Source organism: Spermophilus citellus (assembly GCF_964194105.1).
Source record: "Spermophilus citellus genome assembly, chromosome: X".
In the NCBI taxonomy this organism is placed as follows: domain Eukaryota; kingdom Metazoa; phylum Chordata; class Mammalia; order Rodentia; family Sciuridae; genus Spermophilus; species Spermophilus citellus.
Genome location: NC_138190.1, coordinates 11162780 through 11234868, shown reverse-complemented (window position 1 = coordinate 11234868; position 72089 = coordinate 11162780). Strand labels below are relative to the sequence as shown.

Genomic DNA, 72089 nt, shown 5'->3' with positions numbered 1-72089 from the left:
CTCACCAGACGCACCTTTGACCTCTGTACTCCTGTCCATAGAGATTTGGGCATTTTCTAAAGTGATCATGTGTTTCCCTCCCATGGGAGGCAGTGCCCAGGGGTCCAGGGGAACAGCTTCCTAAGGGAAGCTAGCCACAAGTGCCACAGGGAGGCTGGGGAAGATGTGGCTGGCCAGGAGGACTGTGTCAACCACACACCATGTCCAGAGCAGGCCAAGCACACTCACAGCTCCAACTACAGACCCCTCGCACTGATCCTGGGGGGCAAGGACCCCTGTAGTGAAGACACTGCTTAGGAGCTCCCAGGTCTCAGCCAACACACAATAGAGCTTCAGATTCCTGTGGGGCAGGCCCTTCTCTGGGTGTGTGCTCAACTTGTTCTTTTATTTTGAATTGTGGTGAGAACACTTAGCATGAGATGTGGTAGTGGGCTGCTACAGATTTCTGCATGGACAATCAGTACTGCTATCCGTGGGCCCAACATTGTCCAGCAGACTCATCTTGCCCAGCCGAACACTGCAGCCCCCAGAACAACTCCCCCAGCCTTGGAGACCAGCTCTCCACACTTTGCTGGTGCAGGCTTGATTTATGTTGGTATACTTTGAATTTTGATCTTTTCCTGGGCTGTCCATATATGATATTATACTCTTTCATGATGCTAGGCAGCATCACTAAGCTATAGATCCCAGTCTGCTATATGATCATGAGGGTGAACAACCTATACTCTGCAGTACACTGGGCTGCTAAACTAGGATGCTTGGTAAGCCAAATGCATTAAAGGTATTTTTCACTTATGATATTTCAACTTGTGATGGGTTTATTAGGGCGTAACCCTATCATAAGTCAAGGAGCATCTGTAATTCTTATTTCTGAAAGGTTGGTGATGATGTCTCCTGTTTCATTCCTGATATTAGTTATTTGAGTGTTCTCTCTTCTTTTGATTAGTTTAGCTAAAGGCTTTTCAGCTTTATTGATCTTTTCAAACAACCCATCTTCAGTTCCATTGATTTGTTGTTTTTCTACTTTTGATTTCATATATTTCTGCTCTAATCTTTATTATTTCCTTCCTTCTGCTTGCTTTGAGTTAATTGCTCTGCTATTGCTAGTTTCTTAAGTTGGAAAATTCAATTATTAATTTGAGATCTCACTTCTTTCCTAATATAATAATTTACAACTCAAATTTCCTCTGAGTACTGTTTTAGCCATATTTCTTAAGTTTTGGGGAATGCTATATCTTCATTCTCATTCATCTCAAAGTATTTTGTAATTTTCATTGGGATTTGTTTTCTTTGACCTCTTGGCTATATAGGAGTATGTTGTTTAATTTCCACATATTTGTGAATTTCCTAAATTTCCTTTTGTTGATTTCCAATTTCTTTACATTGTGATTGGAGAATATACTCTGGATGATTTCTATTCTTTCAAATTTATTAAGGTACTATTTTGTGTTCCAACATGTGGTGTGTCCTAGGCAGTGTTCCATGTTCACTTGACATAAATATTTTCTGCTCTTATTGGCTGAGATGTTTTATAGCTGTGTGTTAGACCTAGTTAGCTTGTAGTTTTGCTCAAGCCTTTTATGTAGAAGTGAATTTTCAGAGGTCCTTATGACACCATTCTGAAAATGTTTTCCACTACAGTTAACAGAAAATAACTTTAGTATAATGCCCTTAAATACACAAAGGTTTTTTTCTTGAGGTTGACAACATAGGTAATAATAAAATAACTTACTTAGTTTGCACTTGTCGGTTCAGTAAGTGCCTGGTGCAGACGTAACCTTGTCTTTGGTCACTTCTATGAAGTGATGTAGTTTTATTTTACTCGTGAAAAGGTTTTTCTTGGACAGCCTTTCAAACTACACTCATTAGTTGAAGAAGTCAAATTACTTTCTTGGAAATATCTAATGCCAAAGGCTATGATTGAATCTTTAAGAAAACTATGAAGATAAAAAAGTGATAGGAAGATATGAAAGGCTGAATTTGTAATTTTGTCACCCAGAGGACATTTGGCAATGTCTAGAGACTTACTTATTTGTTGTAACTGGAAGGTGCTACTGGCATCTAGTTAGTAGATGCTACTAAAAATGCACAGAACAGTCCCCTGCAGCAAAGAATGATGTAATTCAAAATGTCAATAGTGCTATGATTGAGAAAACTTGCTCATAGATTAAATCTAATCTGTGAGATCAAAATGGAAAAAATATTTAAATTTTATTGCCTTAAACATCATTTTTTCCCCATTGAGGAAAGAAACTCAGGAGAACCTTTTTAAAGTTAATAGATGACAAACTTGAAATTTAGGATGTATTATTGAAATCAACATAAGAGATTAGGATAAGACAAATGGCATCAATGTAAGTAGGCCTTTGATAGGAGGTAATTAATTATTTCACAGAGATTAATCATGGAAAGGTGGTGTTGCCTTAAGGACTGACAGCAATTAGAAAATTGATCAGATACTTTTTCGCTGCAAAGTGGTAAATACTTAGAATATTAAACAAGTTTTATATTAGTTTCTCAGACTTTGTAAGAATATGTAGGTTTTTTTCATTTAGCCTTTTTCTTTGTTTAATATCTGGCTCCCATCCTATTGGTATGATTTGAATTGCTAGAATCCATTGCTAGAATCCATTAGTATATATGTTCCATGAAGGACGAGGATTTTTTGCTTATTTTGCTTGGTTTGAGAGTTTTGTTTTCTAATGTTTCCACAATATCTAGAACAAGAGTCAGCAAAACTCTTCTATAAAAATCCATATAGTAAATATTTTCAACTATTACAGGCAAAGTTTAAGTCTGAGCAGGGACTCAGAGTTAGCTGATTTCTCACTGTGAAGAATTATACTGTCAGAGATCTTTCTAGGCCCCAAAATTTGCATATTGGAAAATTCAAGGATCAACTTTTTAGACTTTTTGATATTTTTTGAGGTATAATCTCACTATGTTGCTTAGACTGGCCTCAGACTCCTGGGCTCAAGTGATACAAATGCCTAAGCTTCCAAAGTAGCTGGAACTACAAGTGTGCACAACCATGCATGACGACCTTTGTAGCCTTTTGTCATCTTTAGCAAGCACTTCTGTCGGGTGCATCTGCTTCAGTCAGTGTACTGAACCTTTTTTTTTTTTTTTTTTTTCGTACTGTACCATTTATAAAGAGGACAAAAGAAAAGTGATCAGTTGCATATTCGTAATCTCCAGCAAATAGAAGCAACAAAATTTGCCATGCATACCTCCTTTTTGGTAGTAGGTAATCCTTTTCTTTATAATTCTTTTTATCTGTGTGAACAGGTAATATATGCATATATATGTATACTTATATCTATGTACACACACACACACACACACACACACACACTATTTTGGAAGATAAAATATAAGAAGTAAGACTACCTTATCATAGCCTCCCAAACACGGTCCTCTCACAAAGGACATCATCATTGCCTTGACGTGTTCTTCTGGACAGTCTTTTATGTTAGTCTATTCCAATGCTATCTGACCCAAATGCTATTTGATATGATGAATGATTTCTAATATCTTCTTGACTATCCTGAAATAAAATTCACAGAAAATATAACTTCTGTGTTCAGATAAATAAAAATATAAATATAATATACTGTCCTATGATATAAGAGAAATTTTTTAAAGAGAGCCAGAGAGAGAGAGAGAGAGAGAGAGAGAGAATTTTTTAATATTTATTTTTTAGTTTTCGGCGGACACATCTTTATTTGTATGTGGTGCTGAGGATCGAACCGAGGCCGCACGCATGCCAGGCGAGCGCACTACCGCTTGAGCCACATCCCCAGCCCAAGAGAAATTTTAAAGTAACAAATAATAAAATAATGGCTTTTAAATATGTAAATAGTGGTCATGAATGTTCTAGAAGACACAACAAAGTAGATTCTTGCATTTACTTTATTTTATTTTATTTTTTTTTTTGTATTGGTGATTCAACCCAGGGCCTTGTGCATGCTAGGCAAGTGCTCTACCACTGAGCTACATCCCCAGCCCTTACACTCACTTTTGAAAAATTTAAGAGAAATAAGACAATGTCCAACAGGATACTCGTGGTATTTTTCTTCATATTTGACATTTTTCAATAAATGTTCAATAAATAGTTGTATATATACCTAAAATTACTGCGAATGAGACCCTTACAAGTGAGATATGTTTATTGGCTATCCAAGAGCCAGGAACAGTGATGTCATCAGTAATGGGATTTTTCTGAGATATTCAACAACTAAAATAAAATAAAATAAGATCCAGTACAATATTTCCTCATTTTAAGCAGTAATTTCATCCGTGTTCATGTGCAAAAAAACAAAACAAAATATTTTGTGTTTCTATGTAAAATAGAATTTGAGTCTAGGTGGACTTTGAAAATCTTACAGGTTAATGGACATGAATATCCCTCAATTTGGATTAGCAACTGCCCCAAATTCCAAACAATTTGGATGAAAAGAAAATGCTCCCAGATAGCAGGACCTGGCCATTTGGTAAAAGCTGTTCAATATCATACACTTGTATACCTTTCTAACAGGATAGGACATAGGACTTCTCCTGTTGAGAGCTTTGGTTATGCCCAAGACTGAGCATGGTACATGACAAAGGCCCTGAATATTTTAGAAATACTTTCAAAGAGGAGGTAAAACTAGTTCTATAGGAGCTAGAGAATATTAGAGAGATCCATTAGGAAATTCAAAGTAATGAATGTTTTTGTGTCATTTCCCCTCTCATGCCCATAGAGGGGAATGAGTGTCCTTTCTCAACCAAATTCCAAGTGAGGAGGCTACAAGAGCATGCAGTACTTCCTGGGGAGTGGGTTGGGAGACAGGCATCATAATTCACTGGTTGTATAGTTTCAAAAGGCAGAGCTGTGACAGGCCCTAAAGCCACAAGAGAAACTGAGATTTGTAAGGGAAGCTTGACTCAACATATGTATCTTGGAGTCAAGAGGCATCCAAATTAGTGCCTGCAGAGCAAACATGATCTAAGGAAAGTTGAAGGTAGGAGAAGACTAGACCAGTCTGCAATTGCCAGAGAAGGAAGCACTGGGAATTGCCTACCCTTTCATTAGGGGAGAAAGACTGTCTACATTTTCCTGGGACCTGCATAAACTCCATGGAAGGTAACTGGGCTTGAATCTTCCTGATTGAATGTGCCCAATCTTTTGCTACTTCAATTATGAATTCAAAGAAGATATAACCCAAGAGTTTCCAGGAAAAGGCAAGGCTTTGTTCCAGGTGAATCAGTGGCTAACCTGGCTAGAAACTGCTGAAGAAGAAGAATCAGAGGAAGAAGCTGACTAAAGAACCAGCCAAAGCCTTAAATTGTGCAAAACATACTGTTGCTATGATGTAACTGCATTTGACCTAACCACTGCGAAAATTCATTCCGCTGTAATGTTTTCACGATATTTAAAGCAGAAGCATGTCAGTTAGGATTTCCTTCTGCATAAGGTTTTTTTGTAGTGTAATATCTTAATCATAGTCTAGCATCAAATATTTTAGGAGTACCTTTAATGTTTAGATAGTATATTAGCAGCATGCAATAATTACATCATAAGTTCTCAAGCAGAGGCAGTCTATTGCAAGGACCTTCTTTGCTGCCAGTTATCATAGGCTGTTTTAAGTTAGAAAACTGAATAGCAACACTGAATACTGTAGAAATGCACTTTGCTCAGTGATACTTGAGTTGTTGCAATATTTGATTATCCATTTGGTTGTTACAGAAAAATTCTTAACTATAATTGATGGTTTTTGCTGTAATAGTATATTGCCTGTATTTCTATCTCTAGTAATGGGCTTTATGTGCTAGATTTTAATATCCTTGAGCCTGGGCAAGTGCACAAGTCTTTTTAAAAGAAACATGGTTTACTTGCACAAAACTGATCAGTTTTGAGAGATCGTTAATGCCCTTGAAGTGGTTTTTGTGGGTGTGAAACAAATGGTGAGAATTTGAATTGGTCTCTCTTATTATAGTATTGAAATTAAGTCTACTTATTTATCAAGTCATGTTCATGCCCTGATTTTATATACTTGTATCTATCAATAAACATTGTGATACTTGAAAAAAAAAAGAATGCTGAACGTTATTTTTTATTTTTTAGTTATCGGTGGCTACAACATCTTTGTATGTGGTGCTGAGGATCGAACCCGGGCCGCACACATGCCAGGCGAGCGTGCTACCGCTTGAGCCACATCCCCAGCCCAACTGAACGTTATTTTAAACACATACCAGTAGGTAAATTTCTAAAACTGAAATTCCTAGGTCAAATAATGTATGAATTTTGAGAATAATTGCTAAATTATTCTCCTTAGAGGTATTATTAGCTTACAGACAGGCATGGTGGTGCATGCTTATAATCCCAGTGGCTCAGGAGGCTGAGGCAGGAAGATTGCAAGTTCAAAGCCAACCTCAGCAACTTAGCAAGACCCTAAGCAACTTAGTGAGACCCTGTCTTAAAATGAAACATAAAAAGATCTGGGAATGTTGCTCAGTGGTTAAGCACCCCATACTAAAAAAAAAAAAGAAAAAGAAAGATATTCCTATTTTCCCATATCATCACTAACATAGTGTATTATCAAACCATCTTTATCTTTATCTTTTTTTAAGGGAGAATTGCTTCATGAACATTTTATTTTTTGTTATACCTTTGTTCTATTTATTTATTTATTTATTTTTATGGGGTGCTGAGGATCGAACCCAGGGCCTTACATATGTTGGCAAGCACTCTATCATTGAGCCACAACCCCAGTGCCCCCCATGTTTATCTTTACCAAGATAATATGTGAAAAATGTTATCTCCAGTATTTTGTGTTTCCTGTATTATGAATAAAAGTGAAGCATCTTTTTAAAAATATATTTAAAGGACATTTGCTTTTGCTTTCTATGAACTGTGTGTCTATAATAGTTTATTGTTCTGCCAATACTTCCTTCCTCTTCCCAGTAGAAGAGATGAATATTCCCCTGCTCCTTTTTTCTTTTTTCTTTTTTTGGGGGTTGGGTAACAAGGATTGAACTCAGGGGCACTCAACCACTGAGCCACATCCCCAGCCCTATTTTGCATTTTATGATTTAGAGACAGGGTCTCACTGAGTTGCTTAGGACCTCACTTTTGCTGAGGCTGGCTTTGAACTTTGCAATCCTCCTGTATCAGCCTCCCAAGCCACTGAGATTACAGGTGTGTGCCACTGAGCCCAGTTTTCCCTGTTCCTTTGATGTTGATTTGGCTGTGTAACTTGCTTTGGTTAATAAAATATTATCTTATCCAATGTGACATAAGAAAAAGCTTGACGACGTCCCTGTGTGGTTGGATTTTCCCTCTTGCTATCATGAGAATAGTATATCTCAAGGAACCCACTCTTCCAAGAGGACTGCTAGATGCAGAGAGCTGAGCTATCCCAGTCAACACCTAGACCTGCAGCTTAAAGTACATCTATCCCAGGGAAACTACAGAGTAAAGAATGTGAAATAAATACTTATTTTTTGATGCTACTGACTTTACGAATTGTTTGTTATCCAGCATTACTGTGGAAAGAACTGACTGATTCAGTATTCTTTGCTCATTTTTCAAGTGATTTTATCTTTTTATTTTTGTCATATTTTATGTTAGAGACATTGGTCTTTTAATGTTATCTTTTGTCTCTTGATTTTGCCTAGGGTATTTTCTTACCATGAAAATGTTTTTGCATTTACCAATCTTTTAAAAGTAGTGTATTACTTAGAATGGCTTTATGCACTATAAAATTATTTTTAAAGGCTTCTATATTTTTCCAGTACTTTTATGATATCAAGGTTTGGATTTAAAAGTTTAGTACATGCTTATTTTTATGGTTTGAACTGGAATGTTCTTCCCCAAAAGTTCACCTGTTGAAAACATGGTCCCCAATGCAGTAAGGTTCAGAGGTGGGGTTTTAAAGCAATGATTGGATCATGAAGGCTCTGACCTTGTTTGTGAATTAATCCATTTGATTAATGGAATGGACTACTGGGAAGTGGGACTAGTTGGAGGAAGTAGGTCACTGAGGGTATGCCCTGTAAGGGTTTATCTTTCCCCTGGCCCCTTCCTTGCTCTCTTTCTCTATCTCTGTTTTCCAAATGCCATGAGCTGAGCAACTTGTCTCTGATACACCCTTCCACCATGATGTTCTGCCTCACCTCAGGCCAGAGCAATGGAGCCATCCCAATATGGACTGATACCTCTGAAATTATGAACCAAAATAAACTTTTTCTCCTCTATGTTGTTCTTGTCAGGTATTTTGATCACAGTGATGCAAAGCTGACTAACACTTAAGTTTATATTTATATGTTGCATGCTGTTGATTTATATATGTATGTGGTGTATTTTAACAGTGTACATTCATATTTATTTATATTTGTGAATATGAGGTAAAGAATGAAACCACATTTTTAAGGATAATACCCAGTACTTCCAGTACGTTTTATTTGTTGATCCATGTTTTCCACAATGATTTGAAATGCTATCTTTATTGTATCCTAAATTCTCATGGGTACTTAGTTAGATCTACTTCTGAAAAGTCTCATGGGTTGGATTGATCCCTATTACCTGTAATACTTTTAATCATCATACTTGTACAATATTTTAATGTTTAATAAGGATGGTCTCCTTCATAACTCTTATATTTCAGAACTTTATTGGATTTTCTTACTTATTAATTTTTACATATGAACTTTAAATTCAGCTTATATATATTTCCCCAAAATACATGGAATTTTTACTAAGATTCTATTAAATACATAGATCAATTGTATTTTATGATATTGAGCTATTCTATCCACAGATATGGCATATATTTCTTTTGGCCCTCAAGATCCTTTAAATTTTTTCTTTACATGAATTTTGGATATTCCTTATTAAGCTTATTTCTAAGCATTTCATTTTGTTGTCATTGTGGATATTATAATTCGGCTCTTCTTCAGTATATCTTATAATTGGTAGTTGTTTATTTTCATGAAAGCTTTTTTCTGTATATTGATATTATACATGGAAATATACTGAAATTTCCAATTGTTTGTAACAGGTTTTAGGGTTTTCTAAAATGAATAATTTGAGGCTGTGGATATAGCTCAGTTGGTAGAGTGCTTGCTTAGCATGCACAAGGACCTGGGTTCAATTCCCAGCACCACCACAAAAGAAAAAAGTCTTGTTAAAATGAACAATGTGTTTTTTCTAGTAAAAACAAATTATTCATGAATAATGGCAATTTGACTCCTTTCCAATTTTGGCCTTTGATTTATTTCTCTAATTGTTTTGGCTAAAATTTTTTTAAAAATTAAATAATAATAGTAATAAAAAAAACTACCCTTCTCCTGTCTTAATTTTAAGGAGATACTTTCACATTTTCCCATAAATCACAATACTAACTTTTTATTTATGTAATACCATAATAAGTAAATAAATTAATCAGTTCTTATTTTATTAATAGTTCATTTTAAATCATGAATGGATGCTAAATTTTATGAAATGCCTTCTCAAATTCTATAGAAATTATTTTATGTCCTTTTAACTTGTTAATCTTTCAATCTCTAGCTTGGTTGGTCTTCCAAACAAGTTTTTCATTCCCACATTTATAAGGTAGAAGAAACATGGTCTCTAAGGAATTAGCCACCAGCCCCCACAGTTGCTCAATTCTAATCATAGACTTAGCTGCCAATTTTAACATGATGTCCATGGCCTATTCCATAATTTACATTCTTTTCCATAGAGAGTTCCCTGAAGAGGACTTCCTTGTTATTTTATCTTTATCATCCTCTAGAATTCTATTCTCTGACATTTATAATCCCAAGGCTGCTGCCAGTCTTTCATACTATCACCCACTTTGTTTCATGGTGGGAAATGCTTATCCATGTGTATTTATTTGCTCTTCCATTTGCAAGTAGGATATTTGTGGTAGCTTTGTATCATACATCCCAACATACTTCCCTGTGTGGTTCCAGGTTAGGATTGGCCACAGGAGAAAGTTGCATGAGATTAGAAGTCAGAAGTAAAGGAGCAGCTGTATAGTTTTTCCTCTGCTGTAGAGGGTTAGGCAGGTTGTCACTGCTCTTCTGGTTCACCTTGTCAACATAGGGCAGTACCTGGACATGCAGCTTATTCTGCTCTTGACAGGCTCCCTCCTTAGAGTTCTATGGAGCAAATACATGTGAATGTCATGGCAAAGATAGCTTCTCCTGAAAGTTACCCATGACAGTGAAGCTGGAGGTAGTGAGAGATATAGCCTCCAGTTAATGCTTGCTTACACTCTTGTTCACCTCAATTCCAGCTGGGTGACCTATGGTTACTTCTGGGTCAACACTAGATGCAGAAACAGCAGCTTTTCATGGACTGCTCCACTACCCCCGCCATTGCATAAGGTCTAATCCCTGCAAGAAACCCCACACTTTACATCATGCATGTGTTTCTGCTTTTTTCACTGAACCTTGCCTGATTTAGATTTTCTCCTAAAGATTATTTCACTACTTCTCATTAATGACTTCAGGAAGTCTGCTGGTATAGTTTTTTTTTTTTACAGAATTATTGAAAGTTTATATATTTTCTGCCAAAGTTAAACAGCATTAAAATGAGACTGAATCATCTTGAGGAGAACCTTTCTGTTTCTCAAGTGCTAATGAATTATTTTTTTCTGAAGAAAAGTGGTCTCCTGAAATTGTTGGTGATGTATATTGATTCAGTAGCTCGAACAATCAGATTTCAGTTAAATTACTACATGGCTGTCCAGGACAACCCTTGGTCAAATTCCCTCTTGGGGGAGTTTAAATTGTCCTGAATTGCCCTGATTTGTCTTAACACTCAATATATAATTAGTGATTTTTTTCCACTCTTGTGGGAAACAAATGAGACTGAAAAGCAGGACTTTTTTTTTTCCTCTTGTACTTAACTAATTCATATTGTGTACATGTCCCAAAAGATAGTTTATATGTATTTCAGTGAGTGAAACATCTACTGCTTAAATATTCCTATGAAAGGTTTCTTTCAGCCCAGAGATGGTTTAGTTTGATGAAGTCATCTTGTTTTTACATCAAAGAGGGACTTAACAATTAGTTCTTCTTCCCATGAGTTAATTAAATTGCATCTGGCTCATAATGTCGCTCATATTTTCTGCCACCCACACTATTTGAGGAAGTCATCTTCTCATGAGCAAACCCCTTTGAGTTTGCCATTTCCCAGCATATAGACATTTGGGACCAGGTTGCTCTTTGTTGAAGGGCACTGGCTAGCAGCATCCCAGGCATCTACCCACTAGATCCCAGAAGTCCCTTGCCACTAGTATGACAATCAAAAATGTCTTCTGGACTAGGGGTGTAGCTCAATGATAGAGTGCTTCCCTAGTATGTGCAAAGCCCTAGGTTCAATATCCTGAAGCACAAAAATAAATATGTCTCCTGACATGGCCAAATGTGCCCTGGGGGAGGTGGGACGAAATTACCTCCAGTTGAGAAATGCTTAGCATTTCCTTTCTGCTAGAGAAAAAAAAAAATGAAGCATTTAGTTACACTTGGCCAAAGTAAAGGGCTTAAGTCATGGTGGGCACAATCTGAATACAGCTTTATATTGTTTGAGGATATGAATAAGGAAGTAGCAGAGGCTACATAAGGACCAAGTCAATCCTGAGATCCTCATTAATATCCTATGAGGTGAGACAGACTGGAATAGTATGCCATCTTTTCTTGACTACTAGGAACACTATGATTCTCTGTTTCTGCCCCAGTTTCTTCAGGAAAATAAAAAGTTTGAACCTGAATATTGAACCTGGTAATTATATTCACTATGTGGTAATTATTAAAATTGAAAAGTAATCGGTTACAAAATAATTATACCAAAAACATTGCCTTTAGGACTAGGAATATGGTTCCATGGTAGAGAGCTTGCCTAGCCTGCCCAAAGCCCTGGGTTCAACCCCAGGACCAAAACAAACAAACAACCCACAAAAATTGCCTTTGGACTTCATAGTAGTAAGACATAAAAGCTTTCCAGGTTGACCCTCCTTCAGAAAACTATTTAAAATACTGAATTAAAAATTATTGAAAAAGCTGACATCTGTCAAGAAAGAAAGGAACATGTAGGTAATATATTGAGTAAAGATGGAAGCCCAGAAAGGTAAGCAGATCACCAGAGCAGGCTTTGGAATGGAGAATTATAGCCAAGCTGAGGTGAACTTGAACTTCAGTGTCACTATCGTGACCTGGATTCAGGAGAAAAAGTACCAGGGAAAGAATCTAAGAAAAAGCTCCTGTCATAATATTACTAGAGCAAAGGAGAAGAGGGAAGAGATACCCTCAGGAAGTTATGGCCACAAGCTGTCTCTTTAGAGAACTGGCAGCCCAAATTCAGAGTTCTTAACTGTTCAACAAAACCTGAAACCAACAATCTAGTGGTTTTAGATAGTTTGACAAGTGTCCAGAGCAAACAGGTGGAAGCAAAAGCCAATTCTTGATAGGGCCAATGGCACATACCTATAATCTCAGGGCTAGAGAGTCTGAGGCAGGAGGATCACAAGTTCAAAGCCAGCCTCTGCAACTTAGAGAGACCTAAACAACTCAAGTGAGTCCCTGTCTCTAAATAAGAAACTAAAAAGGGCTGAGGATGTGGCTCAGTGGTTAAATGTTCCCTGGGCTCAATTCCCAGTACCTCCCCCTCAAAAAAAATTTCTCTCTACACTAGAGACTATATTCAAAACTTCTAAGGATTCTCGTAAATAAAACTTTTAAGAAATACAAACAACAGGCTGGGGTTGTGGCTCAGTGGTAGAGCGATCGCCTAGCATGTGCAAAGCCCTGGGTTCAATCCTCAGAACCACATATAAATAAATAAATTCAATAAAGATATTTTTAAAAAAAACAAATATAAACAACAGAAAAATAAATAATTAAAAAAATGCATGAAGATATGAGTCCACGAGCAAATATTTGCAGGGGAAAAAAATAAATTCAAGGAGAAACAGGCTCACAAAATATAAAATTGCTAATGGTTACTCTATTTAAAGAAATAGCGGATAATGTTAAAACTACATACAGAGGTGGCCTTTGCTGGTAAATGGATGGAACTGGAGACTGTCATGCTAAGTGAAATAAACCAATCCCAAAAAACCAAAGGCAGAATGTTTTCTCTGATATTCAGATGCTAACACACACAATGAGAGGGGAGGAGGATAGAAGTTCATTGGATTAGACAAAGGGAAATGAAAGGAAGGGAGTGGGGATGAGAATAGGAAAGACAGGAGAATGAACTGGACATAACTTTCCTATGTTTATATATGAATATAAGACCAGTGAAACTCCACATATGTACAACCACAAGAATGGAAAGTTATACTCTATGTATGTATGATATGTCAAAATATACTCTAGTCATGTGTATCTAAAAATAACAAATAAAAATGTTTTAAAAATACAGGGGAGAAACTGAAAAATTGCCAAGCAGATTTGAAAGAGAGCTTCTAAAATTTAATAATAGTAAATAATTCACAAGATTTTAACTGAAATTTAGACTCATTTGATGATAAAATTAATGAAATGGTTTATATGATGAAATTTATCTGAATGCATCAGAGAAGGCAAATTTCCTCCAAACAAAAACAAAAGCAAATCAAGAGATTAAAGAGAATAAGAGATATTGAGAATAGTATGTGAGAAGACTAATACACATCTAATCAGAATTATAAATGACAAAGAACAAATGGACACAGGTAATATTTGAACATACAGTATAAGAAAATAACATCAGAGGATAACCTCATTCTAGGATACAGATACAAAATCTTAAACAAGAAATGTTAGTTCTAATCCAGAAACCCAAAATTGTCTTAGTATTTAGAAATCACTTTAATCTACTACATTAACAAGAAACCATTAAAACCCTATATGTTAGTAGACGGAGAAAAGAATCTTCCAAAAAATCAGCATCGTTCATGATTTTAGAAATTAACTCCAGTGGGCATGGTGGCACACGCTTGTAATCCCAGTAGTTCAGGAAGCTGAGATGAGGCAGGAGGATAGCAAGTTCTAGACTAGCCTCAGCAACATAGCAAGGCCCTGAGCATAAAAAGGGCTGGGGATGTGGCTCAGTGGTTGAGCATCCCTGGGTTCAATAACCAGTACCAAAAACAAAACAAACAAACAAAAAACCTCCCCAAACCTTTAAAAAAAAGTCAGAATGGGAGGGACTACCCATTGACATAGTGTTAACCAACTTTTCATCATTCTGACAAAAACCTGAATAAAACAGCTTACAGGCAGAAAGATTTACCCTGGTTCATAGTTTCAGAGATTTTAGTCCATGATCATCTGGCTCCATCAATCTGAGCCTGAGATGAGGCAGAACATCATGGCAGAAGGGCATGGTAGAGGAAAACTGCTTAGCTCATGGAAGCCAGGAAGCTGGGGACAAGATATAGCCCTAAAGACACACCCCCAAGGACCCAGTTCTTCCAACTAGGTCCCACCTCCTCCAGCTTCTGCCACCTCCAATAGCCCATTCAGCTATGAATCCTTCAATAGATTAATCCACTGATGAGGTCAAAGCCCTTGTGATCCAATCACTTCCTCAAAAATGCTACCTCTGAACATTGGGGCTTTGGGGACCAAGGCTTCATGAGCCTCCAAGTGCTCTGAGCAGAGTCAGGACTATATGGCAGGGGAGCTATATGTAGTGGGCTGTCAGAGATGAGCCAGGCAAACAGCCTCAGCTGTAACTTCTAGTAGATTAGTACAGGAAAGGGCCCAGGCAGGATCATTTTTCATGTCCTTGATCTTTGGAAGTGATCTGCAAAACATATGTAGATGAACCTATTTCTACTGATTTTTCTTTATTCAACACCCCCCCCCCCCCCGTTTATTTTGATACTCTTATTTCTGGCTATGCTGTAAACTCAACAGGGTATCTGGCAAGCACTGACATTTTTTTTAAGCGGTAGTTATTATTATAATTATTTTGATCCTGTACTACACCATGCATCATAATTTTTTTAATGCAGGAGAAGTAGGAGAATATGTCAAAATGCTGTCAAAATGCTGCTTAATACATAAAACAAATAATTCCCCATTAGATGAGCAGTCATGAGATATGAGCGTGAAGTACATTTCCCAGTTAGATAAACCATGAAAAGTCTTACAAGGTGTGCAAAATACCATCAAATTTCCTCCCTCTTAACCTTTTTTTTTTTTCTTTTTCTGGTACAGGGGATTGAGCCCAAGGGCACATTACCACTGAGACACATCCCCAGCCCTTTCTTTTTTTTTTTAATTTTTAAAATTTTTTTTTTAGTTTTAGGTGGACACAGTATTTTTATTTTTACGTTTATGTGGTGCTGAGGATCGAACCCAATGCCTCATGCATACTAGGCGAGCACTCTACCACTGAGCCACAATCCCATCCCCATCCCCATCCCTTTCTATTATTTGAGACAGAGTCTTGCTAAGTTGCTGAGGCTGGCCTCAAACTTGCAATCCTGCTGTCTTGGCCTCCCGAGGCACTGGGATTAAAAGTGTGTGCCACCGTGTCTAGTTTCCTAGATGCTCTTGCATGTAACCCTTCTCTATTTTCATTCATTTCACCACCATCAAAAATCTAGAGCTCGGGCTGGGGTTGTGGCTCAGGGGTAGAGCACTTGCCTACCATGTGTGAGGCACTGGGTTCGATCCTCAGCATCACATAAAAATAAAATAAAGATATTGTGTCCATCTATAACATAAAAAAAATCTAGAGCTCGTTTAGAGTTTGCTGTATTATGCAAAAGAATACTTACTTGGGTTCCCTTTTAATGGAGCCGTTTAGATCTCCAGGCCAGGGCAAAGAGGGACAGGACAGCTCAATGGTCACTGAGCATGCTTCCTCAAGAAAGTTTTTACCTTTATTCTCAGAAACCCCCCAACTTAAAAGTGCACAAAAATACGTACCTTAGTGGATCCCTGTGTGGAGACAGAACACAAGAATCCTTCCAGTTGTATCCCAGCTGGAGATTTCTGTTTTCCCACATCCTTGAGGAATACTAGGAACAATTCTGTTGTGGATGTAGTCTCTCCACCCTGAGACCCACCATCTGAGGGGCTGGTCCCTACTCACCAGCTTCATCTCACCCCTGATGCAAGCTAAGTTAAAACTCCCCTCTCTTGACCCAGAGAATTCAAACCTGGTTGATTCTATCTGCAATCTCCTCCCTTCTCACCCCTTCCTTTTATTGTCCTTTAGGTTTACAGTATAGCTTACCATGTTCCATATATGATAGCTGCTCTTGGAATCTAAAGCAACATTGGCAGGGACTGTGTCTTTTTTTGTCTACACATTCTTTTCAAAGAGCAGATGTTTCAGCGAACAAAAGCGCCAGTGAACACGAGTTCTCATTTATAATGATTTAATGTCTCCCACATTCTTGAATAAACTAAACAAATTCAGGTACATACTTTATATTTTTTTCTGAAATAAGAAAAGAAATAAGAAAAAATAAGAATGGGCCCTTTTTTACTTTTTTTTTTTTAATCATCTCATGACCCCAACTATTTCACCAGAAGCTTCTTTTGCATTTTAAAAGCAAATCCCTATTCTGAGGCTGTTTTCTTGTACTGGATCACAATAAAAGATGTGAGGATTTTCAATTTGTTTTATAAAATAGTAAACTCGGTAAACAGGAATAATTCTTGACTCCTAAACTCAAGACGGCTCAATCTAAACAAACTCTTTACAAGAAATACAATGGAAAAACAGAAAAAGAAGATAAATCTGTAAGTTATTTATGAATAACAGAAACACAAAGAAGACACTATCGCGATCTCTCCAGCCCTCCCTTGCTCTCCAACTACTTAGGTCGATAGCAACTTTCAACCTCAAACTGAGGATCATCTCCCCATGACTTCACTAATGCTGGGAGGATCTGGGGAAAGTGGCCCTGGGAAGGGCAGGAGTGCCAACTCTGGCTGCAACTCTGGCATGGAATCGCTCTTCCTCATCTCTCAAAGCCTCCTCATACCGAGCTTGGAAGATACTGGGCACCGTACCATTGACCTTGGCCAAAAACTCTAGGACTTGCATCTTGCTGGTTTCAGCATGAGCTTTGGAACCCCACAGGAATTCATAGCGGGGAGGATCACTGTGAGGCACCTGGCGGTACTCCAAATACTTTTCCTGCACCAAATCTTTGGTGACGAGCTTCCTGGGCTCCCCAAAGATGAAGTGCTTCCTACCATCATAGAGCCCTAACATATTCAGGAATTCCCACATCTCCTCCTCAGAGACGCAGTTGTCATTCATAAAGATCAGACCCAGGAGAGGCATCAGGAGACCATTCTTGGGAAAGCCTTTGCCATCACTCTGACTACCTTCACCCAGAAGATCCATCTTGCTAACCAGGGTGTAGGAGCTGCCACTGGGGTCGCCTTCCTTCAGGTCAAGGCCAAAGACCAGCTCCATGCGCTCCTTGGTTCTCCGGAGGATTTCAGGGAAGTGCTTCCTGTACTTTCTGCTGATGATCTTCATCATATCTGCCTTGACAATGGGCTCTTTCACGTTATACTTGTGCAGCAGGAATTGCACCAACATGCCTGCCTTCCTGGTCAGAGGATCTTTTCCTAGGATCCTGGATGAGGATGGGGAGCTTGGATTCTCCTCCTCCTCATTCTTGGAACTTTCATCAGAACCCACGCATGAACTGGCCGCAGCCTGAGAGCTGCTGGCCTGGGCTCTGTGAGACTGCCAGGGGGTGCTTGTAGCAGCCGCCCCTTGGGAAGCACTCTCAGCAACAGGAGAGGGACATGGGGACTCTCCTTCTTCTGCTTTAGTGGCTTGAGCACCCTGAGGACCTTGGTCCTCACCTCGGGCCTGGCGGCGTTTCTCTCGGGCACGGAGCTTGCTCTTCTGGCCACGAGGCATGATGACTGTGCTCAAGGACAGCAGGTAGGACTGTGGCAGGAGGGCACCTGAATGTGGAAGACATGAAGATATGAGTTTACTCACTAGGGAGAAAGCACCTTGGTTTTAAGAAGGGCCCTGTGCAGGTGTCCTTGAGGGCACTGTTCTAGGTCCCCACAAGTCTCCTGTTGTGATCATCCTGTTCCCTGAAGACCCTGTGGGGGAAATTAGAGTGTGCCTTACGCTGCAATCTACCAACTCTGCCCAGGACCACTTTTGTCAAGCCAAGACCTTCACTTCTGTTCCCTTGAGGAGGAACTGGGGGGAACCTCGGCCTGACATCTATGCCTGGAGTCACCCAGGGTTAAAACAGGAAGTGATTCTAAGATGCCCCTACTAATAATGGGGTGGGTGGTTCCTACACTTTTCAGGCTCTTCACAATGTCTCCTGTAAAATGCCCTCTGCTCACCAGATGTGATGATGTGCACCTGTAATCCCAGCAGTTTGGAAGACCGAGGCTGAAAGATTCCAAGCTCCAGGCCAGCCTCAGCAAGTTAGCAAGACCCTGTCTTAAAATAAAAAAGGGCTGGGGATGTGGCTCAGAGGAAAGGTGCTGCTGAATTCAATCCCAGTACCCCAAACAAAACAAAACAACACCCCCAATACCCACTGCTCACCCGAGGCAACTCCCTTCAGGTCAAGGTCCTCTGTTTCCTAAGAACTCTCCTCTCCTTCCAGTGATGAATGGGACCTCACCTGTTAGTGCAATAAATTCACCTCTCTGAGAGGAGAGCCTGCGGGAAATGAGGACTCACCTCAACCTAATCGCTCTGGTCATGGCTGCCCAGGGCTGATGCAGAGGTAAAACTCTGTGTGCCTCTTGTGTTCTAGAATAGTTGTTTTCTTCCTATCTCTTACAGGATTTCTATTTTCACTTCCAACAGAGCATAGGACTCCTTGCCCTGCTATACTGGGGCAGCCAGTCCTTAAACCAAGACCTGCAGGCTAAAGGGAGGGTCACCGGAGCCTGTGAGCTCTGCCTGAGTCTCCCAGGGCTCACCCTAGGAGTGGGGCTCAGTGAAGCCTTCTACATTGGGGGCTGAATGGTCCCCTTTTTCTAACAGGCTCTTCACCTTGATACCTGACCAGTCCTGGGACTTGGTCCTTAGATGACTTGAAACTGTATTCCTCACACCCACCAATGTCCCTGCTTAAATGGGACCTCAAGAATTGGAGGTTTAGCACCATTTGACCCATTTATCCCACTCCTTGGTCTATCCTAAAGGACTTACTATAGTGACACAGCCACATCAATGTTTATAACAGCTCAATTCACAATAGCTAAACTGTGGAGCCAACCTAGACATCCTTCAATAGATGAATAATAAAGAAACTGTGGCATATATACACAATGGAATATTACTCAGCATTACCAAAGAATAAAATCATGGCATATGCAGGTAAATGGATGGAGTTGGAAAATATCATGCTAAAGGAAGTAAGCCAATGCCCAAAAAACAAAGGCCAAATGTTGTCTCTAAGTGGAAGTTGACCCATAATGGGGGTGAGTGGCATAGGAAGAATGGAGGAACTTTGGGCAAAGGGGAGGGTGGGGAGGGGAAGGGAGGATGGGGGTAGGAAAGATGGTGGAATAAAGTGGACATCATTAACCTAAGTACATGTATGATGCAACTCTATATTGTCTACAACCAGAGAAATAAAAAGTTGTGCACCATTTGTGTACAATGAATCAAAATGCATTCTGCTGTCATATATGCCTAATTAGAATAAGTAAAGTAATTAATTAACGAATTAATTAATTAAAAAAAAAAAGAAATGGAGGTTTAGAGCCAGGCGTAGTGATGCACACCTGTAATCCCAGCGGCTCGGGAGGCTGAGACAGGAGGATCAAGAGTTCAAAGCCAGCCTCAGCAACAGCGAGGCGCTAACCAACTCAGTGACACCTTGTCTCTAAATAAAAAACAAAATAGGGTTGGGGATGGGGCTGAGTGGTCGAGCGCCCCTGAGTTCAATCCCCGGTACTAAAAACAAACAAACAATCCCCCCCATATTGAAGGTTTAGGGTAAACCACATCCTGACCAGGCTATTAAGCCTTTACCTAGATACCCAATCTGTCCTGAAATTCTCCCCTTCACTGGCGTGAGGCTGCACACCTCAGATGGAGATCCTCATCTTCCTGAAACTTCCGAAGAGGAAGTTAGAGTGAGACCCGTCAGGGCAAGGCTGTGTGGAGGGGCCTCCCAGGGCTGACAGAAGGGTCAGGACTCTATGGAACCCCATTGTTCTCCACCAGGGGTTCTGAGCTTGACTCAAGGTAAGACTTCCAAATGCTCAGTCCATGGACCTGAGTAAGCCAACCCAGATCAAAGCCCTCACTTTGGGGAGTTGCTAGGGGGAAAGTCCAGGCATGACACATCTGGCTACCCCTGCTGGTTCTGGCAGCCGGACTTGTCAGACCCCTCTTTAAAAAATGGGGGGCAGAGGGCACTAGAGACCCAGGGGCTGAGGTTGTGGCTCAGCGGTTGAGCGCTCGCTTCTCACTTGCGAGACCCTGGGTTCGATCCTCAGCACCACATAGAAATGCATAAGTGAAATAAAGTAATAACTAAAAAAAAAAGGAGAGAGAGACTGAACCCCAGTGCCTCCCATTTTCTTTTTCTTTGGTTTTGTTTTTGAAACAGGGTCTCACTAAATTGCAGAGGGCCTCTCTAAGTTGCTGAGGCTGGCCTCGCACTTGTGATCCTCGTGCTTCAGCCTCCAGAGCTGCTGGGATTACAGGTGTATGCCACGACTCCTGCCTGGCCAGTCAGGCCTCTTTTTAAGGTAAAGTATTCTCATTAGCTTTCAGGACTCAGGGCCTAGATCCACTGTTAAAAGATGTCAATCGATTTCCCTCCACAAGATTAGGGCCATCCCTGCATACCAAATTATTCACTTCCGGTTGTCCACTTCCGGGAACCCTTCAGGCAGAAGAGAGTCGCTATAGCTCTGCCAGGCCTCAGACACCAGCCAGGGCCATGTAGGGCTGTGGCAGGGGTCAGGGTCAGGGTAGGGGTGGCGCACGGCAACAACAAGCCAATATCCCTGGCTATGTGCCCTTGTCCCTTTAGTCTACATTCACAGTCCTTACCTCAATACTCGACCACTCCTAAAATCCTATTTTCCGCTTAGGCGTACCACTCAGATGGAGGTTGGCACCTTCCAGAAAGTTCCAAGACGGAAGTCAGAGCGAGGCTCATCCGGCCAAGGTTTGTGGGGCCTCCCAAGGCTGACAACAAGGGCAGGAATCTACGGGACCCTACAGGTGTCAATCTGAGCCTGAAACTTTACTGTCAACTGAAGTAGTAGGAATTCTGACCAGCCTCCTCTTTTAAAGACCTCATTAGCATTCAGGTTCCACCCAGGACTCCATTTAGGACCAGTTTTCCCCCTCAGGGTAACTGGGACTACCACACAGCCCAAGGCTTCCCAGCCGTGCTGTAACACTCTCTGTGTCACTGTCTGTGACACTGTATGTGACTCCACGGATACCATTCTAAGCCTGAGACTCTTCCTCTAACTGAATCGGGACCACCAATATCAGCCCTCGGAGATTCCCCAAATGGGAAATTCAGGGCACACTACATCTGGCTACCCCTGTGTGGGACTTCCAGTCCTGATAGTGGTGTGGGTGGGGTAGGATGTTCTGATCAGTCACCTCTTTGGGGGAAAAGACCCTCTCCACCACACTAGGGGTCCAGGTCTCCTCCCTGCGCCAATTGGGCCTCAGACAGACTCTCCACCTTCATTAGACCCTTCAGGCAGAAATGAGGAAATCCCAAATTGCTCAGACTGCTCCTGGGGCGTGGGAATGTGTGATCCTCTGTGCTGTGATTCCTTCATGTCACTCAAAATCTGTACCTTGATTCCTATTAGCTCCTGGATCTAGACTTCAAAACTAGGGGCTCCTCCCTCTAGACTAAAGCCTGCCTCTCCTTGAGTCTTTCCAGGCAGAAATGAGCATCCTCTCAACCTGATAACTCTGCCTGGACCTCCTAGCTTCCCGTAAGGGAAGAGGGGGTGGAAGAGGGGGTGGAAGAGGGGGTGGAAGAGGGGGTGGAAGAGGGGGTGGAAGAGGGGGTGGGAATGTGGGAATTTTTGGTGCCTGCTATGTTTTCCAGTGCGTGGTTTTTATTCCTTCCTAAAATTTCTTACCTTGATACCTCGCTAGTCTGATAGCCTGGCCCTCAGTAGACCTTATGCTTCTCCCCTCAGATCAAGATCCTAATATTCCCGGAACCATGCAATTGCAGTCAGGGTGAGCAAAATCTAGCCCAAACTGTACCAGACCTTCAAGAGCTGATAGCCAGGGTGGGACTCCATGGGACCCCCAGGGGACCCCGCTGTTCTGGCTGGCTCTTTCCCTCATTCCTCTTCCGAAGTCATCACCTTGATTTCTATCAGAGGCTCACTGTCCTTTCTGACGATTTGTCCTGCGTGGATCAAGTCTCTCATATTCCTGGGGAAGGTCTAACAGCAGCCACGGGGCTGGTGTCTGTGGGACTCTGCTATGTTCTGCAATGTTGATTTCCCCAGTCCTCCATCATGGGGCTCCACAGAAGAGCCAAGACTGTACGCGCTAAAGTACTCGGCCAATGAGGAATGGGGGGGAGGGGCTTTGCACTCTAGAGGATAGAATGCTTGGTTGTACTCAATCTGCCCCTGACCGTGAGACACCCAATCTTGTAAGACTGCGTTGCTTTTTGCTATACCTGTGCCTTTTAGTCGATTCTTTGGATTTGGACAGGTGAGTGTATTTCTCACAAGGGGAAGGATCGTGAACATAACCACTTGGCATCAAAGTGGGACTACATTTTATCAGTAGGCACTTGCACAATTTGGAGTGATTCCTTTTCTGTTTTCTTAAGCATGCAATAGGGCAGACATCTTAAGGCACTGTGAGACAGGGAGGCCAGTAAGGGACCTGATACTTCTTTGTTCTCTTCATAGCATTCCAATAGTAGCCAACTGGTTTTAGCTCTTGACTTATCACATATTTTACTTTTTCATTTGTCAAAGCAAGACCCCCTGCTTTAAAATGAAAATGAAAAAGGGTTTGCCTGCAGTTAGGAATTTGTTTCTGAGAGCAGATGCACTAGACCTTTTAACAACCTTTTCTGACATGAACAAAACGCGGGCAACAACATCTAATCAGAACTCCAGTACTTCCTTTGAGTCCGGTTTAATGGGCAGGTGGCTCTCAGTTCTTTGAAAAAAAAATTATATTAAAACAACAAGCAGATACAGGTTTTTGTTGTTTTGACAAAGATTTCTTATGGCAACTAAGGAAGCAGTATATGTCCCATTAGTTGCTCTCAGGTAAAATTAGCCTTTCTGGGCAAGGTGTGTGTGACTTGAGAAGAGTGGGCAATAGCCATTGTCAATTGGCCTCATTTATATCCCATAAGAAAGGGAAAGCAATCAATTGTGTGCTAAGTCTTAAATGACTCTAGGCCAATAAAAGAAAGCAATCCTGCAGGGCTGATGTCCCAAACTTATGTGCTCTAGTTTCTTGTAGAGTAGGAACCCTGGGTGACCTTGCCATTCTGTAGGGACACAGTTTGGGTTCAAATGATAAAGGGGTGTGACAGGACCACACCAGGAAAGGGATTCTAAGGCTCTCCACCCAAAATGTGTTGGTAAATGTGTAAATACTAGATGGCAGAGAGAAAGTGCCAGGCTCAACATGGATTTCTTCCCAATAAATGATGTTCTTGGTCTGTGGTCACAAATTTTATACACATAGGAATTTCTCAGAGATCTATTAAAAAGTCAGTCCTGCTGCAGTAGATGCAAAACAGGACATGAGTCTGCATTTTTAACCAGCTCCTAGGTGATGCCAACTCTGCTGGTTCACAGACGGTAGCAGTGTCCTGACCAGCCCAACAGAGGACTATTCAGCTTTGGAAAGGGCAGGGTGTGCTTTCAAAAATTCATTTTTATAATATTGAACACAATTCAGTTCATATTCAAGGTGCAGGAGTTTTGCTTTTGTGTTGTTTCCCTGACAAGATGTTATCTTATCTCTTTGGTATTAAAAACTACAGTTTATGGATGTTTACAACATTGATGTGTATTGCAATATATTCCTGCATATATTTTCCCTCCGTCTAGCAGAAGGGACTGAGGAAGCTCTGCCCACTTCATCTACATCGTCTCCAAGCCAATTAGTTCTCATTTTTGCAAACTGTGATGGCTGACTGCAGACACAAATCATGACACTTTCCTTTAACTTCCTCATTTGTGAAATGAGGGTGTGTCTGCAATTCTCTGGGGGTGTCTTCCAACTCCAATAATCCATGCTTCTAAGAGAATATTAAATTCTCTATATTAAAATCTCTGTTTTTTCTTTAATAAAGAAAGCTTTATTAAAGCTTTCTTCTCTGACAGGATAGGCAGAATGTTTACAAAGAGAGTTCAGACTTTCTGACAGGAAAAATTACCTGGGCTTTGGATGGAGCTCACAGCCATTAACAGGGACCCACCTTAAATGCAGTTTGGCCTTTTATTTTCTGGATATCTTAAAGATATTCTTCTGTCCTTCTGTCTGTCTAATCCACAAAAACTAGATATAGAAAGTCTGGCACTATTATGACTGTCTTTAGCTATTTAAAGTGTCAACACTTTCAGAAAGCATTTATAACTTAACAGGGGGTGTTCTACCACACATCAAGAGGGTGGAGTACACAGCAAGACAAGTGGTAAGATACCTGGGGAGCTTGGACAGCTGCTGATCACATGTGATGTAGCTGTATCATTTCTTTGCTATTACCTGCTCTATATTAGCCTGTTTTCTGTTGCCAGTAACACGATACCACAGATTGGGTGGCTTATAAAGAAAAGAGGTTTATTTCAGCTCATACTTCTGGAGATCCAAGGTCAACAGGATGCATCTGGTGATAGCCTTCTTGATGGTAGAGTTCAATAGCATCACATGGCAAGAAGCAATGTGTGTGTGTGTGTGTGTGTGTGTGTGTGTGTGTGTGTCTATATTCCCTCTAGTCTCTTTCCCTCTTATAAAGCCACAGGAATCCATCATGGGAGCTCCACCTTGATAACCTTATCTAATCCTTAGAGGTCTCACGTCTAAACATCAGGGTTGGATTCAATTTCCTTTCTTTTAATACTTCATGATAAGGATCAACTTTTAACACATGAAGCCTGGGGGGGGGGCATTCAAACCATATCCAAACCATAACACTCTTGTATTCAGAACTTTGTGATTGTGGTACTTCTCATGTTGCCTTGTTTGCTGTTGAGTGTTTTAAATATTCCCAAAGACTGGCTAAGCCATTGTGCAGACTTCACATATAAGTGGAGCTGGTGACAAAGAGAGAAAAAATTGGCTTCTTGACCATGGATTCAGTGGGAATGGATGAAACAAAATGCCACTGACTTTGGAAATCCAACCTCACAATCTAGTCCTTTTTATTAGTGATGCTTTATAATTATATACAATAGTGGTATTCATGATGCCATATTCGTATATGTACATGACATAATTTGATCAATCTCTTTCCCCAGTACCTTCTCTTTCCCTCTCCTCCTTTTCCCCTCAGATGCCCTTATTCTACTTTACTGGTCTCCCTTCTATTATTATTGTATTTTTTAAATTAGTACATTATAATGATAAATAAAACTCAGATTCATTGTGGTGTATTTGTACCTGGACATAGTGTAATTTGGTTGGCTTCATTCCCCATGCCCTCCCGTCCTCCCTTCTCCCTCCCTCTTGATCCTTTTCCTTTACTCCATTTATTTCCCTTCTATTTTCATGAGATCCCGTTTTTATTCCTTTTTATTTTCTCTTTAGCTTATGAGAGAAACATTCAACCCTTGACTTTCTGGGTCTGGTTTATTTCACTTAGCATGATGTTCTCTAGTTTCATCCATTTACAGAAAATGACATACTTTCATTCTTTATGGCTCAGTAAAATTCCAGTGTGTTTACATGAAACATTTTCTTTATCCATATCCATTTTCTTTATGTTGACAGGCACCTAGTCTGGTGTTATAACTTGGCTATTGCGAATTGTGCTGCTATAAACATTGATATGCATGTATCACTATAATATGCTGATTTTAGTTCTTCGGATAAATACCAAGGAGTGGCATAGCTGGATCATGTGGTGGTTCCATTCCTAGGTTTTTCTGAGGACCCTCCAAACTAATTTCCATAGTGGGTAGGTTACAAAGCTGGGACCTTCCAGGAATCTGAAGCAGTATGAAGACACCCCCCTCCCAAATCCAATTCTTGAAATCAAGTCAGACAGATTTTACACATGTAACTTAAAGTGACAGAAATGAGTTGATTGAAGGGATAGGAAAAAGAGAAAAGGGACACTCTCAGGGAGAGAGGAGAGGGACAATGTGCCCCTGCTGTACTCAAGTTTTATTGGGAATCCCAGAGAAGTTTCCAAAGAGCCCCACCCAGGTCTACCTCTTAACTTCTGACTGACGGTGGGGTGATATCATGCTTTCAAGTTCCCACTGCTATGACAACACTAGAAACTGGCCTATGCTGACCAGTTCCAATTGGCTTCTTAACCATATATTCTTACAAATTTAATGGTTAGGAGGAATTATCCTAATATCCCTAAGTTTTGGGATCTGGTCTATGAAAGGGGTCACAAAAATCTCCCCTTCAGGGTAACTTGGGTTCCTCTTATTCCAATATTTCCTGCCTGCATTTCTTTTGCAGTTAACAGGTAGTTTGCTGAAGAATGTAACAAATCCTGTCCACTTATGCCAAGTATGGTTGCAGGTAAATTGTGTTTTGGTAAAGAAAGTATGTGGGGGTCAGCACAGTGGGCCCATTTTATAGAATTATTCCCTTAACATGTTCCCACCATTCGCACGTGCCTGTCCTCTAACAGCTTTACTCAATTTGCAGTCCCACCAGCAATGTATGAGTGTACCGTTTTCCCCACATCCTCATCAGCATTTAGTGTTACTTGTATTTTTCATGACTGCCATTCTAACCAAATGAGATGAACTCTCAGTGTTGTTTTGATCTGCATCTCCCTGAGTACTAAATATGTTGAAACTTTTTTTGGAGGAGCGGGGGGCAGGGGGCATGCTGGAAATTGAACCCATGGCCCTGTGCATGCAAGGCAAGCACTCTACCAACTGAGCTATATCCCTAGCACTCTGAACATTTTTTTTGATATATTTGTTGTCCATGTGCATTTCTTCTCTTGAAAAATGTCTCTTTGGTTTATTTTATCATTTATTGATTGAGGTTTTTTTTTTTTAGCTCTCTATGTATCTGTTCCTCTTTCTTTATAATAATTAGTTGGCTAGATGGAAAGAAATAAAAGTAGACTCCAGGTAGGCAGTAGGCTAACCATTTGGAACATTCAGCTAGACTTCCTCACTTTAAGTCACAATTTTTAAGAGCTTCCCTGCTCTCTAATACCTAGGATAATCTCATAAAGCAAGATCTCAAGATTTAGTATTCAAGTCCTAGGGAGAACAATCTGGAATAACTGTCAAATCATAAAGTCATATTCTCTTTGTTTCTGCTATTCTATTTTTAGGGATTTTTTTTTCTACAGCAATACTTGATTGTGCATGAAATTATGTATGTTTTGTTTGTGACATGGTTGGTGATAGCAAAATATTGGAAACAACCTAAACATTCATTAAAGGGATCTGGGTAAGTAAATTAGAGTACTCTATGTAAGTGTAAGAAAGAACAAGGAAGCTTTATGTGCCCATATGGGAATATCTTTAAGATATGTTGTGTAGTGACATTAACCAGATTCAAAACAATGAATATGTGCCAATTCTGTAAAATGGTGGTAGAAAGCGGGAAAACACATATTTGTATTTACTTGCTCATATGTTAAAAAGTATCCTAGTATACAAATGAAGGAACTCATAACAGTAAAACAGTGGTCATCAGTTTGGGCCGGGGGGCAGGGTGCTGAAGGCAAGGAACAGTGATGTTCATTAACTTCCCCATGCTTTTAGTTTTGAACCATGAGATTAGCTTACTTATTCAAAAGGTAAATGCATATGTTAAAAATGTAACAAAACAAAAAACTCCTGATTCTGGGGAATCACCTGGGTTGCTTATTTTTAAATGAAGAGTTAGGCCACAACTCCTCTTGTTCCAAGTCAATAGGAGATTGGAGAACTGCATTTAACAAGTAGCCTGTTTGATTCTAATGTAGATGGTCAGGGGACCAAGGAACTGAAGGACACACAGCCACAGACTGCATTCATGCAACGGCTACTTTTTATTGAACATTGGATACATGCATCTGTCCATTTCACAAATTAGACTTTATTACATTAAGGAATAGTTCAATTTATTATCATCTATGACTTGAACATTCAGCTTACTACACTGGATTTGATTCAGTGTCATACAGTTCATACACGATGTGATATATGCTTCGGAAACACTTCTTGAAAAATAAAAATTCAATCAAAGAGCACACTTTATACAGAGAGTTGTACATGGCCACACAGTTAAGTTTGCACATTTACAAGGATCTGAATCATTCATAGAACTATTGTGAATTTCTTATAAATAATTCATTTGTCCAAGGAGTCTAGGCAAAGCCAAACCATGACATTATTTAAACTAAGTACCACACCTGGAACTTGTTCTGAGTTATTTAACAGAGCACATTTTTCAAGGCAATAAATATTTATAGTTAATAGTAACAAGTACAATTATAATTTACAAAATGTGTCTAATATTTAAAACAAAACACAAAATGACACTAAAGAAGTTTGTGCCATATATTTTTACAACTTGCTGAATTGACTGATTCAACATATTGTATCACCCAAAACCCAGCCAACTTTAATGCAAGAAAGGTCATGTTCAAATCAATAGAGACCAGATTAGAAAAAAAAAAATAATTTCTTTAAAGAAAATCAGTTTTATCTTCCTAATGCTGTATTATCATTGACAGTAGGTAAAATTCAAGCAAAGTGATGAAAAATTTGGATTCACAACAGGCCCAAGTTATATAATGTATTTTAAATACTGAAATCCTGAGTTATGCAACATTTTCAAGCTTGTCTGGGAGTTAACGAGGTTTTGAATGCATGAGGTTTTATTGTCCATTAAAATGATTCTTTTAAAAGACCATAAAATTATTAGAGTCCTTTAATGTCATTATATGACTCTGGGAGTGAATTTTAAATTTGAGGAAAAATCTTATCTTCTGGAAAGGTGCAAACCCTCAGAGAGGGCAGAAACATGGTGATATCTGGGTTTGTGACAGGACATCTAGGCTAGGCACTCAGATTTCCTAATTCCATACCCAAGTTCCTTACCTGACCCAGTAGTCCAGGAAGTATTTTTCTAGTAGAGGCTATTCATGTAGCTTGGGTCCCCAGACTCCAAGAACACATCCGCTGGCATATTTTAGTCTTGTAGGAAGGAAGAGATGTAGAGGGTGGTTCTACCTTTTCCTGATACTTTTTCTCCAATTAACTCTGATTCAAAGATGGATGATATCTGGGTTGGCTATTCTCACTAGGACCTTCACCTAAGGTTATTTTCTTTTCCACCAGTCACAGAACCAAGTGGGAAATTCTTCCCAGGACTTCTGCTTGCAACTGAATTGTGTCTCTGGGTGCAGATGAGGGTGCAAACATCTAAACTAACCTATGTGTTTCAATGTACTTTGTGTGTATTCTTTGACTCTATCCTTAGCGCAGGCCTCTGGACAATAGAGCTTTCTATTTGGTACTGTGAACTGAATATGTCACACAGGCTGGATTGGGGAATTAATACTGAGCAGTGGTATAGATGAGGATTTGAGAGATTTAGGTCCACGTCTGTATTCTGTCATTCAACTATTCCATGTGACGTTAGGATGGTTAGGTAATATCCTTGAGCCACAGCACTGAACTTGGCCCATTGTCAGTGCTTGCTCAAGTTAAGTCCCTTCTTTCCCAGCACTTCCAGAACCACAGGACTTCAATTCTGCTTTTGGACGAATGTACGTATTCATAGCCTGTGTTTTTGCTCCCAAGGATTCCACCCTTCTGTGTCTTTGTTTTTTGTTTTTTTCAGTACTGGGATGGAACCCAGGGCCTCATGCATGCTATATCTTCAACCATGTCACTATTTTTTGTAACATGAAATGTTGTTCCCACTAGTATGCCTCTCCTGAGACAGTCAACAATGACCCTGTTTATACCCTTGTGCCAAGTTAAAGAGACTCACTTTGGGGGCAACAGAACACCCTATAAATCAGCGAATCAATGATTAGCACTGTTCTTCCATATTACAGAACAGGTCATGACAAGGAAACATGTTTAGTTCACATCAAAACAAAATGAAATCAGATTAAATCGAACCTGATGAAATTGTGTTTTCGTAGGCCAAATATGATCTAATGTTGACAATTTCAGGTATTAACCTCATAGTTCCACAGGCCTTTTAATCTAATGGTCACTAGTAAGTGAATTTAATATTTATAAATTCCAAAGTAAATGATGTAAAGCAGCTCTTTGGCCAGCAGGGAAGCCTTGGATTAGATGAGGTAATGAGTGCTAAAGTGCTTTATAGACTACGTAATAAACACTAGGTAAATGCCAAGTATTCTTTTGAATTAGTCCTAAACATGTAGTATTCTAACCCTAAGATTCTTACCTTATATATTCACTATATGCACAACACTGAAACTTTTTTTAAAAATTATATATATTCCACAGAATGCATTCCTTTTCTGCACCCCTCCCCACCCATACTGGGTGGAACCCAGGGCCTCACACAGGCTAGGTGAGTGCTCTATCACTGAGCTACATCCCCAGCCCTCACTGAATGTGTTTCTTTCTTTCTTTTTTTAAATTTATTTTTTAGTTGTAGATGGACACAATACCTTTATTTTATTTATTTATTTTTATGTGGTGCTGAGGATCGAACCCAGGGCCTCGCACATGCTAGGCGAGTGCTCTACCCCTGAGCCACTGAATGTGTTTCTAATATGAGGTTTCACAAGAAAAAGTTTGCTCTTAGTGCGCTATTCATGTTGATTCCTCTGGGTATATTCAGATGGAGTTAATGTGCTCCTCTCTCACCTGGCAAGGGGTATCTTTGAAGACCAAAATTTATAATAAGGGATTGCACTATATTAAAGTTGCTATGTATTTGTGTTGGGGGAAGAGGTGGAGCGACCATCCAGATACAGAATACGGAAGAGCATGTCAAGGCTGTGGTCTATTAAATAACACACACAGGACCTGGTCCTGCAAGACTGAAGGATTCCTTTCGTTTTTAGCTATTAATCTATTATGAAAATGTGGTCAAAAGTTAGACAAATGTGTGGGGCTGGGGATGTGGCTCAAGCGGTAACGCGCTCGCCTGGCATGTGCAGGGCGCTGGGTTCGATCCTCAGCACCACATAAAAATTAAATAAAGATGTTGTGTCCATCGAAAACTGAAAAACAAATATATATATATATATATATATATATATATATATATATATATATATATAAAAGTTAGATAAATGTGCAAGATGTGGTCCATTCCTTCCAGAAACCCTGGGCTAATTCCAGCCTACTCTCTAACAACAGCTTTCTCCTGGTGGGGATGTGAAGGACACAAATGGGCAGAAAGCTTGTGTCCTTCCCATTTTACCATGATACAAGTGGATATTATTCATTCGATTCTCATAGATTCAGGTCCCAGGGTGATTGTTTCTATCTAGTGCCTGGGAACAGTGACTTAGCCACCTTTTACTTCACAGATGAGGATGCCATTAACATGTCATCCCCAAAGCTAATCTTTATTACTAGAAGCTATGTGATATGTGAAGAGACTCTGAAATCAATAACCAACGGCTACACTTGGCATAAATGAGCACTTTATAACCTGAGTAGGCCCATGTCCTAGAGTCAAGTTTATTTATTTCTTTTCAATGTATATTTTCATAACAAGATGAGTGTGGATCATCTGCTGCAGCCTCTAATTTATTTACCTAAGGCGTCACCATCTTTCAAGATGAAACCACATTGTTTTGTAGGGCAACAAGGGAGATCCAGGACTTGCTAATTCAGAAGGCCAGATTCAGTGGGGAAGCAAGAGCAGCCAGAAGAACAGGGAATCATAAAAGCATCACTAGGGAGGGGCTTTGTCCATGCTAAGCAGGGACACTCATCTTGCCGGGGAATATCGCTCCCGATAGCAACTGTGCCTTCCCTATCCACAGCAGCCAACAGTGGGAAGATGGCTTTGTTTATTGCTTAATCTATCACTGTTGAACTGCTTGCCTCAGGGAGGCTCGATTAAAGATAGATTGAAAGGTAGTATCTGTCAATTGAATAAACACAGATGGTTTTCCACAGCAAAAATTGATTTTTTTTTCTCACCAAAGACATAAGTGCTAAACGTGATTATCTTTGGAAGCCAGGCATGAAATGTCTCAGCTCCAGCCCCTGCCACACTTTGCCCTGGCAGAGAGGTGATATACATAGGTCTTAGAACTCTCTCATGTGATTTTAGGTTTTCAGGGGGAAATACAACCTTGATTTCCCTAGAGAGGCCCAATTAAGTCATTCCTACCAAGAAGGTCTGAGTTAACCCTTGAGCTAATTCACAAAATGGGTTTACCATTTCTTGGTCACTGGTTGGCAAAGATCTCCTCCAATGTTTTTATTTATTTAAGAGTCTCAAGGAAGTAACAAGATTTGCCTAAAGACACATAGACCTCAATCTTCTCATTCTTTTTCCAGAAGCTTGGGAAGAGATGTCATGGTGTTAACTGAAGGAAACAAAGAGAAGAGTCCTGCTCCCAAAATGTCTCTGGAAACAGGCAGATCAGAAATTCTCAAACTAGCACCCAGAATTCCAAATACTGGAATTCTATGCACCCAGAATACTATATATGTTAGCAACTAACTAGGCCTGAACTCATTCATATGCAAAGGTTTTGAAGGAAGCCAAGGAAAAAATTTTGGAACAGTAGTTCAGTATAACAGATGTATGGGAGTCAAAGGGTGACTAGGAAGAGTATCCTTTGAATAATGAGAAGATTGAGCAATATGTTTTACATTTCTTTCAGCTCTAATTCCAAAACATTGGGCATTCATGCAAATAATTCCAAGGAGTCCCTTACACAGTAGAATGGCCTGTCTCCTTTGATACCACCAGTGTGCACATGAGTATGAAATGGTGGTTGAAAGAATTCCAAAGAGTTATTGTTGCAAGAGATGCAGAAATAGGGCAGCTGTAACAAGTGAGCTACAGTTGGGCATGGTGGTGCTCACCTGTAATCCCAGTGACTCAGGAGACTGGGGCAGGAGTATTGCAAGTTTGAGGACAGCCTCTTCAATTTAATGTGGCCCTAAGCAATTTAACAAGTCCCTGTCTCAAAATTAAAAATTAAAAGGGTGGGGGAGCAGGGCTGTAGCTCAGCGGTAACGTGCCCCTGGGTTCAATTTCCAGTACCAAAAAAAAAAAAAAAAAGAACTATATAAATGCTTTCAACATAGAACTAGAAATGATGAAGAAACTCAGATAATTTTAGCAATGGAGGGATTTAGCACTGTCTTCTCATTTTGGATATGAAAAGAAAATGAATTTAGGGAAGAGAGTTTTTTGTTGTTGTTCGTTACCGGGGACTGAACCCAAGGGTGCTTAACCACTGAGCCACATCCCCAGCACTTTTTTATTTTTTATTTAGAGACAAGGTCTGGCTGAGTTGCTTAGGACCTCATTAAGTTGCTAAGGCTGGCTTTGAACTTGCCATCCTCCTGCCTCAGCCTCCCTAGTTGTTGGGATTACAGATGTGTGCCACTGCACCTGCAAAGAAGGGAAATTGATAGCCAAAGTCATATAGCTAGAGGCAGAGTTGGGACAGCAAGACATCTTGCTTTTTTGTGCTACATTGTCTGTCTTGCTTTTCAAACTGTGCAGTGTAATTATGGGTTACCAAAAAAGGCGTGGTGTGTACAGTACATCAGGCCAGGTAGAAAGCAGCAGTGAAGAGGCTTCGCTCCAGCTAATACAATTGTAAACACAGGTCTTTACAACGGTCTTAGTCTTAACTCTTAAAGCTCCACAGAAAATGAGTGCTTTCCAGTATCAAGAGAAAAAATCTTTTCAAATGTGCCAGGTGGAAAAGATTGCTGACTGTTTCTATCTCACCTAGGGAGAGGAAACCTTAACTAAAATTGCCAATTGCCTTAGGGTGCAAGGGATACACATTAGGGCACATTTGCAGAATTTGGATTCATCTGAAATTGAGTTACATGGTTGCAATCTGTCAGAATTGGCCTGTCTTTGAGTCAAGAAAAACTGGAATCAGGGTTTCAAAAGTAAGATAGTCCAATCATTTTTACAGCCAATTTTATGCACTTAGAAAAAAAAATCAGTCTAGTCTTTTTTTCTGCACATGGGCTATTTCATAAATACTCCTCTGAAGTGGAAACAAATCTGTACCTGTTTTTAAAATCTGTTCTTAAAGGTAAGCCCCCTACAACTTTCTTGTACATATTCAGACAGAAATATATGTTATTGAAATTGTATTAATTTGCCCCCACAAACTTTAGGGGAAGCATACATTAAATATAAACATGTTTCTATTTCTACTCAAATATAATCCCTTCTTTCTGATATTGGAAGCAGTGCTTCAATGTAACATCTAAATCTAAGTGAATACATGTGGCTCAAAATCTATGTACTGGGCTGGAAGTGTGGCTCAGTGGTAGAGCATTTGTCTGGCATGCCCAAAGCCCTGGGTTCCATCCCAAGCAGTGCCAAAACAACAACAACAAAACAAACAAACAAAACCTGTACACCAAGAATAAATATCATCCTTTATGCATTTATAAATATTTTAAATATTTAAGGAATTGACAGCATGGTCAACTTTTTCCACAAGAGGATTTATCTTCTATGGTAGAATGGCACTATGAGAATTAAAGTTGGGTGATAGTCACAATGTGAGATATCACTCTATAGCCACACATTGATCTTTACATATGTGAATGTGTTTGATTGTATTTTTGCTTTAAAATTATGTGTTGAGTATTCCTCCTATTCCTCGGTAAATTTTTTTTAAATCAATATTTAGAGAGGTTTTTTATTCCTATTTCCATGTGTGGGTAGTTATTCAAATTGAGGTTTGTCTTATCTTAAACTGGCTTGCAGTGCTATAAATCTGGAGAGCACTGTTCATATATGAGGCTTTTCATAGGGTCTACTTTTCATGTTAGGGATGTAAATAAAAGTTCTCCAGTTTATGTATTACAGATATTCCTGGAAAAGGAATTGAGTCATATTTTAAAAGCATTAGCTTCTGCTTAAAGAAATGACAAGGTGAAGTTTCCCAAAATAGACAGTCAAGGCCTGATTTCCTTGTTTTATCCATCTAGGGGGCCAGATTGTTTCTGTGACTTAATTGGCCATGCCTATATATATCAGGTCTTGATGCTTTAAATAATAATTTCTTGCTTGTTTCCTTTTCTAAAAAGGGGAGGGGTTTGCTTTCCATTCATTTACAAGATGAAATGGGAAAGCTAAGCCTTGGTAACTTAGAAACACAACAGTGATCCATTTGGGCCCCTCCCCACCCACCTACACCAGTCAAGAGCCCTCTGGAGGGTACAGAGACAACTACAGATTTCAAGGGCTGGGGCTTCTGGCTGGCCATAAAGTAAAGCCCCGAGTCCCTAGGGGGTCAAAGTCAAGGGTTACTCTAAACATACCCCTCATGACAGATGTTTCCATTGATCAGGCTGAAGGTGGCCACGGAGGGGTTGGTACTCTTGAAGGAGGTCATGCAGGTGGTACTTCTGCCAGTGCTGTGGGACCGGCTCATCAGGCCAGGCCGGCAACAGAGGAGCTGGGTGTTGAACTGTTTCCTGAAAGTCTTGCTTAGCAGGTAGAGGGCAAAGGGGTTCACGCAGGAGTTGGTGAAGGCCAAGAGGCGGGCACAGATACTGGTGACAAAGTGGAGCATGGAGGTATCCACTTCCGAGTAGTGGTAGGAACGGTACAGGTAGATGACATGATTGGGGAGCCAGCAGAAAGCGAAGAGGCCCACAAACACCAGCACCGTCTTGGCAAGCCGCTTCCGAGATTCCATCTAAGGAGAGAGTCACATGGAGAGTGACAGAGGGATCAGGGGCCAGTGTCAGAGGAAAGGAGATGAAGATTCAGACAGACACAGGCAGGGAAAAGCAATTAGCTCACAAAGCCACAGAAAAAGGGTTCAGTAGGAGAGGACAAGAGAATCCAAAAATCGAGACAAGAACAACAGAAACAAACGAGAGGGAGGGAGGGAGGGAGGGAGGGAGGGAGGGAGAGAGAGAGAGAGAGAGAGAGAGAGAGAGAGAGAGAGATTCAGCAACAGAAATGGACAACAGGAAGGAGAAAGCCACGAGGAGGGAGGGAGGGAGAGAGAGAGAAAGAGAGAGAGAGAAAGAGAGAGAAAGAGAGAGAGAGAGAGACAGAGAGAGAGAGAGAGAGAGACAGAGAGAGAGAGAGAGAGAGAGAGAGATTCAGCAACAGAGATGGACAACAGGAAGGAGAAAGCCACGAGGTAGAATAGAGTTAGAACATGCTGCTGAGAACAGATCTTTGAACAAAGTTGATTACATGCTTGAATGGATTGCACAATGAAATTCTAGTAAATGCTCTCTTTTTCCTCGGGAGAGCAGGGGTGCAGTTTATCAGCCATATGACTTTATGCCTTTCTTGGCTCTACAGTTAATAATTTCTTATTCCCTCCAATGCTCAAAAAAGCAGCCAGCTTTGTTCTTCCTCACTGGCTAAGTCAAGATAACTGCCTATTATTATTTTTAATCTCAAGTTATTTCTAGGCTTTTCTATATAGGAAGGTAATTAGGTGAAGTGGGATGAACACCCCCTTTTGCTCCCAGCTCCCTGTCCTACCTCAGGGAGAAATTTGTTTCTCATTTAAGAATTTGGGGTACACTAGATATCACTGAGAAATTTTTCAAGTAGGGAGATAGTTTCATTGATGGCTGTCACTCTTCCCTGGTAACTGAGGCAAGAGAGAGAAAGGAGAGAGAGAGAGAGAGAGAGAGAGAGAGAGAAAGAGAAAGGAAAAAGGGAGAAAGAGAATTTTGAAGGGATTTGAAAGGTGAGGTCTCCAAGTGAGAGTCAGATATTGGGGGGAGGTACAAGAGATTGAACCCAGGGTGCTTTACCACTGAACAACTTCCCCAGCCCTTCTTATTTTTTGTTTTGAGATGGGGTCCCCCTAAGTTGCTTAGGGCCTTGCCAAATTGCTAAGGCTGGCCTCAAACTTGCAATCCTCCTGCCTCAGACTCCCAAGTCCCTGGAATGACAGGCATGCACCACCACTTCTGGTCAGCTATTCATTTAAATTAAGTAGGGAATCTTTCTACTTTTCCATCATAAATATCACATGATCTGCATCTGGGTTAGAATGCAAGAAGAACTGACAGAGACAAGAAAGTCAGAGCCCCTAGTGTCTACCATATGTACCTCAAAGATGAAATTTGGTGGTCATGAAGGATTAGGAGGGAATCTAACACATAAGGAGGACAGCCTACAAGCTAGGAACTCTAGGTCTTAGATGCTCCTTAACTTTACAATAATAGGGATTATTACCCTATATCAGATAAGAAAACCAAGGCTCAGAGGGTGTGAGTGAGCCATGAAATCTGGCTTTGAGCCAAACCAGTGAGCCTTTCTCAATCAAATTACATCTTTCTTTCTTTCTTTCTTTCTTTCTTTCTTTCTTTCTTTCTTTCTTTCTTTCTTTCTTTCTTTCTTTCTTTCTCTTTCTTTCTTTCTTTCTTTCTTTCTCTCTCTCTCTCTCTCTCTCTCTCTTTCTCTCTCTCTCTCTCTCTCTCTCTCTCTCTCTCTCTCTCTCTCTTCTTTCTTTTCTTTCTTTCTTTCTTTCTTTCTTTCTTTCTTTCTTTCTTTCTTGTACCAGGATTGAACCCAGGGATGCTTAACCACTGAGCTATACCCCCTGCCCTTTCTATTCTTTGAGACAGAGTTGCTGAGGGTGGCTTTGAACTTGCAATCCTCTTGCCACAGCCTCCTGAACTGCTGTGATTACAGGTGTGCGCCCCCATCTTTTTTTGAACTGACCTCATTTTCCTGCTCCCTCTGCTTTGCCTCTATGCGGGAACCCTCTTCCTAGCCAAACAAATGTGAATGAAGTTTAAAGAAGCACCTGACTGCAGATCACTCATGTCATTTTATTGCAAAACCAAGTAACATGGCAGCCTAAACACTGTACTTATCAGTGGGGTCCAAAAACAAACAACAACCAAAAAAAAAAAAAAAAAAAAGCAAGGGACCAAATCCTCAAGGAAGAAGTAGGTCTCTCCTAAGTACTCACCTGCTTCTTGACATGTATATTTCCTTCCACAGGCAAATTATAAGCACTCTGGATCAGGTTTCTGGCAATGAAATAATAGTAGACGGAGATGATCGACAGTGGGATGATGTAGAAAACCAGAAAGGAAGCCATGGAGTGGATTTTGGGGTGCAGATCATTAGAGTGCGGGTATGGGGCACAGCTAATGAAGGTCTGGTTGGTGCTTTCCTCATGGAAAGGATGGAGGTCAGAGAACACAGCCTCTGGGATGGCCAGCAGCATGGAGATGATCCAGATCAAGGCGGCTTTGATGCAGATCTTCAACAGGGCATGAGACGTCTGAATATCCATTGGCCGGACAATGGCTTTGTACCTGGAGCAAGAAAGAGGGAAAGTTCTGCAGAAGTTGCCTACTGTCATTACAGATGCCAGGGCCGGGACTGGGGTGCGGCAAGTCAGACACTGAAGTATAATATTGAAGGAGGTGCTCACTTTCAGGTTCATGAAACTCCCGACTGAATTCACATGGCCCTGACCATGAGTGGCTTCTTCAGTTTGACACCCCAAGCACACGTGGCTTGCCTCATCTTAGCTGGGCTGTGAAGGATGCCTTCCCTTTTTCCAGCAGTAACATTTGGCCCACATTCTTCCTCTTTCCTTCTCTCTTTTAGTTCAGAAGTTTTCCTTTTTAAAATCTTTCTTTAATTGGCACATAAAATTGCACGTTTATTGTGCATAACATGATATTTCAAAATATGTATACACTGTGGGATGGCTCCATCAAGCTAATTAGCATATGCATCACATCACGTATCTTTTGGTTTTATTAGTGCATTATAGTTATACATAATAGTTGGGTTCATTCTGATATAATCATACATGCATGGAATTTAATTCACTCCATTTCAATCCCTGGTGCCCCCTCTTTCTCTTCCCTCCTCCCTTCCCCAGCCTCCTTCCTCTATTCTACTGGTCGACCTTCCACTCATTTATTTATTTATTTTTAATTGGTGCTTTATAGATGTTCATAAAGGCAGAATTCACTGGTGTATATGCATGCACATAGGGTAATATTATCAAATTCATTCTGCATTTCCTTCTCTTTCCCCTCCCTCCACCTAACACTTCCATCTCCATCTTCTACTCCACTGATCTTCCCTCTATGACATTCAACACTCCCCCATTTTTCCCCCTTACTTTGCTTTAGGTTCTGCATATGGACTTTTTTTTTTTTTTTTTTTCAGCGCTGGGGATTGAATCTGGGGCCTTGCACATGCTAGGCAAGCACTGTACCACTGAGCCACATCCTTAGCCCTACATATGGACTCTTAGTGATTTTAAAGAATACGATACATTGTTATTAACCAGAGTTACCATGTTGTAAAATTCACAGTCTCTCTTGCTTTTGAGAATACTTCACAGAAAAGCCGATGTTCCTTTCATTTTTCTCATTAAATCACAGAAATTAATAATGAAGCACATTACTGTTTAAAGAGACAAGGAGGTTGGTGTATATTTGGCAAAAACTTCATTTTGAGGATTCAAATTGAATTCAAGGAATCTTAGGTCATTGAGTATTTTAAATATGCCCCTTTTTATCTTTCAAAGGATGTGGAATTTCCACTGAAATTGTTTTACCCAGGAGGAGCCCTGTAATTGTCAAATTAATCTTTTCCTTGCCCCCATACTCTTTCAGTGTTATCTTCTCTTGAAGCATTTAGGTCTTTACTGGTTTGTGAGCCATTTATCACAGATCAAGTGCTCTGGGAAGCAGATACAGGCATGCAGTTAAGAGTACCAAAGGTTTATTGGGCAGTAATACATGTGAAAGGAAAAGGGAGAAGGACAAAGGGGAATGAAGGGAAGGGGGGATGGGAATGGGAAAGACAGTAGAATGAATCAGATATAACTTTTCTATGTCCATATATGAATACATGACCAGCATAACTCCACATCATGTAGAACTAAGATTGGGAAGTTATACTCCATGTATGTATGATATGTCAAAATGCACTCTACTGTAATGTATAACTAAAAAGACCAAATAAGAAGTTAAAAAATAATAAAACAAAAAAGAAAAAGAAAAGGGGGAAGGAAGCAGAATTGGGCAGAGGTCGCTGTCAGACATAATGCAGATGTCACAAGGTCTACACCTGCAAGGATGAACAACCATCCAGTTTGCCTGGGAATTTTCCAGAGTGAGCACTGAAAGGCTTACATCCTAGGAAGATTCTCAGGCCTAGCAAACCAAGATGGCTGGTGGTCTTACACCCACCTAATAGGAAGTTTGGGAGCATAGATTGCCCAGTGGAAGAGTCCTGCCTTGGGTGGAAATGGCCAGCCACTTGTCTTATCACTTTGCTTAGAGACTGGCTGGAGCCATCCAAGAATAGTGTGACTTCTTTCCTACCAGAGTCAGTCACTTGAGCAGAAGCCACCCAAGAGAGCATGACCACAGTTTGAAACCTTAAGTAGACCCTGAAAGAGCTGATAGCCTCCAACCCCCTGCAGCTGGGCACATCTCTTCTTCCAGAGGGCTAAGCAGCGTGACTCCATGTCAAACACAACTCCACATCTGATGCCCAGCAAACTGGACCACCGTGTATCTTGTGTGCACTTGTCTGAGAACCCACAAGAGGCTGAGCCTCTGGTTGGTGAAGAATATATCTTTCTCCACCTTGACATGCACTGGCACTGTGATACGCACACACTCCACAAATGATTCTTCGATGAAACATGAGCTGCCATAAGGTGGAAGTTGACATGAGTTGGGACCAACTAAATGTGAGGCTGTTCATGCTGAAAATACTGTGTTTGAACTGGGTTCTACTTATAATATTATTTTATATCATGTACTTCAGTGAGTCTACTTATTTCTATTCATTTCCATGTTGATCAGACTCCATTGAGCTACCAGTCTTGGATGCGCCCCGAATCCTCACTCACTTTCCACCTGCTGGGGAAAGGAGAGAGCTCTTAAGTGGCAAGTTTGAAAAACAAGAATCTGGTTTGTATATCGGGCTCAGGGAGGTCATCTACTGTCCCTGGCTAGGGGAATGGTATGTCTAATACAAGATACCAGAGTGTCAACAAGTTCTGTATTGCTGTGGACCTAAAACATACTCTGGATAATACCTTCATCAAATGTGGAAGCAATTATTCTGATTCCTTTATCTAGTTCTCTATTTTCAACTCAGGTAGGAAAGGCAGGGCTATGATTTACTACATGATCTACATTTACTACATTTCAGAATAATACCCCAGTCTTGCTTCAATGTGCTTGGCTGTACTTTCTTTATAATATTAATAATAATAATAATAATAATAATTATATATAATCTTTATTATATATATTTATTTATTATATATCTTTATTATATTTCTTTGTTTTATATCTTTATTTTATATATCTTTATAAATGTATATATCTTTATTTTGTTTATTATTTTAAAGATTTTTAAAAAGATGGACATAATATCTTTACTTGATTTATTTTATTTATATTTATGTGGTGCAGAGGACCGAATCCAGTGCCTCACATGTGGGACGCAAGTGCTCTACCCTGAGCTATAACCCCAGGCCTTGTTTATTTGTTTGTATGCCGTGCTGAGGATGGAGCTTAGTAACTCACACATGCGAGGCAAGTGCTCTACCACTGAGCTACAACTCCAGACCCCTGGCTTTACTTTTATTTAAAATAATTAGTAAAATAACATACAATTTTCAAAGATAAGTTCTATTTTGATCTAGTTTCTTTTCTATTCATTAATCATTTCAAACATTTTTATTCCTAACTTATAGTGTAGGCCAGGCAGGGAATTGATTTTTTTTAATTAGAATAAATGACCATCTTTACTTATTTATTTATTTTTTAATATTTTTTTAGTTGTAGTTGGACACAATACCTTTGTTTTATTTATTTGTTTGTTTGTTTTTTATGTGTTGCTGAGGATCGAACCCAGTGCCTCTCAAGTGTTAGGCATATGCTGTACTGCTGAGCCCCAGCCCCAGCCTTAGCCCCAGCCCTGTAGAATAGGTGACCATCCTTAGCCAAAGATATGTATAAAAAGGCATCAGTAATATGTTTGTTAAAGATAAAATGATAACTATGACTTCTATCTGCATCTTCTGGAAGATGTCAGTCATAAGTACCAGTAAGTCTCTGGTAAAGGTGACTCACTTATGCATGAGTAAACCAGAATCAACTGGTAATGCCATGTTCCTAAGTTCAAAATGCCTTGGGAGCTATTGAGCTACCATTTCAAATTCATGACTTTTAAAACATAAAAGATAATACAAAAACATTTCCTTTATAGTTTTGCCAGAAAACAATTTGAATCTAAATCTAAGTAAGCCTCTAGTGATCATGACAGCCATGTTTGAACCAGTTTTCAGGAAATGTGGGAATAGAGGAACCTGTTAAATGATGCTTTGAGGATAAAATCAGCAAATTCTAAATTGGAAAATTCTGTAAAAATGATGATCCCACTATTTTCAATAAATGCATGTCATAGAAAAACTGGGAGAATAGTTACAGACTGAGATATGTTAGACTTATCAACCCAATTCAACATGTGAACCCCATTGGAGTTTTCATTCAAACCAAATAACTATTGAAAGATATTTTTGAGACTATTGAAAAAAATCAAACATAGATGTAGTATTGGTGCTATCAAGGAATTATTTTAGTGTATTGAGTGAGATAATGATATTGTAACTGTGTTATATAAGAGGCCTTGTTTATTAAAGACATGTAAAAATGTGCAATTAAAAATAAATTGTATTAAAAATTAAAAATAGAATGTAGAAATACATTGCAAGGACTTTTCTGTTATGGAATATTCATAACATATTAAAGAATCAAAAGAAATCTTTTTTAACAAGTCCTTGTTTTGTGCCAAGCAGATAATGACATCTACATTATTTCATTTATATTCCGGACAACCCCAACAGGTATGCATTATTAGCCTCATCCTGTGATGGGAAATTGAAGCTCAGAGTTGAGGAGGTGGTAGAGTCGACATTTAATTTGAGATCAATGCTTTTCAGGTTACCACAGCTCTTTCAGAAGAAAGTTTGGGTAAATCTTTTCTAGACACAGAGAAACAGACCAGACACATCTCAAACATATGCAGAACATACTAAATGTTCCCTGAATCTCTAATGATCCTATAGAGCATGGACCACATCTATTTCCTCTTCTGCCTTAGACTGTTCTGCCCAGAGCTCCCAATACAGGGAGTCAGGAGTCTCTGCTGGGTTGTTTCTGTTTAAGAGTGATGTCTGTTTGAACTGGAGGAAGTGGATACCCAACCAGCTAATGAATTGCCTGGCCATCTACTAAAGAGTTCCTCTTACTGATAAGTATTTAACTCCCTCCCCTCCCCCCAAAAAAGAGGTAGAATGTAGTTAGTCAATGTTTGATGCTGAAAAGATTTTGATGTCAAGGAAGTTTTCATGGCAGCCATGTTTGAACCACATGGAAGATGAATAAACAGAGTAGATGGATTGGAAGAAAGATAAGCAATGATGCAGACATAAGAGGGAGGCTTATTATGTCAAAATGAACCCCACTGTTATATGTAACTATAATGCACTAATTACCAGATTTATTTCCAGGATCTTTCCATATATATCATCCCCCAACGTCTTGTCCCCTGAAAGAATGATTTGTCAACTTTCTGCTTCACTAAAAAGATACATAAGTTCTTAAATGTCCATCACTTGCCTACCTCCCTGTTTTCCTCATGCTCAATTCCAGAGACTCCATTCATCTGAGTCAAATCCTCCCAAATTTCAGCTTAAGTAACATCTTGATGAAGCTTTCGTTGACCAATATAAGCCTCAAACATCCCTATTCTTTCTCTCAATCTGTCTGAGTTTTATGAGAGGATTTTCAACTCTTCGCATTTTATACTTACAATAAACTATAAACTATCTTGAATTCAACTGTTAGCTTTCTCTGGGTATATCTTTTCTACTTCCTCCTAACTTTTCTGAGGTCAGAAGCTTCTGTCTGCTTCTCTTCCTTTCTTTATGTAGTGTTAAAAATGCCCCAAGCTCTTTGTTCTGCATACCATTTATTTTAAAGTAGGGTCTCAGCAAATAGTTGCTAATTAATTGATCATGAACACAAGACTTGCAGATGTTTCTCTTGTTTCCAACTTGTCACAAATGAGAGAGAGAGATAAGATTTACTTTTACATATTTAGTAAGAATCATTCTTCCAAAGACTGACACATTCACTCCTCTGATAATATGGGATGCAAGACAATTTTTCCCACTTCTGAAAACATCTGTGCATCATTTTTCTTATGCAAACATTTGAAAGGTCAAACAAGGTTCTACATAACAAGATTAATGTGTCAAAGAGATTCCTGGCAAGAAGAAGTAGCTGGCTGCTACACTCAGGGTTGGAAACCTTTGCCCACAGAAAAGTATGTCTTTTATTTCAATGTGGGCAGTCTGTTTATTTTTTAAGGATCCAGCATTTCAGCCCTTATTTGTCTATAATTATCTACTGAAGTGTGTCGGAATTGTTAAACAAAAATATTTTAAAACTTCCATTACAATTCAAATGTACACTACGTGGGGAAGACAGAGGTGAAGAAAAAAACAAAATGAACAGAATGGTCTCTAGGGTAACTGACACACTGTCTGCATTCAAATTAGAATCCTACCTAAAAAGATTTGACAAAACTATTAAACACTGGCCTTATTTTCTCCTGAGAATAACATGAAGTATTTCTCTGAAAAATTATTAACTGGCTTGTAAAAAGACTACAACACACAGCAGTGGAATCTTATCTCCCTTTGAGCTATGGCTCTGCAAATGGAGAACTTCCTGACTCTTAGTGCACATCCAACAGTTATCTTTAAGTATGTAACCGATTACAGTCATCCTGTCCCGTTTCCTCTAAACTAAATCGCTCTAATGCTCTTTTCTACCTCTTCTTAATATAGCCTACTTTTCTCTGGGATATGGACTTGGGATTCAGAGCAGAATCCTGGGAAGATGGAAAGAACAGAGGAGGAAAAAAAAGAAAAGTAAAAACAATGAAATTGGAGAAAGAGGCAGAGGAAAGGAGAAGATGGGAGACAAAGGGAGAGGACAGAAGCGGTGGGGTGGAGAAGAAAGAACCATCTGGCAATGCTCCTCTAGTTTGGAAGCACGGTTTCTCAGCTGACATATTTGTCTGGACCTTGTCAATGTACTTTGCTACCCAAGAGCAAGCTAGAGGAAGGGTAGCGGGTGGTTGCAGAGGAGTGGGGCACTTGAGAAAGTACACAACTCCTTTTCACTAAGAACTCTTTAAGATCCTTAGCAGGATCTAGCTAAGAAAGTAATAACCATTTTGGTGAAGGATGAACTTGCCATGCAAAAAATGTGCTTCCCAAGCTTGGGAGGCAGGGCAGAGTAGACGTCAGCAGCACAAGGATACAGACCCTGAAAGCCAGTAGAGTTGACTTGATTCTAGCCCCTTGTTTCCCTGGAAATGATATCATGAACAAGGACAAGCATGTATCCATGTTAAACTTGAAAAACTTGTGAGCAGGGAGTTGAGTTCAATCTCTCTCTCCTATTGCAAAAGTCTCAACGCCACTTGCATTAGGCCAGAATAAAATATTCTTTGCCATAAAAAAAAAAAGATGAGCAAAATGATCCAAGCAGCTACCTAGTCTCAGATCCAGGGCAAAGGCACCCCTTGCTGCATTCCTATAGTTCTAATTGCACTAATTGGACATACCACTCAGTAAAAAGAAAGTGGGCATGCACCTACATTCTGAATGTGTTGATGTATAAATTGTATACATGTATTACTGTACTAATATATCATGCACAGTAAAACAGGCACCCTACATTTTTTACTTACTAAAAGAAAACAGAAGTCTTTGAAAAAATGGTTGATCCTATATCTGGAGTAGGAAATGTACAAGATGAACCTCAAACACTTTATTGTGCCAGTCAGAAAGGAAGTGCTGAATATAATGGATTCATGGCAAAGAACTTAGAAGGCATATTGAAAGATCTTCCTTGAAAAATTTAGGACAAGCTTAGCAGTAAACTAACAACAGTGGCAATGGATAACTCAATGTATTTAAAATAATACACAAATCAATCCAGGAGCAGTGACACATGCCTATATTCCCAGCTACTCAGGAGGCTGAGGTAGGAGAATGACAAGTTCAAGGCCAGCCTCAAAAACTCATCAAGACTCTCAGCAACTTAGCAAGGGTGAAGCTTAGGGCCTTGCTAAGTTGCTGAGGCTGGCTTTGAACTCACAATCCTCCTGTTTCAGCCTCTCAAGCTGCTAGTATTACAGGCATGGTCTCAATGTTATTTTTTTATATATTTTTATTACTTATTGATGGGCCTTTATTTATTTATATGTGGTGCTGAGACTCGAACCCAGTGCCTCGCACATGCTAGGCAAGTGCTCTACCACTGAGCCACAACCCCAGCACTCAACGTCATTTTTTAAAGAAAATATAGAGGAGTTAACTATTCTACCTTGAAGGAGATTAAAGAGATAAAACAAATGAAATGCACAAGCGTTGATTTGACTTTTTATTTTTATTTATTTATTTATTTTTAATATTCATTTTTTAATTTTAGGTGGACACAATATCTTTTTTGAGAGAGAGAGAGAGAGAGAGAGAGAGAGAGAGAGAGAGAGAATTTTAATATTTATTTTTTAGTTTTCAGCGGACACAACATCTTTGTTGGTATGTGGTGCTGAGGATCGAACCCGGGCCGCACGCATGCCAGGCGAGCGCACTACCGCTTGAGCCACATCCCCAGCCCGACTTTTGAAGAACCAATAAAAGATGTTTTGGCACAACAGAGAAAATTTGATTATGGTTACATATTAGGTGGTATTTAAAGAATTATTGTTAATTTCATTCAGTGTGATAATGACATTGAGTTTTTATTTTCCCTCAGGTAATATATACTATTATACTTAAGGGTGAAACTTTAGATGTTTGCCCCTTACTTTCCAAAGCTCAGCAAAACAAAACACAACGAATATATAAATACACATACACACACCCACACACACACATATCACACACACACACAGAACATACACTTAGAACAAAATCTAAGAAATGACAATTGTTGAATGTGAGTGGATATTGTAAAATGCAGAATTTTTAAAAAATGAACTGTGTAAAATGCAAACTTTGAAATAATAGTGTGCATTTTATTAAAATGATGTGATTGAATGTGTCATACCTGATTGGTGCCCATGCCAGGAACAGAGGATGTGTCTTCTCTGTTATATTCATAATGTTCTCTTGGACTTTCAATTTTAATATCAGCTAAAATTTGTGGGATTTTGTTTGGATTTGTTTTGTTTCAGCAGGAATATTTTGTAGCCATTTATCAATTTGGGGATGTTAGTTTAATTAAAACTAGATTATGCACCAACATATATCAGTTGGCAAGGCCTTGCTATGAGCTGAAAGAGCAGGAAGGAGTTAAGAATGTCATCATTATTGAGTCTCCTATGAGGTGAGACACCCATTGTGCTGCCTGTGCACCAGGTGTTAAGACATCCTCTGATATAGAGTCAGTGATCCTCTGACATAGAGTCAAGTTGGACCCTATGTATTGCTAATGGTTAATTCATCCTTACATTTAAATAAAAAGCAATATAAATAGAAATCTTGACACTTTCTTCCCTTCTCTGATTTATAGGTCACACCTCTCTAGAAGCATGTGAGTCCCACTTGTCTGTTGTCCCAGAGGACTCTTTCTGGAAAATGTAGCCAAAGTTTCAGGAGTTTTTCTAGAGTTCTGTAGCAGAGACCCTTCTGTCTCCGGAGGAAGTGAGTTTTAAACTCAGGCCAGGGAAGTACATCATGATCCATGTTCCATGATTACATGGAATCATACTTTTTCTTTCAAGAGATCAAAAGACAGATGCTGTATCCAGGCAGGACCATCTCTGACTAAAATTCTCAAGTTATCTATCAGGGAGGATATCATGTCCTGTACCTGTAGATGCCCACTAACTCCCTGAGAGGAGGCCCTGCTTTGGGGAGGAGAGAAGATATCAGTTATTCATTCTATAGTATGGTTTGAGGTCAATGCCATCACCTTCATGTATGTATATAAAGTCCTACCTCCAAGTGTGGTAGGAAAGCTCTGTTTCCCAATAATAGACTTCTCTTTCTTCTGTAATCCAGCTGCTTGGGAGGCTGTGACAGAAGGATCACAAGTTCAAAGCCAGCCTCAGCAATAGCGAGGTGCTAAGCAACTCAGTGAGACCCTGTCTCTAAATAAAATTCAAAATAGGACTGGGGATGTAGCTTAGTGGTCAAGTGCCCCTGAATTCAATTTCTGGTACCAAAAAAAAAAGAAAATAAAAGATATCTCTTTCTCTTTCCCTTTCTTTCTTTACCTACCTTCCTTCCTTCCTCCTCCTCCTCCTCCTCCTCCCCCTCCTCCTCCTCCTTCTTCTTCTTCTTCTTCTCTCTCTCTCTCTCTCTCTCTCTCTCTCTCTCTCTCTCTCTCTCTCTCTCTCTTCTCTCTCTCTCTCTCTCTCTTCCCACCTGTCTCTTTCTTTCTTCCCCCAACAAGTAGAAGGGACATTTGTAGGGGCAAGGGCTGCAGGCAACCAGATTTCTACATATTTACTTTCTTCCAAGTCTCACTTAGTAAATACTGTGTGCAAATTTCTTACACAGGTTACACAGGAATAAAACTATTTAGTACCTGAGTTTCAATTAGACTGATTCTACTAACAATAGTGACCACCACTGCTGTCATAGCTAAAACATATGGGAGACTTAACATGAATCAGGTACTGGGCTGTGAGCTTTGTTTAAATTACCACTTTTATCTTCACAACAATCCTATGTGGCTTGTACTAATGTTATTGCTTTTTTACAGATATGGAAATTGAGGCTAAGTGACTTATACAAGGCCATCCGTGCTAAGTATTGGAAACAGAGTTTGAGCCCATGCAGGATGACCTCTAGGCCTATCACCAGGTCATACAGCTTTCTACCACCATGGTCTTGTGATTGACTATGCAATCCATGATTTCTGATATTGGAAATAAGGAGGAAAAAATAAGAAAATTATCAGAAGATCTATCCTCCACCTGCTAGAGCCATGGTGAAAGCAGTGTATTCCTAAGCAGATATAAAATTCCTGTTCTTCCTTGAGTCTTATACTGAATGTTTATTTATATATATATATATATATATATATATATATATATATAATAAAATAATATATTATCATATGATAATATGATATATAATTAACATATATTAATTAATATATAATTATATAATGATATATTATATATAATTATATATCATTAATATATTATATATTATTATATATAATGATATAATAACAACAGTAATATATAATATATATATATATTGCTGTTCCCTGTGGTCTGAGGCCTAGAGTGAAGCCAAGAGTGAGGTATCTTGGCTCTTTCATATGTCCAGAGGCCTCAGAACCAAAAGGAGCCAAAGAGCCATCTGAGTGGGACATTGGAGGGGAGATAAACAATGGCATCAGAGAAGGACTAGAAGCCAGCGGCTGGAAAGAGGCTAGAGAAAGAGCCACTGACACTGGGAAGGTTTCAGGAGTGAGGATACTGACTCTGGGATATGAGGGATATAGAAGCTTAGGGATAAAATGGAAAAGGAGGTGCAATCAATTGTGGGCCATCTTATGGCACTTTCACAAAGTATTGGACAGCTATTGACCCTTGGGCCAAAAATGAGTTTTAGCAGGATGATCTGATTTCAAAGTTCAATGCTAATCCTGTGAGGGAGGCTGTCAGAAGGAGTATAAACAGGATGAAACATTACACTTGCCAGTGGGTATGTTTAAAATGACAAAGGAAAAGCAGTTAACCCAAGTTAAATTTCAGTAGGTGTGCAAAGATCTTGGCACACGTTGTCATTGGAAGGCCATTCCTCAAAAATATTATGGAAGGAAGAATATATATTTATATCGTGTTAGACTTTTTCAGCAGTTTATGAGCCAAAAAGTTTAAAGAACTTTTATAGATCCCATTTGCAAATTATAGTTAGGCACTGTCTGCAATTACTCGACCGTGTAGCATGGAAGATACACAGAGAATAGGGAAAATTACAAAGATGGAGAAGAATCGCTCATGCTCTAGAGTGGAGAGAATAGATTCTAGGTCATAAATTGTTTTCATAAATTGTTATTCACCTCCACACAGAGTCTGAGGCAAGGATTTAGGTCAAGCAAGGGAGGGGATCCTAGGAAGCACAGGGAGGGAGTAAGGAAGTGAGGGAAGAATTGGAAGCCAATAAAAAGGTACCACTGTAGGCAACTAGGGCACACTCTTGCTGAGTCTCCCTTGACATTAATCAGAATCTTCTGGAGAGACAAGGCTGTCAGATAAACCACTCGAGTTAAGTGTGAATTTTAGCTAAATAGCAAATTTCCCACCACCCAGTATTGGAACTTAAACTCAAGCCTCCTACATATTAGGCCTACTTCCTATCACTGAACTACATCCCAACTGGGGATCCCTGCAGAGACCCACACTGAGTACATTTCAGAGCTGTGTCATCAAGGAATGAGGTCATGGTATTTATTCAACTCTCCCCAACCCCTCTTTGAGAATTATCCTGGGTTGTTATTTCTAGGATACTCCAGCATGCCCTAAACCTTACATTGGCCCAGGGATGGACCTTGCAGAGAAACACAGGAAGTCTGGGACTGTAAGTGACCTTCAGGTGCCCTGCGGGATAGGAACTCCATTTGCTATGTAAATTCTGCTGGTCCACTCAGTTTATGAATTATAGAGAGAAAGTAAAATATCTGAAGTGATTTTCAAATGTATTTCTTTTTTTCCAAATATATTTCAAATTTTTTTTTCAAATATATTTCAAGTTCTTGGGAATAAAAACAGAATTTCAAAATTATCTTAATAAAATACATTATCATTTTTTTTCCACAAACAAGAATCATTAAAGCTCAAAAATACCATCATGGCATATGACTCATTGAATTTAATTATAAAAACTTGACAGCACTATATTTAAGTAAACTTCTGTGAGAGGTTTTATAAGTGGGACGATCCAACTTTGTAGCTAACTGGGTCCACTGGCCTCAAGGTTGATCTGGGCAGTGTTGGGGAGGTATCACTGTGTAGTGAAGGATCCCAAAACGGGGAGAGGGAGGGTGAGACTGGATAAAGACTGGGAGCCCTGCATTCTACTTCTACTTTCATAATTAACATTTTTTTTTTTTTTGGTGGAAATATGCTATCTCCATTTGTTTTTATTTTTATTTTTTTATTTAGCAAAAACTTACCCAGCATTTATTTGGGGTCTGGCACAACTCAACACTTACAAGAATCAACTTTTTTTGCTGGGCACAGTGGCACATGCCTGTAATTCCAGTGACTCTGGAGGTTGAGGCAGGCGGATCAGAAGTTTGAGGCTAGCCTCAGCAACTTAGCAAGGCCCTGTCTCAAAATAGAAATTAAAATGATCTGGGGATGTAGCTCAGGGGTAAAACAGTGAGTTCAATCCTCAGTCCCCACCCCCATAAAGTCAATTTTTTAAATCCACATAATAATACCAGAAGATGGGTATTACTATTGTCATCTTATTTAATTTTACAGATGAAGAAACTGAGGCATGGAGAAGTAAATAACTTGCCCAGGGCCACATAGCCAAGAGTGGCAGGGCTGGGGCTTGAATAAAGGCTGCTGGCTCCTGAGTCCAGGCTTTAAACCTTGAGATTTGAATACTTCCATTTGCTTCATCTGCAAAATGGAGTAATGGTACCAATCTTACTTATTGTGATGGAAAGCTAACTGAGATGTTTCAAAATACTTTGGGAAACAGGGAGCACTATTTAAATAAAAGGTTATGGGGGCTGGGATTGTGGCTCAGCGGTAGAGTGCTTGCCTAGCATGCACGGGGCCCTGGGTTTGATCCTCAGCACCACATAAAAATAAATGAATGGAATAAAGGTATTGTATCCAACTACAACTAAAAAAATAAATATTTAAAAAATATACATATTAAAAAATAAATAAAATGTTATGATTGCATTTCCTGGGAAGGATGAATGTCCACTAGAATGTCAACTGGTCAAGATTTTGATAACTACCTCTTAGCTCCCTTCTAAAAATAAATAGTAATCATGGTGATGGTATTAACACTCTTGACTAGGAATTCAAACATTGTATAAAGAAGTCAATGCATATTATTTCATTTCATCATTTGAACAGTCCTGTGATATATCAGAAGTAAATACTCATATTTTAAATATTAGAAAACTGAGGCTTATAAGAGTGATTTACTGAAAGTCACTTAGCTGACAATGAGAAGATACAGAGCTCAAATTGAGACATCTCTTTAAATTCAACACTTTTGAATCCATTTCCACTATGAACAGTGCTCTTATTAGGGTTTAGATGTGAGTGTCCCCCAATAGCTCATGTGTGAGATAATGCAAGAGGGTTCAGAGGTGAAATGATTGGGTTATAAGGGCCTTAACCTAATCAGCTCATTAATCCCCTGATAGGTATTAACTGGGCAGTAACTTTAGGCTGGGAGGGCGTGACTGAGAGGTAGGTCACTGAGAGTGTGCCTTTGGGGTTTATTTTGTCAATGGCAAGGGGAGAGGAGTGTTTCTTTCTTTCTCTCTCTCTCTCTCTCTCTCTCTCTCTCTCTCTCTCTCTCCTTCCTGGTACCATGTCCTGAGCTGTTTTCCTCCACCAAACTCTTCCGCCATGATGTTCTGCCTCATCTTGGGCCCAGAGCAATGGAGCAAGCCATCTATGGACTGAGACCTCTGAAACCATGAGCCCCAAATAAACTTTTCCTCCTTAAAATTGTTCTTGTCAGGTATTTTGGTCACAGCAGCGAAAAAGCTGACTAAAACAGCTTTACTAAATGTGACCCATCCCCAAAACAGTAAGTAAAACAAAACAAGAGAGCAGGCCTAAAATAAAAAGAAAGAAAGGAGGTATTATTTAAAGGGTATAGAGCTTCAGTTTAGGAAGCTGACAAAGTTCTGGAAATGGATGGTGGTGACAGTTACACATTGGTGTAAATGTACTTAATGCTACTGAATTGTGCCCTTAAAAATGGCTAAAATAGTAAATTTTTCATTGTGTTGTATATTTTATCACAATAAAATTAAAGAAAGCAAAGAGTTTGTAACCATGCAAGCTTGGACTATCTTAAGAACCAACTGAAAAAGATGCTATAAGTCAGCAAAGATATCAACAAGGAGGGTGGATGAGCTAATTTGAAGGACTTTTTTCGGTTAAAAAATTGTCATAAAGTACAATGAGCTCACTATAAAAATTCAGACAGTAGAGAAGTCTAAAAACTAAAAAACAACAACAAAAAATACAAGCATAATTCTTACTTGTGATGTTCTGATATATTGCCTTCCAATTTTTCCTCTGCCTTTTGTACAGAATTGGGGGTATACAATTTTTCAGATTTTTCAAATGACCTATAATGTAAGCATTTCCTTGCCTCACACACATGCCCATGACCCCTCTAGCCAGAAGGCAGTGCTCTGCAGATGACAGCTAGCACCTCTGGGTGCCATGTCCTTCTAGGGAACCCTTTCAATTTTTTCATTTAAACAACTGTAGACAGCACACAGGACGTAAGGCATGCTAGAAAGCATTCTTAAAGATCATTGTTTGAGCTGGGCGTGGTGGTGCACACCTGTAATCAAAAGCAGTTTGGGAGGCTGAGACAGGAGGCTCATGAGTTCAAAGCCAGCCTCAGCAACTTAGCAAGGCTCTGAGCAACTCAGTGAGACCCCATCTCTAAATAAAATACAAAAAAGGACTGGGGATGTGGCTCAGTGGGTAAGTGCCCCTGAGTTCAATCCCCCGTACCAAAAAAAAAAAAAAAAATCATTGCTTGACTCTTTTACCATTTCCTAATCATGTGCTATAGAACCTTCATCTCACCATTTAAAAGTAGTGATAGGGATTACAGATGATCCAAAAAGCTAAGATGCATGACAAGACAGTGCCTTCTAACCACAAAGCATTACAGATATAGAATGTTTATTTATAATATCCCCTAGTAAGTTTGTCCTATGTAACTGGACAGGGGCCATGGATTCTTCTAGGTCCACTCCACTTAAACAGGAAAATCTCACTGTTAAATGACCAGAGTATGTGCATATGACACTGTATCAGGGACAGCAAACTAGGACTCACCAATTAAATCTAGTCTTTTGTCTGCTTTTGTGTGACCATGAGCTAGAAATAGTCTTTACATTTTAAAAGGTTGGGAAAAATCCAAAGAATAAAATTTTGTGATATATGAAATTCAAATTTCAATGTCCATAAGCAAAGCTTTAATGGCACACTGACATATTCATTTATTTATGCATTTCTATGGCTGCTTTCATGCCACAAAGGCAGAATTAAGTGGTCACAATAGAGACCCGCCGTATGGCCCACAAAGCTTAAAATATTTAGCATCTGGCCCTTTTCAGAAAAGTCTGCCTAGCTCAGGCCTATGTGCTCTGAATGTCTGAATGTGCATAATTTTGTCCCCTGTCTATGTCAAAGCTGTTTATTCCTTTTTTAAATGGAGGTAAACCCACCCATCTCACCCAGTGCTGCCTGTTAAACTTATTAATTTGTGATAATGAAGACAGTAGGCCACTGACCCCTGACGTTGGTCTTCCAATACTAAGCACTCATTGCTCAGCATGCTTACTCAATTTATCAGCACATTTAAGTACTAATTTGGCATTTCAGGCTCTGCTTGGCACTATGAATATGAAAGTCCTTAGCCTCTGAGGATTTAAATCCAATTGGGAAAGGAAGGTACACTCAAGAAAAGCACTTAATGAAGGATACAATGACATTTGCATATTCCTTGTGAAGTCTCTTAGAAGAGATGATGCTAGATCAGCATATATAAAGTGCTATTATCACAGTATTATAGACAAATGAGCACATGTTTAATTACAAACCCGTTTTCCATGTAACTACAGAAGATAAAATGTGTTAGTCATCAAGTACCATTTCTTTAACTTAAAGAAAAAGAAATTGGAGCCCAGGGAAGTCCCACAGCTAGTTAGCTGAGAACAAGACCTAGAGCATAGATCTCTGGATCTTTGAGCCAGTAGCAATTTTCGTATTTGACCATCACACTTTAGATTCTTAAGTCTTTTTATTTTTGTATTTTATTTTATTTATTTTTGTTACTGGGGATTGAACTCAGGGGCACTTAACCACTCAACCACATCCCCAGTCCTTTTTATTTTTTATTTTGAGACAGGGTTCTGCTAAGTCACTGAGGCTGGCTGGACTTGAACTTTCAATCCTCCCGCCTCAGCCTCCTGAGCTGCTGGGATTACAGAGTGCCACCACGTGAGGCTTGAGTCTTTTTAAAGCATAAGTAACAATAGTTAGAAGTAGATATTGATAATACTTGTCTTCATCATATAATTAGTTCCCATATTCCCTAATCATCATTTTAACCTTTAATTTCACCTCTGTTGAAAATCTAAAAAAGAAATAATGCCAAATTCTGATTTTTCTACCCTTCTGCAATGTTTTCAACCATTTAAAGTAAGAGGAGACAAAAGATAATAATGAGATTCTTAAAAATCTATTCTGAGCTGGGTGCAGTAGCTCCTGCCTGTAATTCTGGCAACTCAGGAGGCTGAGGCAGGCAGGATCCCAAGTTTGAGGCCACCCTCAGCAACTAAGCAAGACACTCAGTAATTTAGAGAGACTCTGTCTCAAAATAAAAAGTAAAGTGGAGTGGGGATGTATCCCCTAGGCAAAACACCCCTAGCATCAATTCCCAGTACCAAATAAAATAAAATAAAATTCTGTTCTGATCACTTTATGTTTGGAACGTTGGGGATTAAATCCAAGATCTCATGCAAGATAGTAGGTACTTTACCGCTGAGCTATATCCCCAGCCCCCATTTATTTATTTTCCCACATGTTCTCTAGGGGAGACTACTGTAATATCTTTGTTTAATAATTTTCTACTGTCTTAAAGTTGTGTTAAAGAACTTCTCATAACAGAGGTCTGACCCTGGTATGACATTGCCTAACTCAATTTAAAAAAAAAAAAAAGAAACATTGAAAAGCTTAAAATTGATCAGCAGTTCTTCCATTTACTTGTAGACAGCATAAGGAAATAAATGAGTCACTGAGACACATTATTGTCACAGTAAGTCCTTCTTAATAAATTTCTTTATGTGCACAAATTTGCATTTTTCCTCTACTTCTTTCCTGTATAACTTTTAGTTATTGCCATTGGCCAATTGGCCTGAGTACAATACAAGAAAAAAAGAAGGAAGGAAGGAAGGAAATAAGGGAGGAAGGAAGGGAATGAAGAAAAGAAGTTTAAAGAAACGTACCTTAGAACATTCTGTCTCTTTCCTTTCCATTGAATGTTCACTGTTATCCCTCATTGTATAACTGAATGTCAGTTCTAGCTCCTGCTTACTGGGGCTAAGAGTCCTGGACTAGTTTGAAGATCGCAGAGGCTTTGATGTACCTACATGCTTGGCAGTGTCCGCTGCTACAGGCATCAGCTGAAATTTCTCACTTACACATTTTGAAGTTAGCCAGAGCTCACTTCTCTGACTCTAAATTGCTAAGATCATCTGAAGCTCTGAATGCTGATCCCACAGGCCTGAGTAGGTACTTCCAAACTCTTCTTCAAAAGAACTAAGATGTGTGGAGTTTTCAATGGCAGCAGACCAGGTCTTAAGACAGGTGGTATGGGATTATCCCCTCCTGATAATGGTGACCTAGCTCGTTGCTGACCAAGTCTTCTGTATCGAAAAGTTAGAAAAAAATCTCTTTGAAAACATCAGTGAAACACCAAGGCAAACACAAGGCTATGGCTACACAAGAAGCCAAAATTCTGGAGAGAAAGGAAGCTTGGAGATGAAACTATTATTCAGCATCATTTTCCCTTGAAGGCATTTACAGATTTCAAGCAACAGTAGAGAAACTAAGAGATGAACAGAATTTCTAGAAACTTTAGAGAGGGACAATAAGTAGAATCCAGGGACCACCAAGTAGAGGATCCTAGGTTAACACTCCAGGTTTTAATTAAGATGCTGAAAGATGTAAACCTTATTAGTAGAGGAGAACCAACCAATCCTCACAAAGACCAAAGCCCAGCTGCCAATCTACTCAGTCTTTTTTTAAATATTTTTTTTAGTGTTGATAGACCTTTATTTATTCCTTTATTTATATGTGGTGCTGAGGATTGAACCCAGTGCCTCACACATGCTAGGCAAGCGCTCCACCACTGAGCCACAATCCCAGTCCCCTACTCAGTATTTGTGTCAAATATCCTGCCACCTTCTAGCTGCAAGAGCAAAAACTCATCTTTCCCAAAGATAATATCATCTAGAGCATCAAATCATCTACAATTCTTCATATGAAAAATTAAACTGTCAAACAAAAACTGCCTGGCATACCAGGCAACAAAACAAAGTGGCCAAAAAAACAAAGGGAAAAAGATATAATAGAAACAGATTTATAGAGATTCTACATGTTAGAGTTTACCAGAGAGGGATTTTAAAATATATTGAGATGAATTGGAGAAATTAGACTACAAGACAGAACCATATGTAAATTCTAGAATTACAATCACAATAACTGAAAATAAGAATTAAATAGAAACTTCAGAAGCAGACTAGACATAGTTAAAGAGAGAATTAGTGAACTGAAAATGGTAAGACTGAAGTACAGTGAGAAAAAAGGATTAAAAATACAAAAAAAGGAAGTAGGAGATGCATGTGACATAGCAATATGATGTAATTAAATTGTGTTTTAAATTATTTTCAATGACAGAGGTCTTACACTAATATGAAATTACCTGCCTTAATAAAATAAAAAAAGAATCAAAAGGGGTAAAAAGATTTAAGTTAACCTGTAGTTATTCTATTTATATGTGGATAGCATAAAGAAGGAGACAATGGAATTGGAGCAATATTTGAAGAACTTTCCAAAACTGACTAAAAATCTTCAGGACACAGATTAAAGAAATACTATGAACTCCAAGCAGGAATAATACAAAGAAAACCAACCCTATGTGCATCGTAGTAATACTACTGGAAACCAAAAATGAAAGAGAAAAAATTTAAATCAGTTCCAAGGTGGGAGGGGGATTAATACTATTAAAGGAGCAACAATAAAACTGACATCTGACTTCACAGAGGAAATCAAAAGCCAATGAATGACAACTTCAAAATGCTGAAAGATAAGAATGCCCTCTTAGAATTCTATGCCCAGTGTAAATATCCTCCAAAGGCATATGAAGGAAAAAGGTTTTCAGGAAAACAATAACTGAGAAAATGTATCACTTTGAAACTTAACACTAAATGAAATACAGAACGGATTCTTTGAGTAGCTGTAACATGATCTCAGATGAAGCCACAGAGATGCAGGAAGGAGCAGAGAACAATGGTAAAGGTAAATAAATGAATGCACCTAAATCCAAATTTAAATCTAAAGGTAAACATGTGAGTAAATGTAAAGTAGATACAAAGAGTCAAAATAACGTCGTGTGGGTCTTAAAATACAAAAAGAATTAAAATATAGAACAAATAAAACAAAAAGTAGGAGAGAATTTTAAGTGTCTTATTAACTTTGTACTGTCTACAAGATTCTTTGTACTGTGTAGAAGATTCTAGTAAATTAAGTATACATATTGTAAAGTCTAGGGTAGTAACTAAAAGAATATTAAGAAAAGCTTGATAATTAACAAAGGCATAGGTAGAAAGGGAGGAAAAAGATTATAAAAAGGGTGACACCAATAAAATCAAATAATAAGATGGTAGATTTAAATTTAAATATACAGGTAGAATTGAATTTATCAATGTCCGTATTTATAGGGCAGAAACCTGGAGCCAAATTACAAATAGCAAATATATTTGTATAAATTCACTCGTATTATGCATAACCACAAAATACCAGCATTGATAAAGATAACAAAAAGCTCATAATGTGAAGACAGCCATACCAAGTAGGTTAATAAGTGTCATCAATTAAATGAGTACTTAAGATTACTCAAGGCACAAGAAAACTTGAAATGCTCTAAATTTTTACGGCCCATGTAAGAAAGAAACAGGATAGTAATTGCTATGGCTTGAGTGTTGAAAACTCATGTTGAAATTTTATTTTCACTGTCACCATACAGTGTTAAGAGGTGGGACCTTTAACAGGTAATTAGGTTATGAGGGCTCTGTGCTTGTGAGCAGATTAATGCCAGGAGCAGATTAGTTATATGAGAGCGCATTGTTATAATGCCAAGTTCAGTCCCCATTTCCTCTGTGTCTTGCTCAAGTTCACTTGCCCTTCTGCCATATTATGACACAGCATGAAGGCCCTCGCAGGATGCTAGCACCATGCTCTTGGTCTTCCCAGGCTCCAGAACCATGAACTAAATAAACTTGTATTGTTTATAATTTACCCAGTCTGTGTATTCTGTTATAGCAGCAGAAAAAAAGACTAAGACAATGGTTTTCTAAAATTTGATAATAATCCTAAACATTTATATAACATTACCAATAATAAGGCATGAAGTTGAAAGCAAATCTTCCAACCTTTCATTAATAAAAAGACTATTTTAGTTTTAAAAAATGCAAGGCAACGACATACTCTTCTAATTTCTCTATAGAAGTGAATATTACTGGGGCTAGGAGTGTAGCTCAGTTGTAGAGTGCGTGCCTAGTTAGCATGCATGGGGCCTGGGGAGCAATCCTCAACACACAAATACACAAAAGGAAGAGGAAGGAAGGAAAGAAGAAAGGCTATGGATGTGGCTCAGTAGTAGAGTGCTTGCCTAGCAAGGTCTCGGGTTCCATACCTAGCATAGTAGGAGAGCAAGAGGCGGGTAGGGAGCGAGAGTGGGGAGGCTGGGAGAGGGAGAATGAGAGGGAAGAAAGGATATTACAAAATCACGATACATTTAAAGAGAGACAAATGATGACTGACCCAAAATATTTAAGAAAACAAGTAGGACAGTTACTTAATAGGTATTATGTTGTTCTGGATTTTGTGATGTTTGTATTTAAATTAATAATGTATTATGATTCCTAAATCTGATGTATGCTTTCTAAATGATTTAAAACATTCTTATATATTTATATATAGTAATGGGGATTGAACCCAGGGGCACACTACCACTGAGCCACATCCCAGCCCTTCTTATTTTATTTTATTTTTATTTTGAGACAGGATCTCACTAAGTTGCCCAGTCTGACCTCAAACTTGCGATCCTCCTGCTTCAGCCTCTGGAGTTGCTGGGACTATGGTCATGCGCCACCATACCAGGTTAAACTTTCATTTCTTTTTTTGACATTTCATTCAAAATTTTACTTGTGTTTTCTTAAAAAGCACCCCCAGTTTTCATAAAACCTAGATTAGCTCTTGTCATCTGTGGTCAGAAGCATTATTCTAAGGCTGTACTCTGTTAACCATCAAAGAAAATGAACAATATGAGTTACAGTACACCAGGTTCACCTAGTAGATCTACCAGTATTCATTCATTTCTTTATTCCTTTTTTCCTGCATCCATCCATTTATCTATTCAACAAAGATCTATTGAGCACCCACTATAGGTTAGGAACTATTCTAGTGTCAGAGAATAAGTTCTTGAATGAGATAGTCTCCTATTTTTGGGAGCTTATATTCCAGTGGTAGAACATATAAAGTATAATTCTGGATACTTACCTAAGAGAATGAAGATATACACCCATATGAAAACTGTACATGAATGCTTATGCTGGATTTATTAATAATCACAAGAAACTGAAAATAACCCTAGTGTCCATCAACTGGGGAACAGGCAAACTGCTATATCCATGCAAAGGAATACTACTAAGCAAAAAACAATGTGGATTAATTATATATGCAACATGAGTTGAATGATACTGCATGCTATCATTCCTGTAAAATTCTAAAAAAAAGATGAGTGGCCAAGAGTAGGGGGTAGAAAAAGGGGATAAATTATAGAAAGACATATGAGAATTGGGGGGGGGGTGAGGGAAAGATTCTCTGTCTTGATTTGGTTGTGGTGGTGATGCAATTGAATAAGTTTGTTAAAATTCATAGAAATGGACATTTTAGAATTCACTGTGTATAAATTACACTCCAAAAAATATGAAAAAAGAAAGAAACAAAAGAAACTGGAGGATGGACTAATGTTGGTCATTCTGTTAGACTGAGTGGCCAAGGAAGACTTCTTACAGGAGGTGACTGATATTTAAGTGAACCTCTTCAAAGTCCCTTTGAATGACTGGGAGGTTAAAAAAAAAAAGTGGAGTGAAGGATTTCTTTAAAATTTTTTGTTCTGAAAAACATGTGTTTTAATTAAGGCAGAATTTATGCAACCTCACACACCAGGAGGATTTATAAGTACAAGAATGCAAATTTGGTCTATTTTTAAAGGATGTTATTGACAGGCACAGTTCAAAAAACCTCACCAGGGAGCCCTTTTCAGGCTACACTGTATGTTTCATGATCAAGTTTGTGCCTTTTTTTTTTTTTTTTGGCCTCCATGCATAATAAGTTTCCAGAAATGATACTTAATTAATCACATAAAAGCCTGACACTTGAAAAGATAATGTGTGAGAGACGAGATCAAAGTTCTTCACTGCCCTTCTCTTCTGTAGCACTCCAGTTGACAGAGCCTTGCTGGGAAAACCCACTTCCACAGCACCTGCCCTCTGATGGCTCTCAGAATCTGCTAGCAGCTGTGGTAGCTCCATTACTAAGGGGAGACTTGAGTTGAATTTCCTTCCAGAGAGTCAACAGAAGCCTCAGAAAAATCAAACTTTAGAGAAGTTATAACCTGGAAGCTCATGTAAACTGCTCCAGCTGAGGAACATTTTGGAAGGATGCTCTATAAGAAATTAAAATACATCTTCTCTTGGAAGAAAAGGGACAATCTCTTTGGAATCAATGAAGCTGGAATTACAGTAAAGGAACCTTTTAAATCATGGGGTGACTCCTTCTGAGGGGATCACCCTGAAGTCCCTTAGGGTTTCAGAACAGCCTGGTTTGGAGTCTGTAGCTCCCATTGTCCAGAGCAGAGAAATTGAAGCAGACTTTGTTTTGATAGCTTCTGAAGAAAAGTTTTGGGTTCCTCTGAAGGAATGAGAAGAGGAATGTTCTAGTTTGTCTTGCCTCTGATTTTGCTGTGAGGGTTAAATTCCTGCCACCTCTTTTGATGTCTGTGTCAAACAAAGGTTTGAACTTTAAGATGACTTCTACTTCTAGCTGGTGGATTTTTACCATTTTGTCACTGCTGAAATATCAATCAAGCCATAGCTAATGGCACTTGTATTTTAAGTAGGGTGAGTCAGGGTATCCCTGAAGACAGACTCCATGGAGCTTCCCTTATGATTAAGGAAGTAGAAAACACACCTTTAAAAGGGACATAGTGGTACCAAGCAGGATAGATTTGATAACTAATGAACAATATAGGTAATAGTATCTTGGGAAAAGGAAAAAAAATCAATGAAAGCGAAAAATAGGAGAACCATGCCTTGACAGATTGATAAGATTTGGGGAGATGGAAAGAGTAGGGCCTAACCCATCAGGGAGGGGAAAAAGAGGTCAGAGACGGGAGAAGTCTGGAGGTGCGTGTGGGAGACAGTAAGAGGAGTTTGGATAGCTCAGTGTCTATTCTGGCAAGTTCTGGGACAAGGGGATAATAGATGGAAGAGGGTCAGCAAAAGAGAATGGAAATATCAGAAAGAAGACCTGGAAAGTGAACCCTTTCTCATGTATTCTTCAGTAAGTCTCAAAACCTCATCAATGGGATGCCCAAATTCCCCAAGTCTGTGGTTGGAGATGGTATTGGGCTCCTTGATTTCTTCCCTCTTCCTGTGTGGGAGTCTTCAATAGAAGGTCTTTAACAGACAAGAGGAGCCTGAGCTACTGGGAGGCATTGATAGTTGAGGAATTCCTCCTGTGCTCTATGAGACAGAGCAGCAAACATAGATCCTGCGAAAGAGATTTGGAACTCAAGGCACAGAGTAAACTCTCTTCTGCCCTGTCCGGTAGAACTTTCTGATGGGGATGTTCTGAATTTGTGCTGTCCAATTGAGTGGCCACTAGCCCGTGTGGCTGCCAACCATTTCACACGTGGCTTGCATGACCATGACACTGAATTCTATAATGAACTATATAAGAAATCTCTGCCCTCAACATTTTTAATAATCTACCTAAAATTTTAAAGCAATGAATATATGAGAGAATTTTTTAAAAGATAAAGTGAAATGCTTCAAAACAGCAAGATAAAACATGTCATAAGATGATTTGTGTCTCAGATAATAAGTGTCATATTTAGGGAAGGGTGAGGAAATTTGGGATAGAATGAGCCAACATAGGGCTTTAAGGAGAAAGCTTAAGCCAAATTCTGAAGGAAGCAAAATGACAGATATAAATCATAAGATTTTGGAATTAGAAGGGATCATAGAAATAATCTAATTCAAATCCATCATTTTATGGCTGATTCAACTAAGGCCAGAGAGTTAAGTGACTTGTTCCCATTTCCTCATCTGGATAGTAGTGGCAGAAAAATGTCTAAAATGCAGATCTGTTGATGCTCATCCAAGCCCATATACCACATAAGATGAGGAGTAGAGTCTTATAGTTAGGAAAGGAGAAAGTTTTCTGAAATGAATCAGTGAAGCCATGTCTCTGAGGACGTTTTCTGTGTGTAAGAGCAGAAAACATAGAGGAGGGGGAAATATTAAAGGGGCTTGCAAACCTGCAATTAATCAGTTATGCAAATCCCAGAATTGCAATTTCTGAAGTCTCCCTTTGACACAGGGACAATGACATAAACTTTTCTAGAAAAATGCTGTTCTCATCCTGACAAAGACTCAAGTTGACCTGGGGAAGGGGAGAACTGGCATTGACTGCCAATCTATAGAGGGCAGGGTTGGATGTTATCACTACAGGTCCTCAGAAACCCTGATTCGGTAGATTTAGGAATTTATAGGGTTTTAAAGTGCCCCTATGATTCTCGTGATCATCTAGTGTGAAGGATATTCTGATTTACCCCTTTACCAATCTATCAAATATAGACTACCACTTTGGAAAACTGACAATGTTTACTAAATGCATGTCTCTAGGATCCAGCATTACACACCCAGACATATACTCTTGTGTCCCCCAAAAGGCATACATAAGAATATCCAGATTATTATAATCCCAAACCAGAAACAACCCTGTATCCATCAGTATTAAAATGGAAAAAAAAGTTGATGTATATTCATCCCATGGAAACCTACACACAATTAAAGAGAACAAGCCACTGTTACATGCACCAATAAGAATAAATACAGAAATAATGATAAGCATAAGAAGCCAGACACAAAGGAATAGTCACTACAGAATTCCATTTATATGAGATTAAAGAATTGGCATAAATAATCTAATGATTAACCAGGAAGGGCCTAAGAGACACTCTAGGGGTCCTGAACTCTTCTATATCTCAATCGGATAGTGGTTATGCAGATATATAGACATGTAAAAATGTATCAAGCTTTCAACTTGTTGAGTTTACTGTGTATATAGATTACACCTTGTGGAAAAGAAAAGATACAGAATTTGCACTGTCAACCTCACAAGGTTGTAATAAGAACCCCACAGCTTGTTGGGCGCAGTGGTGCATGCATGTATCCCAAGACTCAGAAGGCTGAGGCAGAAGGATCACAAGTTCAAGGCCAGTTCCGGCAACTTAGTAAGACCCTGTCTCAAAATCAAAAATTAAAAGGGCTAAGAATATCGCTAAGTGGTTAAGCAGCCTAGGTTCAATCCTTGGTACTAAAAGAATCCCATAGCTTTTTGAAATAGACAAGTAGAGTCTGCTATTCTTTAACAAGTTCAATAATTATTCTTCTCCTTGAAGCCAGTTACATGTACTACGTGTGATCCAGGTGATCCAACAGCTTTCTTAAGTTCAGCAAAACATACAAAGTTGGTTGCATGGGAGCTCACAGTCACTTCTGAGCTTGGAAAGGACACATAGTAACTGTAAACTGACTGAGGACACACTGCAGCTGCCGGCATGTGCTTCCGAAAGAGCTTTCTCATTCTGCTGATGGTGAGCCCAGTCTGCTTTGAAACTCGGGGGAAGAGGTCCCTGCAGCTGCATCTTTGCATTCTGTGCCCCCACTTTCCTCTCTATTTCCCTCCCCCGGAAGACAGTAAACACCATCTGTACCACTGCATTCAGCAACCTGGAAACCAAAATCTCTTTTTCCCATCAAGAAAATTACCCTCATCCTGAAGTGCTCCTGGCCCTGGGTAACCAGCCACACAGTTTCTGCCAGCTACAAAGTTTGCCGGCTCTGAATTTACCCTGAAACCGTCTGTGGCCATTAGTACCTGATGTGCAATTGTGCAGGGTAAGAATAAGGTGAAGGTAAGCGAGAGAGTAGGCGCAAGGCCCTCATTACTGGGCCATTACTTTTTCAGTCTTTGAAAATGTGCTGAGCAGCGTACTTCAGGCAGCTAAGTATAAACACATGTCTACAAACACTGATAACACTATCTTTATTTGTCCATTATTCAACAAAGCTAGCTCACCTGAGGACTGTTTGTTCCTCTACAAAATGAGAATCCAGTGCCACATGTATTAAAATGTGGGACATTTTTTTTTCAGAGTATAAACTTTTAAAGGCAGTTTCCACACCTTTTCTGGTATACTCTCAAGTCCTAGGGTTTCTTTAACATATAACATAAAGTTGATTTTAAGATAAAACTATATAGGCTGATTCATTGTATCAGTTTTTCTGAGTTTGACCATTTAGTTTATGCCGTGTCTGATTTTCAGAAGCCAGGAATGCATAAGACATGTTCAGCAATTTGTGTGAACAACCTGCAGGTATTTCCTGAGTTGTGAATTCAAGCAAGTATTTTTTGTTTTAGCAAGATAGATGTTTGATAAATGTTCAAGAATGAAAATGAATTTTTTCAAGAGGGAAGAAATGTAAATTTTTTATGCAGTATGATCACACAAGCAATACCATCCATGAATATGTCTATTTCCTAGAATAAAACCCTATGCTGGACTCCCTCTTCATCCCTCACCCCTGAAAAACCCCAAGGAGAGTGCATATCAATAAAGATTTTAAAATTAGGAGTCAGCCTTGAATAGATCTTTATCCAGAAGGAAAAAACCAAGAAAACCAATACTGTTCAATTTCATTGAAAAGAGACTTAGAAAAAGCAGCACACAACTCTTCAGTCACAGAAAGCCAAATACAAAATCAGCTGTGAGAAAAGTTAAACTGTCTGAGGAAAATAAATTTCAAAGAAATGAGCCTTATTTTCTCCTCTTCGTTATTTCTGAAAGAATATTTTGACGAAGTACCCTGAGATTTTTCTGTTCTCTGAAGTTTTTCAATTGCTACTAAGAAAACATTCACCTGAGGTTGAAACTATGGGGCGTGATCATCTTTCTCACTGGCCAATTAATTCTGCAGGAAGGGAGAAATTAGGAAAAGGTAATGACTGGTCTCCAGAAAATGCACCTCAATCTTAATGCTCACAAATTTCCCTCCCCCCTCGTTTGTCTCCTGTCTCTCTATTCACTCACTTTTCTTTCTTAAACCAACATGTCAAACTCAAGAAGTAATTCCCAGAGCAAAAACATACCTGGCAGGGAATCTGAGTTTGAATAAAACTTCCTATTGTGCACACAGCTCTGTCTGTCATGACATGGGAGTTGTTTCCTGAAACATCTACCACCCCAGGACAGCATGCAACTTTCAGCCAGTCTGCTTACCTGTCTGCAGACAGTGCCGTGAGTGTGAAGACAGACACCCCGACCGAGGTTAGCTGTATAAAGGGGATCAGCTTGCAGCCAATCCTGCCAAATAGCCATCTGTCAGCCAGGTACCTGCTGGCATCAACAGGAGCACACGTTACCAGGAGGAGCAGGTCTCCCAAAGCCAGACTGGAGATGAACAGGTTCGGCACATTTCTCATGGACTTGACTGTACAGAAGATCTTGATCAGAGTGATGTTGCCAATGAGGCCTATCAGGATGATAACCCCATAAATTGCGGGGATGACATACAGGATCCCCGGGTGGAACCAGTCGTCATTCACAGGGAGATCCATGCTGTTACTGGAGGCATTGCAGTTTGTGAAATTGTCCACTTTCAAGTTCAGAAGTAAACAATTGTTTGGATCCATCTCTAGACTTCTTCTCACCTAAAAGTGCCCTGAAGATGCTGTTTCTTAACTTTTGATGTTGCAGTAAGGTGAAGATGAGGATGAGATCTAGTCTGGCCTCTTTACCTTCTTTAATAAAAATTCCCTAAGTGTGTAGATACTATGGTATTCAAAACTGTCACTATTTTGATGCTGGAACTGCTCTGGCCTTTTCGTAACCAGTGCAGTACACCTCAATCAAACAAGTTAACAACAAAAACTCAGTCCAAAGAAAGGCTTAGCATGAAGCCCACTCTGTCTCAGCTCTATCTATCTCCATCCTAGTCTGAGACTCCCCGGCTACAGTTAATCAAGAACTTTTGGCCTGCTGTTTTCACACTGCATTTCCTGTCTTTCCTGATATATAGAACCTGAAGGTTTAAAGTGGGTAGAAAAAAACTGCACTGGGAAAGTCTCAAATCCTATAGGCAGGATGCTTTGCACGTCACCGGCTTCACCAGCAAACAGCAGCTCTCCTGAGCGGAGGCTCTGAAGAGGAACCCGACCACGTATATACAGAGAATGCCAGCCCCCTACTGGACACTGCGATCACTGCCCAGCCGCCCGCTCTCTCCAAATGAGAACCAACCAGCAAACCGCAGTTCCTACGTGGCTTAACAGATACCTTTGGCTTCTCTTTTAAGCACGCAGAACCTATGGTAGGTGCTTAATGAACGTTGCTGGCACTTTGCAAAAACGTTGGAAATATTTCCCACACTATCTCCATGAACTCAGATGGGATTCGTAGCCCATTTCCCCCCACTTTTCTGATACATTAGAATGGCATGTTAGGGTTGCTCTAAAAGGAGGTCTGTGAATTCAAATCCCAGAGATGCACGGGGCGGCGTCTGGCGTGAGCTGTCCAGCTCAGCCTTCTTGGAGAGGGGACTGCTACTGAGAAACGCACACAGGACTCATACCTTGAACCTCCAAAGACAGACATCTGGGAAGACCAAAAGCACAATGCACACATGCTCTTTCCTGGCGATTTGCCAAGCCCTTCTTGTTCCCTCTACCAGGGCGCCAGCTGTATCCTTAACTCTCAAAGATCAATAGTCTTTTCCAGAAAATTGTGGGGTTTTTTTCCCCCTCATGTGATCTAAAAATTATATGAATTGGCATTTTGATGTAGCTATTTGCATTTTTTTATTGAATGCTTGCTACGTTTTATAGCAAACTTCCTCTTAAGCCCTGAGTGGGAAATAAAGAACTATAAAAGATTTACAGATTCTCCCAAGGAATTGGGGGGGAGGATGGGGTAGTGGAAAGAAATAAGTAAGAGTTAAAAGAATGGTAGGAAAGATTTCATTAAGGAAATACTATCAGAATCAGACTTAGGCCCTTAGCCAACAACTTATAAATATATCGTAAGAGTATATCTTCAAGACTTATGTGAAGCCAGTTCTTCCAGGTACATGATAGAAAGCCACGGAGGCCTCATTTTCCAGGACCCATTAGGAATAAAGAAACTTGTACTTGTTACCCTGCCAGGGCCCACCAGAAAGCTTCCAAGAGTATTGTCATGAATATTTCTGGTGGCAGGTTACAACAGCAAGATGGCTGCCATGCTTCTTCTGTAAATATGAAATACTCCTTTTAGCCAACAGTAGGAAGACTGATGCTACCTGGCTGGCGGTAGAAGATTCTCAGTGGAGCTCCATCATTAGCAATGAGTCAATAACCATGAGCCTATTGGTGTCAATCAGTTGCCAGCTGTATGACTTAATGATACAGTACGTGGACTCTGCTTCAATCCTGGGTCTCTCATTTACTACCTTTGGTAAGTTAGTATCTTAAGGTTCAGGTTTCTCATTTGTAGGGTGGGGATAATTTGTGAAGCTAAATGAAATGATTCCTGTTAAGATAGAATAGTACAGGGTGTAGTGGTGCACGCCTCTAATCCCAGCAACTCAGAAGCTGAGGAAGGAGGATCACAAGTTCAAGGCCAGCCTCAGCAACTTAGCAAGACTCTGTCTCAAAAATAATAATAAAAAAATTAAAAGTACTAAAGGACTGGGGGTGTACGTCAGTGGTAAAACACCTCTCAGTTCAAGCTCCAGTATATTAAAAAAAAAAAAAAAGAATAGCATTTGGTCCATAGTAAGTGTCCAATTAATATTAGCTGCTTATTATTATTACTGCAATTATTACTTTGGGATTGAGGGGAAACAGTTTATTTTGGAAAAGGTCAGAAGAGTAATTGCTCTCAGATCAACAAGCAAGGGGTTCTATTTATACTAGTGAATCAACAACTCCTCTATTCATTTGAAAAAATTTTTTTCATCATCTACAGTTGCCAGCCACTGCATTGGAGGCTGAGAAAAATAATGTGATATGTACACCAGCAGCTCATGAACCCCATGCCCTTTCTAGAATGCAGTACCTATGTTTTCTTCAGGAAAGGTGATAATTGATCTCAAAGGTTGAGTCAATGTTTGGAAATTGAGATGGTGATGGATCCTGCATTTTTTTTAAATGCTTATTTTTTAGTTGTAGTTGGACACAATACCTTTATTTTATTTATTTTTATGTGGTGCCGAGGATCGAACCCAGGGCCTCACACGTGCCAGGCAAGTGCTCTACCACAGAGCCACAACCCCAGTCCAGATCCTGCATTCTTATTAAGAAGTTTGGTATAGAGTTTTGGTTCACAAAGACTTTTTCTGGAAACTGTTTCTCTTTATTTCTTTAGCTACCTTTGTGTGTTGAGTCAGCCTCGGTTCTTAAATCCAATTGGGCAATTAAGTTAAGCAGATGCTGATCGATGTTGATTCCTCACAGCTGGTGTTAGGGTCCTGTGTTCCACATCACTATAGAATGTTCTAATGGCATTTTAGGAGTGAAGGGTATATTGAAGTTTGACACCTCATATTTTCTGAGATCAAAGATGTTTTAAAAGGCTAATTAGAAAATTTCAATGTCATTTCCACTAATTAGCTATACTGATTCTTTCCATCCCTATCATTATGTGTCACCTTCCTGCAGAACACCAAACATACTCTGACCTTTGCTTAGCTTTGTATTTAGTGACAAGTTATGAGAAAGCCTGTGACTTGTGAAAATGACATGAAACAAATAGAATAAGAGTCCCTGTCCTCAGGGATTCCGGTTTCTGAATTGAATTGGAGGGTGACTCAGCATCTTTTCTTACGTGTTGGGGACCGGATACACTTTTATTTCAGCCAATAGAATCACATTTTCCATTTTCCCAGAAAAGTAGATTTTCTGTGAGACTTAATATGGGGATGGGGCGGTGACTTGATAAAGTTAAGGAGGATGGGTAGATTTAATGGGATGGAAGAGAGTAGAAACGAAGTCTCTTCCCACTAACTTGGTGAAGCAAAAATGTGCATTAATTGGGTATGATTAATTATAGAGTGGGTAGAATTTGAAAGTAGAGCCACAAGAAAGAAAAGGGTATGCTCTGAATCTGCTTGAGAGACAGTCTCCCTGTAACAAAGGTTTGGAAGGGAGTGAAAATGAGAAATAAAAGATCTTGGATCTGTTGGGTAAGACTGCATTTAAGGTTTTAGGTTAAAGTTTATCTTATAAGATACAGTTCTTTTAAAAAAATATTCATTAAGATTTATTGAGGTGCTTTATAAATATATAAACTCTGGGATCCTAGCCCAGATCTACTGAGTTGGAATCTCCAGGGATAGAACCCCCAAATCAGTATTTTTCATTAGGTCTCCAGGGGATTCCAGCACTGTGTTATACTGGGGACCAGTGATGTAGGCAGTGTGTGATTCAATGATTCTGACAACGTGACAGCACCTGTTCTGGTCTTCCTGCTGAGAAAGATGGTAAATAAGAAAACATATTTAAGAGTTTGATGCTATGGGCTCTTGCTACCCAAAATGTGGTCTGTGAGTCAGCAGTATGGACATGACCTGAGAGCGTGTTACAAATACAGAATTTTGGCTGAATGTGGTGGTACACACCCATATAATCCTAGCTACTCAGGAGGCTGAGGCAAGAGGATCACAAGTTCAAGGCCAGACTGGGTAGCTAAGCAAGACCCTGTCTCAAAATGAAAAGGGCTGGAGATACAGCTCAGTGGTCAATCCCCAGGACCACACACCCCCTTCAAAAAAAAAATGTCTAGACAGGTACTAGGAACAGATGGGAAATTGGAATCTCAAGTTCAGAATGGAACCAACAACTGAAGAATCTCAAAGCTAAATTAAGAACCGTTGAATTGGAGTTTTTTAATATCCCTGATAGTGGCTGAGAATTGTCCCAAGCTATATGGCAGGTAAGTTGTTTTTGCTACAACACAGAGGCAATGATCCCATCACAGGAAATACAGGCAATGGAGAAGCCCAGGATGGTAATTTTCTCAGGGTTTGTCACTCAGAGAATAAAGAAGGACAAGAGGGAAGTCACTCTAGAAGGAAATGCCGAAGCTGGTTTATATTGAGTTTGCTCTATGAACAAGGGGATGTAAGTCCACCAGTGGAATTGAGAGGTGAAATCAGAAGGCAGAGGGTAAATAATGAAGAGGACCCACAGAACTCGAAAGTTGAATGACACACAATTTAAATGTATAGTAAAAAGATTCGTGGAGAATTGAGTGAAGTTAGGCTTTGAGAAGGTCATGTGGTTAAATTCAGTGGGTACTGAGCATGAT

The 72089-nt window shown here is 39.5% G+C and overlaps 2 protein-coding genes across 2 annotated transcripts; both read right to left on the bottom strand.

Annotated features, from left to right (window-relative positions):
- Positions 1 to 16870: 16870 nt before the first annotated feature.
- Positions 16871 to 17881, bottom strand: MAGEB17 (MAGE family member B17; the record flags this gene model as incomplete). Its single annotated transcript, XM_081276901.1, has 1 exon — positions 16871 to 17881. One exon carries the CDS (start codon positions 17879 to 17881, stop codon positions 16871 to 16873), a length of 1011 nt encoding a protein of 336 aa, XP_081133027.1.
- Positions 17882 to 34671: 16790 nt separating this feature from the next.
- On the bottom strand, positions 34672 to 67727 carry GRPR (gastrin releasing peptide receptor). The gene is made up of 3 exons (XM_081278347.1): positions 67026 to 67727; positions 38244 to 38595; positions 34672 to 35987 (listed from the first exon to the last, which is right to left on the bottom strand). Exons 1-3 carry the CDS (start codon positions 67436 to 67438, stop codon positions 35598 to 35600), a joined length of 1155 nt encoding a protein of 384 aa, XP_081134473.1. The 5' UTR covers positions 67439 to 67727; the 3' UTR covers positions 34672 to 35597.
- Between the last annotated feature and the right edge of the window lie 4362 nt (positions 67728 to 72089).

Excerpts from the sequence above, each read along its gene's own strand:
- GRPR (XM_081278347.1), bottom strand. The coding sequence starts at position 67,438 with ATGGATCCAAACAATTGTTTACTTCTGAACTTGAAAGTGGACAATTTC. Across the intron at positions 38,596-67,025 it reads ACGGCACTGTCTGCAGACAG|GTACAAAGCCATTGTCCGGC; the intron begins GTAAGCAGACTG and ends TTCTTGCTCCAG. Across the intron at positions 35,988-38,243 it reads ATATACATGTCAAGAAGCAG|ATGGAATCTCGGAAGCGGCT; the intron begins GTGAGTACTTAG and ends CTCTCTCCTTAG.